The 70,000-nt window shown below is 44.7% G+C and overlaps 1 protein-coding gene and 1 pseudogene across 1 annotated transcript; both read right to left on the reverse strand.

Annotated features, from left to right (window-relative positions):
* Positions 1–7,745: 7,745 nt before the first annotated feature.
* On the reverse strand, positions 7,746–18,548 carry LOC115124258 (low-density lipoprotein receptor-related protein 8-like). The gene is made up of 4 exons (XM_029653659.2): positions 18,542–18,548; positions 15,538–15,801; positions 11,925–11,993; positions 7,746–10,270 (listed from the first exon to the last, which is right to left on the reverse strand). The coding sequence occupies exons 1-4, from the start codon at positions 18,546–18,548 to the stop codon at positions 9,924–9,926; spliced, it is 687 nt and encodes a 228-aa protein (XP_029509519.2). The 3' UTR covers positions 7,746–9,923.
* A 39,342-nt stretch (positions 18,549–57,890) lies between these two features.
* Positions 57,891–70,000, reverse strand: part of LOC115123354 (low-density lipoprotein receptor-related protein 8-like) — a 164,942-nt pseudogene continuing 152,832 nt past the window's right edge.

Below are 70,000 nucleotides of genomic sequence, written 5' to 3' on the forward strand. Positions count from 1 at the left end.
TCGCTCTTAGAGACTTACCCAGAAAGACTCGCAGGTGTAATCGCTCTTAGAGACTTACCCAGAAAGACTCGCAGGTGTAATCGCTCTTAGAGACTTACCCAGAAAGACTCGCAGGTGTAATCACTCTTAGAGACTTACCCAGAAAGACTCACAGCTGTAATCGCTCTTCGAGAATTACCCAGAAAGACTCGCGGGTGTAATCGCTCTTAGAGACTTACCCAGAAAGACTCGCGGGTGTAATCGCTCTTAGAGACTTACCCAGAAAGACTCGCGGGTGTAATCGCTCTTAGAGACTTACCCAGAAAGACTCGCAGGTGTAATCGCTCTTAGAGACTTACCCAGAAAGACTCGCAGGTGTAATCGCTCTTAGAGACTTACCCAGAAAGACTCGCGGGTGTAATCGCTCTTAGAGACTTACCCAGAAATACTCGCGGGTGTAATCGCTCTTAGAGACTTACCCAGAAAGACTCGCGGGTGTAATCGCTCTTAGAGACTTACCCAGAAAGACTCGCGGGTGTAATCGCTCTTAGAGACTTACCCATAAAGACTCGCGGGTGTAATCGCTCTTAGAGACTTACCCAGAAAGACTCGCGGGTGTAATCGCTCTTAGAGACTTACCCAGAAAGACTCGCGGGTGTAATCGCTCTTAGAGACTTACCCAGAAAGACTCGCAGGTGTAATCGCTCTTAGAGACTTACCTAGAAAGACTCACGGCTGTAATCGCTCTTAGAGACTTACCCAGAAAGACTCGCGGGTGTAATCGCTCTTAGAGACTTACCCAGAAAGACTCGCGGGTGTAATCGCTCTTAGAGACTTACCCAGAAAGACTCGCGGGTGTAATCGCTCTTAGAGACTTACCTAGAAAGACTCGCAGGTGTAATCGCTCTTAGAGACTTACCTAGAAAGACTCACAGCTGTAATCGCTATTAGAGACTTACCCAGAAAGACTCGCGGGTGTAATCGCTCTTAGAGACTTACCTAGAAAGACTCACAGCTGTAATCGCTATTAGAGACTTACCCAGAAAGACTCGCGGGTGTAATCGCTCTTAGAGACTTACCCAGAAAGACTCGCAGGTGTAATCGCTCTTAGAGACTTACCCAGAAAGACTCACAGCTGTAATCGCTATTAGAGACTTACCCAGAAAGACTCGTGGGTGTAATCGCTCTTAGAGACTTACCCAGAAAGACTCACAGCTGTAATCGCTATTAGAGACTTACCCAGAAAGACTCGCGGGTGTAATCGCTCTTAGAGACTTACCCAGAAAGACTCGCGGGTGTAATCGCTCTTAGAAACTTACCCAGAAAGACTCGCGGGTGTAATCGCTCTTAGAGACTTACCTAGAAAGACTCACAGCTGTAATCGCTATTAGAGACTTACCCAGAAAGACTCGCGGGTGTAATCGCTCTTAGAGACTTACCCAGAAAGACTCGCGGGTGTAATCGCTCTTAGAGACTTACCCAGAAAGACTCGCGGGTGTAATCGCTCTTAGAGACTTACCCAGAAAGACTCGCGGGTGTAATCGCTCTTAGAGACTTACCCAGAAAGACTCGCGGGTGTAATCGCTCTTAGAGACTTACCCAGAAAGACTCGCGGGTGTAATCGCTCTTAGAGACTTACCTAGAAAGACTCACAGCTGTAATCGCTATTAGAGACTTACCCAGAAAGAAGGGTGTAATCGCTCTTAGAGACTTACCCAGAAAGACTCGCGGGTGTAATCGCTCTTAGAGACTTACCCAGAAAGACTCGCGGGTGTAATCACTCTTAGAGACTTACCCAGAAAGACTCGCGGGTGTAATCGCTCTTAGAGACTTACCCAGAAAGACTCGCGGGTGTAATCGCTCTTAGAGACTTACCCAGAAAGACTCGCGGGTGTAATCGCTCTTAGAGACTTACAGGGGAAAGCTGTAATCGCTGCCAAAGATGATTCTAACATGTACTCAGGGGTGTGAATACTTATGTCAATTATATATTTCTGTATTTCATTTTCAATACAATTGCAAACATTTCTAAAAACACATTTTCACTTTGTCATTATGGGGTGTTTAATTTAAAATATATATATAAATTCAGGCTGTAACACAACAAAATGTGGAATAAGTCCATTCATATTTTTCTGTATAAAAAGGCACTGTATAGAATGATTCATTTATATACATACAGTATATGGTCTATATGACACATCACTGACACACTATCATCAAATCACTTCTGCTACTGTCTAGTAAACCCAGCTGTGCACTATACAGTATGCCTGAGACCCAAATGGCACTCTGTTCCCAGAGAGCCCTATGGGTGCCAGTTGACTCCCACATCCTCCCCGTCCTGTTTCACGGAGCTCTGATTAAAGATGTCCATCTGGGCTCCTGTCTGGGGGAGCAACATCTGTGACACATTCCTGTCTGCCCAAAGCTCAACTGGGCTTCCTATGCCTAGTGCATCATTTACTGTGGGAACAATACAGGAACTATGCAGACAAATGGCAATTTTACTTTCTGCCGTTAAAATGCTTTGCCTCATAAATTAGCACCCTTGTGGAATGAGATACACAGAGGATTCTGTGACTTGGTTTGCTCTCGACCATTTTACTTTGTGTGGTTAAAGGTGCCACACATAGAAGTTATCTGAATTACACCCCCTATATGTGGAAGCTAGGTGAATTGCAACAGCACTAGGCTGCATTCAAAACAAATCTCCTCCCTCCCCCGCATCCCAAGATGTTGTGTGGGAAAATGCTTTTTTTTCACTCGATCTGTCCAACTTATCACCTTATCGCCTCTAAAATGTAAATAAAACACTATAAAGAGTTTATATAATGTGTATTACATACCTATTTGAAGGTTTTGTCTAATTTGAATCAGGTTTTTAGGGCGGTGCTAAAGTGATCTTAGAAGTAAACAGCAGCTTTGAGAATGATGATCGCATGCAGTGATGACGCAAAAAATGACTAGGTTTCCCCCCCTTACCCCCCCCCCCCCCCTTACCCCCGTCACTGTCCATTTCTTGTTTTAAAAGGATGAGAGAAGTGCTACACCTGGTGGAGAGAGATTGTAAAACAGAAATAGTTGCTTTATGCGTGCTGTACGTTACGACATGACACCTCTAGATGTAACGGAGGGTCAGTTTTTTCAACTTTTCTCCAATACTATAGAGCCATTACCATGTCGATCAACGCTTGAATAGAAACCTAGTTCACACCCTCGATTTTGACGTCAACACAGTCGTTACAGTCCCATTAGTTTTCTTTGTAGCCTCGTTAGAATGTTGTGGTTGCGCACATTTATACGGAATGGGGTGAGTTTACGTTAGTGGTTAGAGTGATGGACTAGTAACTGAAATGTTGTAAGATCAAATCCCCCGAGCTGACAAGGTAAAAATCTGTCATTCGGCCCCTGAACAAGGCAGTTAACCCACCGTTCCTAGGCCGTCACTGTAAATAATAATTTGTTCTTAACTGACTTGCCTAGTTAAATAAAGGTAAAATATATAAAAAATAAATAAACATTTGCGGCTTGACCCGATTTCCACTAGATCACAAAGTCACAACAGCTGCCGGCCTGGCGGAACAAATCAATAGGCAAATGTCACAGCCAATCAACGCTGCCGGATAAGAAATACTATCATTCCAAAATTACTGAATATATTTTCTGAAATTACAATGCAAAAATCCAATGTGTTCTGTAGGTTTGGCTGGTTTCTCAGCTAGCATGACAGTCTAAATCAGGAATCATCTACTAGATTCAGTCGCGGGACGATTTTCTTCTTGAGCAGATGGTCAGGAGGCTGGAACATAATTACAAATAGTTTGTAGACTGCAAAATGACCTCAAGAAGCCCAAACCGATATATTGTTTGACTAAACCATAATAATTTTAAACCTTGCTCACATTTGTATACAATCACGTGTCTCTCCATTATGGATGGGAATACTTGGGGACAGATGTATTACATTATCACGTGTCTCTCCATTATGGATGGGAATACTTGGGGACAGATGTATTACATTATCACGTGTCTCTCCATTATGGATGGGAATACTTGGGGACAGATTTCTTCAATTAAAAATCACGTGGAGCTGATTTCCTGGTGTTTTTACGTCCATTTTATGTCCAACAATACAAATAAAATAACACATTTTTTGAGGGCTCAGAAAACTTGGGGGGCCAAATAAAACCACCCACAAGCCGCCAGTTGGGGAACCCTGGTCTATGGTTTGGCTAGTCTCTCAGCTAGCATGACAGTCTGTTTGGCTGGTCTCTCAGCTAGCATTACAGTCTGTTCGGCTGGTCTCTCAGCTAGCATGACAGTCTGTTCGGCTGGTCTCTCAGCTAGCATGACAGTCTGTTCGGCTGGTCTCTCAGCTAGCATGACAGTCTGTTCGGCTGGTCTCTCAGCTAGCATGACATTCTGTTCGGCTGGTCTCTCAGCTAGCATGACAGTCTAGGGTTTGGCTGGTTTCTCAGCTAGCATGACAGTCTAGGGTTTGTGTGGTCTCTCAGCTAGCATGACAGTCTAGGGTTTGTGTGGTCTCTCAGCTAGCATGACAGTCTAGGGTTTGTGTGGTCTCTCAGCTAGCATGACAGTCTGTTCGGCTGGTCTCTCAGCTAGCATGACAGTCTGTTCGGCTGGTCTCTCAGCTAGCATGACAGTCTAGGGTTTGTGTGGTCTCTCAGCTAGCATGACAGTCTAGGGTTTGGCTGGTCTCTCAGCTAGCATGACAGTCTAGGGTTTGGCTGGTCTCTCAGCTAGCATGACAGTCTAGGGTTTGGCTGGTCTCTCAGCTAGCATGACAGTCTAGGGTTTGGCTGGTCTCTCAGCTAGCATGACAGTCTAGGGTTTGGCTGGTCTCTCAGCTAGCATGACAGTCTAGGGTTTGGCTGGTCTCTCAGCTAGCATGACAGTCTAGGGTTTGGCTGGTCTCTCAGCTAGCATGACAGTCTAGGGTTTGGCTGGTCTCTCAGCTAGCATGACAGTCTAGGGTTTGGCTGGTCTCTCAGCTAGCATGACAGTCTAGGGTTTGGCTGGTCTCTCAGCTAGCATGACAGTCTAGGGTTTGGCTGGTCTCTCAGCTAGCATGACAGTCTAGGGTTTGGCTGGCCTCTCAGCTAGCATGACAGTCTAGGGTTTGGCTGGTCTCTCAGCTAGCATGACAGTCTAGGGTTTGGCTGGTCTCTCAGCTAGCATGACAGTCTAGGGTTTGTGTGGTCTCTCAGCTAGCATGACAGTCTAGGGTTTGGCTGGTCTCTCAGCTAGCATGACAGTCTAGGGTTTGTGTGGTCTCTCAGCTAGCATGACAGTCTAGGGTTTGGCTGGTCTCTCAGCTAGCATGACAGTCTAGGGTTTAGCATGGCTGGTTTCTCTCAGCTAGCATGACAGTCTAGGGTTTGGCTGGTCTCTCAGCTAGCATGACAGTCTAGGGTTTGTGTGGTCTCTCAGCTAGCATGACAGTCTAGGGTTTGGCTGGTCTCTCAGCTAGCATGACAGTCTAGGGTTTGGCTGGTCTCTCAGCTAGCATGACAGTCTAGGGTTTGGCTGGTCTCTCAGCTAGCATGACAGTCTAGGGTTTGGCTGGTCTCTCAGCTAGCATGACAGTCTAGGGTTTGGCTGGTCTCTCAGCTAGCATGACAGTCTAGGGTTTGGCTGGTCTGGTCTCTCAGCTAGCATGACAGTCTAGGGTTTGGCTGGTCTCTCAGCTAGCATGACAGTCTAGGGTTTGGCTGGTCTCTCAGCTAGCATGACAGTCTAGGGTTTGGCTGGTCTCTCAGCTAGCATGACAGTCTAGGGTTTGGCTGGTCTCTCAGCTAGCATGACAGTCTAGGGTTTGGCTGGTTTGACAGTCTGGTTTGGCTCTCAGCTAGCATGACAGTCTAGGGTTTGGCTGGTCTCTCAGCTAGCATGACAGTCTAGGGTTTGGCTGGTCTCTCAGCTAGCATGACAGTCTAGGGTTTGGCTGGTCTCTCAGCTAGCATGACAGTCTAGGGTTTGGCTGGTCTCTCAGCTAGCATGACAGTCTGTTTGGCTGGTCTCTCAGCTAGCATGACAGTCTGTTTGGCTGGTCTCTCAGCTAGCATGACAGTCTGTTTGGCTGGTCTCTCAGCTAGCATGACAGTCTAGGGTTTGGCTGGTCTCTCAGCTAGCATGACAGTCTGTTTGGCTGGTCTCTCAGCTAGCATGACAGTCTAGGGTTTGGCTGGTCTCTCAGCTAGCATGACAGTCTAGGGTTTGGCTGGTCTCTCAGCTAGCATGACAGTCTAGGGTTTGGCTGGTCTCTCAGCTAGCATGACAGTCTAGGGTTTAGCTGAAAAAAGAGGATTCAAATCATAAGAGAAACAGTCGGAAGAAAAGACACAAGGAAGAGATGTTCAATAAAATTGTATATATCAATATATAGAAATATTTAAGAATAACTTCAGAAAATAATAAAAAGGTGACAGACCATTTTGGCAATTTGAGTACAGATGTTATTTTCATGTACATAAGAACCCATCTCCCTCCCACAACAAAACAGTGTAAAAAAAGACCTAAAGAAGAAAAAAGGCACGAGAAAACAACAATTAATTTTCTAAACAGAGGAGGATGAAAGACAATGAGATGATATTGAGAATATTGAGGATGAACCACCTTGTATGACTTGTACTAATAAATAAAATAAAAAATAAAAGGATATCAGATGAAAACAAGACCAAGCGACAACACAAAACACTTTGGTGGTTAATTCATATTTCGTACAATCAGGCAATACAGTGTTCTTTTATACAAATAAATTAATTTACCGTCATCAACAATTTTTTCTTATCTAAAATCTTATGTACATCTTTTTCTTTTACACAATTGTATAATACTTTATCAAACTTTTTTTTGCAATATGACAATGTATTTACAAATCATGATTTTCAACCTCCCCCCCGCCAGCTACTCCGGTCCCAAATACACAAATTCATGTGCACTCACCCTGACAAACGTGCACAACACACACACACACACACACACACACACACACACACACACCTCCCCATGCAATACACACATCATAGAAGGCATTCTGAGAGGGCTGTGCAACAAAGAGCCTACAAAAAGTTTTCAATATGGCTGTGGGATGAACATAAACAAAACACACACACACCCTCCATCTCACTCATTCCCATTCCCTCCTGTCGGTCTCCGTGAACAAAAATACAACAATGGAAGGGACTCTGAAATGTCTATTTACCCAGCACAGCGGAGCACTAGTGTGACAGACAGCACAAAAGGACAGGGGGATAAAAGAGGGGGCGGGAAATGAGAGGGGGACAAAAGAGAGGGGGACAAATGAGAGGGGGATAAAAGAGAGGGGATAAAGAAAGGGGGACAAATGAGAGGGGGATAAAAGAGAGGGGGATAAAAGAGAGGGGGATAAAAAGAGGGGGATAAAAGAGAGGGGGACAAATGAGAGGGGACAAAAGAGAGGGGGATAAAGAGAGGGGGATAAAAGAGAGGGGGGATAAAAAGAGGGGGATAAAAGAGGGGGAAAGAGGGGGATAAAGAGAGGGGATAAAAGAGAGGGGGATAAAAAAGGGGGATAAAAGAGAGGGGGACAAATGAGAGGGAGATAAAGAGAGGGGGACAAATGAGAGGGGGATAAAAGAGAGGGGGACAAATGAGAGGGGGACAAAGAGAGGGTGACAAATGAGAGGGGGACAAAGAGAGGGAGACAAATGAGGGGGATAAAAGAGAGGGGGATAAAAGAGAGGGGGACAAATGAGGGGGACAAATGAGAGGGGGATAAAAGAGAGGGGGACAAATGAGAGGGGGACAAAAGAGAGGGGGACAAATGAGAGGGGGATAAAAGAGAGGGAGACAAATGAGAGGGGGATAAAGAGAGGGAGACAAATGAGAGGGGGATAAAAGAGAGGGGGATAAAAGAGAGGGGGACAAATGAGAGGGGGACAAAAGAGAGGGGGACAAATGAGAGGGGGATAAAAGAGAGGGGGATTAAGGAGGGCCGTGTTTACTGACCGGAGGATCCAACCTGACCGAACCTCATTACTGTTGAGAACTGCAAACCAACTGTCACCCTATTCCCTATATAATGCACTACTTTTGACCAGAGCCCTATGGGTCCTGGTCAAAAGTAGTGCACTATTAAGGGAATAGCATGCCATTTGGGACAAAGTCTAAATCTGCCACGTAGCCTCGGCCACCAAATCACCTGACAGGAGCCTTTTGTCAACAATCAACCTACTACTGAGTTCCTCCTGTATGATAGACCTCCTACTGAGTTCCTCCTGTATGTTAGACCTTCTACTATTGCCCTCATGTATGAAAACTCACAATGACATCTGCTCAAAGAACGAGGACAGGGGCATTGTGGAGTGCTTGTGAAGGGTGAGTGAATATGCATGCCTTTGTGTGATCTATCGAGGGTGAGTGACTGTGTGTGTATGAGTTTACTGACAAAGAGAGCAGATGGGAGAATAAAATCACCAAAAACAGATGACACATTTACCAACCACATACCCTATGGCCATGGAAAACAGCTAAAAAGGAGAGAAGAATAATAGCTAACAATTAGCCATGTAGCCAAAAGCCATTTCTGGTTTAGCCTAGATACACATTAGCCTGCTACCCAGAAAGCTAGCTATTTCTGCTTTAACCTTGATAAACAGCCTGTTAGCCAGAAAGCTAGCTATTTCCGCTTTAGCCTTGATAAACAGCATGCTAGCCAGAAAGCTAGTTATTTCCGCTTTAGCCTTGATAAACAGCATGCTAGCCAGAAAGCTAGTTATTTCTGCTTTAGCCTTGATAATCAGCATGCTAGCCAGAAAGCTGGCTATTTCTGCTTCAGCCAACTCTGTTGTCATTATCCTGCCTAACACAGATACCCTTGGCCATTAGCTGGTAATTAGACCTATTTTCACTGGGCCTATAAATCCAGGCCACCCTTAATAACTACAAAGGATTCTCTCGCTAAGCCTTCAGTTTTTTCTTGGATCCCACCAAAATCTCTCCTTGACCCTCCTATTCCCTGCTTGCCTTCTGATAGCCTTTGTGGTTCAATAAAGAAAACATCAAAGAGGTTTCTGCCACGGCTCAACTGTACTTCACAGGATATCAACAAGGATGCAAAACTCCTCTCCAATGGCGAGAGAAAGTACACACACAGGTTTACACACACACGTAAATCCACACACAAATGCTGGGACAGACAAGCAAACTCACACTCACACACAAGCCCACACACTCTCTCTTAAACCTTTCACTCCACACAAATGCCCCGACCAGAATAATTAAACACTATGACATCTTTAGTAATAATGAGGTGAGCAATAAAACATGTTAAATGAATATCTTAAAACCGTACAGATTGTCCCATCTACTAAGGTGCTGCCGTGGTTTAAACCTCCTAAAAAGTCTCTCCAGAAAATTGAGGTTCCACCAGGGAAATAAAATGGAGAGCCTAAATTTAAAACGTCAAAGGATTAAAATAATATTTTGTAACCCCTCTCGCCCTTAAACGTGAGACATATAACACAGCTCAATACTGCTTAGATTGATCAAAAGTGGATGAAAAACATACAGAATTGGAGTTGACTCCTCTTCAAGTCCAGTGAGGAAATATATCTAAATTCAATTGATACGTAGAGAATTCATGAACTGAATTCTTATCAATTTTCTAAATTGACAGGAATTCAATTGGAACCCACCCAAACTCTGACATCACATTTAAAAACGTAGAAAGTGTAAAACTGTCGATCCTGTGTAATGAACTGGCACATCATGGCCTTTAATGGCTGGATGTGATGATATCATAACATCATATGTCCATCCATTCAACAAGTCAGTCAGCTTGAGTGACCTGTAACCTCAGTACTGTGTGTGCGTGTGCCTGAGCGGCGGCCATCTTGAAAATTAACCTCCTGAGCGGCCATCTTGTCTTGTCTCCATACTCATTTCGCCGTAGTAGACAGCATAGGCTGCTCCGTGTACCAATGAGTCCCCGGATCAGGCATACTGCCACCTAGTGGCAGCGCAATGAACTGTGGGCATGTATTTCCGCCCCCGCCGACTACGCCACACCCCACTCCGGCCGGGTACGGGTGGTGCCCATGGTGGCCGCCCATGATGCCATCTGTCCGGCCGATGTGAATCTCGTCCTCCTCGCCCTCGCCTGTGGTCTTGCGGTAGACAGGGTTGTCGAAATTCATGCTCTTGGTGGCGTTCTGGCGATAGTTCCGCCAAACCAGGTAGACGCCGGTGCAGAGCAGGCCGAAGATCACTGTGGCAACAATAGGAACTGCATGCGTTTAACACACAGTGGCAGGGGAAGGATAGGGGGGACACAGGGGAGATGGGGGAGCGTTAATGTCATCGGAGCATGAGCATCGTGAGACGAAAGGCACAGGAGATGAAGTAGAGCAAATTAAGGCATGCGGGGGGACAAAGCGGGGAGGGGGACGCAGAAGGAACTGGCCTTGTGTTGGAGATTTCTTTGCTAGGCTGGTGGATCAATTGCCATTAATATCATCAAGGTATAATCTCATTACTTTTAAAAACAATTATCTAGGCAACATTATGGTTGTCTCAAAACTTCTGGAGCCAGCTAGGCTATGCGTAACCATGACACCAAGTCCTGTCAAATGGGTCATTTCTGAGAGATCTTCGCAAAAACTGGGCTTGAGTCAGTATTCATGAAAAACTGTGGCTATTATGGACTGGACTTTTGGTCAGTGAAGTAGGATTTGGCACAGAGGAACTTTAACTGTCCAGCAAGCTCATAAAACTGAGGGTTTACTAGAATCTTTAAGGGTTGTATCTTTAACTAATGCATTTAAGGACCGAGAGACAAGGGTGTCTAGAAGACATCCTTTCTTACAGTAGGTAGAAGCTAACATTACCTTCACTAGCTACTTCAACATTATACTTCAATTGAGTATTACTACAGGTTAGCTTTAACTGCAGATGTATTACACTTTAATATTAGCTGGATTCCAAAAACAGTTGCAGATTATCTTCAGAGTAAAAGGTGACATCATTTCATAATCTAAGAGTTCATTGTAATTGATTTACATTTCAGTACAGAGTGACTTACTAACAATCCCTGAGTAAAAACTCATATCATCATCACGATGCCATTACTTATGCTTGAGGACATTATTACATTATATGGGTAAGTCCTGTCCTGTCTAAGTCACCTTATAAAGATTAGGGAGTGGGGCCAGGTGAAAGGGGTCAGCCCAAACATTGTTGGGTTCTTTCTGCTTATTGGCTAATTCTCTGCTAATCTAATTCACCTTGGTGAGTCTTCTGCTGTCCCTGTGACCACCAGTGTGTCCATTACTCTGTAATAAGAAGGTTAGGAGAGACTAGCATTGCCCATATGCCCTCACTATGACCTCAGTACCCTACACGTAAGCCTCGGCTCCACATGAATTATGATAAAAATGCTCCAGAAAAGGACAGAATGACAGGGTCACGTTCATTAGGGCACGCAACGCAATCATTTGCAGTGTAAAACGAAAATAACATTTCTTATTGGACAAATCTAGTTAGCCCCCAGGTGTTTCAGTCAGTTTTTCATCCATTTAGACTACTTCCATCTCTATGCGTTTTCTGACTACCTGCAATAATATATGCAACCAAACCCACGGCCACCTGAAGGTCTATGGTTGTTTTGATTGGAACGTACCCAACACAGACAATAAATGGATGGATATGCAGTGGCAGAATGTCAAGACACACATCATGGCTTCTGCGAGCGGCCATGGCTCTAGACATTATCTCTCTGGTCCAAACTGAACTAGGATCAGTGGATAGGAGAGTAGGGCCATGTCTCTAGGCATGGTCTCTCTCGTCCAAACTGAACCAGGATCAGTAGATAGGAGATAAATAGAGCAGGTGGGACAGGAGAAGCAGCCTCCGTGGAGTACAGAGAGTGGACATGTACTTACCTATGGGGATCACTACTCCCAGAACTGCCACTGTCAGGTTCTCACCCAGGAGGAAATGTTCACTTCCAGCTATAGAGAAGAGAGAGAGGGGGGGGGGGGGAGGAGGAAAGAGAGAGAGAGAGGAAAGAAACCAAGAGAGAGAGAAGGAGAGAGAGAGATGGGGGAGAAAGAAAAGGAGAGAGAGAAAGACAGAGAGGGAGTGTCAGAGAAGAAAAGAGAGAGGGGAATTAAAAGTGAGCGAGAGAGAGTGATAGTGACAGAAAGAGGGAGAAAGAGAAAATCAAATTTTACACAACTGCCATTTCTCAATGTCTCACTTCTCCCTTCATGAACCCTGGTGCAAGGGCTGTGTTACCCCTTAGGACCCCTGGGACAGGGCTGTATTTCCTCTCAGAACCCCTGGGTACTACATTGGCACTGTCCTTACCTAATTCTAATTCATAAACTCTATAAAGCCTTCATTAGTACACAGTCACCTACTGCCCTACACCTACCTCTCTATAACACACACGCACGCACACACACACAGCTGCTCCCCTCTGCCATAACCAGCTGCTCCCCTCTATCATAACCAGCTGCTCCCCTCTGCCATAACCAGCTGCTCCCCTCTGCCATAACCAGCTGCTCCCCTCTGCTCCTCACTACCATAACCAGCTGCTCCCCCTCTGCCATAACCAGCTGCTCCCCTCTGCCATAACCAGCTGCTCCCCTCTGCCATAACCAGCTGCTCCCCTCTGCCATAACCAGCTGCTCCCCTCTACCATAACCAGCTGCTCCCCTCTGCCATAACCAGCTGCTCCCCTCTGCTCCCCTCTGCCATAACCAGCTGCTCCCTCTGCCATAACCAGCTGCTCCCCTCTGCCATAACCAGCTGCTCCCCTCTGCCATAACCAGCTGCTCTCCTCTGCCATAACCAGCTGCTCCCCTCTGCCATAACCAGCTGCTCCCCTCTGCCATAACCAGCTGCTCCCCTCTGCCATAACCAGCTGCTCCCCTCTACCATAACCAGCGGCTCCTCACTACCATAACCAGCTGCTCCCCTCTGCCATAACCAGCTGCTCGCCTCTGCCATAACCAGCTGCTCCCCTATGCCATAACCAGCTGCTCCCCTATGCCATAACCAGCTGCTCCCCTCTGCCATAACCAGCTGCTCCCCTCTACCATAACCAGCTGCTCCCCTCTGCCATAACCAGCTGCTCCCCTCTGCCATAACCAGCTGCTCCCCTCTGCCATAACCAGCTGCCCCCCTCTGCCATAACCAGCTGCTCCCCTCTACTTCCTCACTACCATAACCAGCTGCTCCCCTCTATCATAACCAGCTGCTCCCCTCTGCCATAACCAGCTGCTCCCCTCTGCCATAACCAGCTGCTCCCCTCTGCCATAACCAGCTGCCCCCCTCTGCCATAACCAGCTGCTCCCCTCTACTTCCTCACTACCATAACCAGCTGCTCCCTCTATCATAACCAGCTGCTCCCCTCTGCCATAACCAGCTGCTCCCCTCTGCTCCTCACTACCATAACAAGTTGCTCCCCCTCTGCGATAACAAGTTGCTCCCCCTCTGCCATAACAAGTTGCTCCCCTCTGCCATAACAAGTTGCTCCCCTCTGCCATAACCAGCTGCTCCCCCTCTGCCATAACCAGCTGCTCCCCCTCTGCCATAACCAGCTGCTCCCCTCTGCTCCTCACTACCATAACCATCTGCTCCCCTCTACCATAACCAGCTGCTCCCCTCTGCCATAACCAGCTGCTCCCCTCTGCCATAACCAGCTGCTCCCCTCTGCCATAACCAGCTGCTCCCCTCTGCTCCTCACTACCATAACCATCTGCTCCCCTCTACCATAACCAGCTGCTCCCCTCTACCATAACCAGCTGCTCCCCTCTGCTCCTCACTACCATAACCAGCTGCTCCCCTCTGCTCCTCACTACCATAACCAGCTGCTCCCCTCTGCTCCTCACTACCATAACCAACTGCTCCCCTCTGCCATAACCAGCTGCTCCCCTCTACCATAACCAGCTGCTCCCCTCTGCCATAACCAGCTGCTCCCCCTCTGCTCCTCACTACCATAACCATCTGCTCCCCTCTACCATAACCAGCTGCTCCCCTCTGCCATAACCAGCTGCTCCCCTCTACCATAACCAGCTGCTCCCCTCTGCTCCTCACTACCATAACCAGCTGCTCCCCTCTGCTCCTCACTACCATAACCAGCTGCTCCCCTCTGCTCCTCACTACCATAACCAACTGCTCCCCTCTGCCATAACCAGCTGCTCCCCTCTGCTCCTCACTACCATAACCATAGGATGCCACCTTTTCAACAAGTCAGTTCATCAAATTCCTGTGCTGTTAGAGCTGCCCATGTCAACTGTCAGTGCTGTTAATGTGAAGTGGAAACGTCTAGGAGCAACAACGGCTCAGCCGCGAAGTGCTAGGCCACAAAAGCTCACAGAGAGGGACTGCCGAGTGCTGAACCTCGTAGTGTGTAGAAAATAGTCTGGCCTCGGTTGCAACATTCACTACAGAGTTCCAAACTGCTTCTGGAAGCAACTTCAGCACAATAACTATAGGGAGCTTGATGAAATGGATTTCCATGGCTGAGCAGCCACACACAAACCTAAGATCACCATGCGCACAAGCCTAAGATCACCATGTGCAATGTCAACCGTCGGCTGGAGCGGTGCAAAGCTCGCCACCATTGGACTCTGGAGCAGTGGAAAAGCGTTCTCTGGAGTGATGAATCACGCTTCCCTATCTGGTAGTCTGACGGACGAATCTGGGTTTGACGGATGCAAGGAGAAGCCTACCTGCCCCGATGCATGGTGCCAACTGTAAAGTTTGGTGGAGAAGGAATAATTGTCTGGGGATGTTTTTCATGGTTCAGGCCCCTTAGTTCTAGTGAAGGGAAATCTTAACGCTACAGCATACAATGACATTGTAGATGATGCTGTGCTTCCAACTTGTGGGGACGGCTCTTTCCTGTTTCCATGACAATGCCACGGTGCACAAAGCCAGGTCCATACAGAAATGGTTTGTAGAGATCGGTGTGGAAGAACTTGACTGGCCCTCACAGAGCCCTGACCTCAACCCCATCGAACACCTTTGTGATGAATTGGAACGCCGACTGCGAGCCAGGCCTAATCGCCCAACATCAGTGCCCGACTTCACTAATGCTCTTGTGGCTGAATGGAAGCAAGTCCCCGCAGCAATGTTCCAACATCTAGTGGAAGGTCTTCGGTCTTCCCAGAAGAGTGGAGGCTGTTATAGCATCAAAAGGGGGGACCAACTCCATATTAATGCCCATGATTTTGGAATGAGATGTTCGATGAGCACATACATTTGGTCATGTAGTCTATATACCCATTTCTAGTCTCACACTCACACACAATAATGACATTTTATATGATCATGCCTGCTAGGTGAAATGTTTTTTCTATCTCTCTAAATGATTGAAAATTACACATCCACGCTAATTGCTGAATAAGGGGAATACATGAATAATTAAAGCCTTTTTATGGTGTGCTGTCAAATCTATTTTACTATGTAGCTAACTGCCACTTATTTACGTCTGTTAAACAGAGTACAAACATACTGCACAGATACAAACACCCACACACTCACAGTGGTGAGAGAGGTTGCTGTCCTCCTTGACGACGAAGCCTATTGTGGTGGAGGTGACCAGGATGTTGGTGTCAGCAGTGGGATCCAAACCACGGCCTTCCTTCTCCTCCACCCCAGGGGGGGGCTCTGGGGTGCTGGAGGGGGCTGGGATGAGGTGGGGCACCCCGGCGTCTGCCTGGGACGACCCAGAAGTGCGAGGGGAGACCTTGTCGTTGGCGGCCGTGGTGATGGCCACAGGTGATGATGTGGTAGTGGTCTCATTTGCTAGAGGAAGAAGGAAAGTCAATATTAGTTATAGTTTATCAATTTATTTTGGACAGTGAAGCTAAAACTTTGAATTTGGCTCAACACGGCAGCATTTTGGATTTGAGATCAAATGTTTCATGAGATGCAACAACACAGAATGTAACCTTTTATTTGAGGCTATTTTCATACATTTCTGTTTTACCGTTTACAAATGAAAGCACTTTATGTATCTAGTCCCCACATTTAAAGAAGTCATAAGTATTTGGATAAATTCACTTATAGAATGAGCTCAAAGTATTGGATCAGTGACACATTTTATTGTTGTTTTGGCTCTGTACTCCAGCACTTTGGATTTGAAATGAAACTATGACTATGATGTTAAAGTGCAGACTGTCAGCTTTAATTTGAGGGTATTTTCATCAACTGTTTGGAAATGAAAGCACTTTATGTATCTAGTCCCCGCATCTGGAAGTGTCATAAGTATTTGGACAAATTCACTTATAGTGTATTAAAGTAGTCAAAAGTTTAGTATTTGGTCCCATATTCCTAGCACACAATGACTCTACAAACTTGTTAGATGCATTTGCAGTTTTGGTTGTGTTTCATATTAAAGAAATGAATGGTAAATAATGTATTGTGTCATTTTGGAGTCACTTTTATTGTAAATAAGAATATAATATATTTCAAAACACTTTTTTACATGAATGTGGATGCTACCATGGTTACAGATAATCCTGTATGAATCGTGAATAATGATGAGTGAGATATTTACAGAGGGTCAAAGATCATGCTAACCTCTCACCATTACCAATAACAGGGAAGGTTAGCATGTTTTGGGATATGATCTAACCTCTCACCATTACCAATAACAGGGAAGGTTAGCATGTCTTGGGGATGTGATCTAACCTCTCACCATTACCAATAACAGGGAAGGTTAGCATGTCTTGGGGATATGATCTAACCTTTCACCATTACCAATAACAGGGAAGGTTAGCATGTCTTGGGGATATGATCTAACCTTTCACCATTACCAATAACAGGGAAGGTTAGCATGTCTTGGGGATATGATCTAACCTCTCACCATTACCAATAACAGGAAGGTTAGCATGTCTTGGGGTGTGATCTAACCTCTCACCATTACCAATAACAGGGAAGGTTAGCATTTTGGGGATATGATCTAACCTCTCACCATTACCAATAACAGGGAAGGTTAGCATGTCTTGGGGATATGATCTAACCTCTCACCATTACCAATAACAGGGAAGGTTAGCATGTCTTGGGGATATGATCTAACCTCTCACCATTACCAATAACAGGGAAGGTTAGCATGTCTTGGGGGTGTGATCTAACCTCTCACCATTACCAATAACAGGGAAGGTTAGCATGTTTTGGGGATATGATCTAACCTCTCACCATTACCAATAACAGGGAAGGTTAGCATGTCTTGGGGATATGATCTAACCTCTCACCATTACCAATAACAGGGGAGGTTAGCATGTCTTGGGGATATGATCTAACCTCTCACCATTACCAATAACAGGGGAGGTTAGCATGTCTTGGGGATATGATCTAACCTCTCACCATTACCAATAACAGGGGAGGTTAGCATGTCTTGGGGATATGATCTAACCTCTCACCATTACCAATAACAGGGGAGGTTAGCATGTCTTGGGGATATGATCTAACCTCACACCATTACCAATAACAGGGAAGGTTAGTATGTCTTGGGGATATGATCTAACCTCTCACCATTACCAATAACAGGGAAGGTTAGTATGTCTTGGGGATACGATCTAACCTCTCACCATTACCAATAACAGGGAAGGTTAGCATGTCTTGGGGATATGATCTAACCTTTCACCATTACCAATAACAGGGAAGGTTAGTATGTCTTGGGGATATGATCTAACCTCTCACCATTACCAATAACAGGGAAGGTTAGTATGTCTTGGGGATATGATCTAACCTCTCACCATTACCAATAACAGGGGGGTACGATATTTATGCCTCTGTAACTTTCTCACTTATCATTATTCACGATTAGACTACAACACGATTAGACTAGAACACAATTAGACCAGAACAATATTAGACCTGAACAATATTAGACCTGAACAATATTAGACTAGACCAATATTAGACCTGAACAATATTAGACTAGACCAATATTAGACTAGACCAATATTAGACTAGACCAATATTAGCACAATTAGACTAGAATAGAACACGATTAGACTAGAACACAATTAGACTAGAACACAATTAGACTAGAACACAATTAGACTAGAACACGATTAGACTAGAACACAATTAGACTAGAACACAATTAGACTAGAACACGATTAGACTAGAACACGATTAGACTAGAACACGATTGGACTTTAAGGTGATCATATAGTTTTACTATAGTTTTATCAAAACCTAAAATAAAGTCCCACACAGTAGTAGAGGCTGGGGTCACATTAAATCAGAGGATGGGCTTTATGGTAACGGATAGAATGGAATGAAGGGAACGATACCAGTTGAGCCCCTTCTCCCACCAGCCTCCACTAACACCCACCCACAGCCATTCTCCCACCAGCCTCCACTAACACCCACCCACACCCATTCTCCCACCAGCCTCCACTAACACCCACCCACACCCATTCTCCCACCAGCCTCCACTAACACCCACCCACACCCATTCTCCCACCAGCCTCCACTAACACCCACCCACACCCATTCTCCCACAAGCCTCCACTAACACCCACCCTCTCACCTGGCATGCAGGCACGCATTTCGGGGCCCAGGTCCTGTCCTGTGGGGCAGGCGCAGGTGTATTTGGGGGAGTGCTCTGTGATCTGGGGGGCTTTGAGACACAGGTACTCACAGCCACCGTTGTCCTCACTGCCCAGGTTACAGCTGTCTGGGCCTTAGTGAGGGAGATAGAGACACACACACAGTCAGAGACACAGTCAGAGACGGAGACACAATCAGAGACAGAGGCACAGTCAGAGACAGAGACACAGTCAGAGACACAATCAGAGACAGAGACAAGAGACACAGTCAGAGACAAGAGTCAGAGCCAGAGACACAGTCAGAGACAAGAGTCAGAGACACAGTCAGAGTCAGAGACACAGTCAGAGTCAGAGACACAGTCAGAGTCAAGAAGCCCAGTCAGAGACAAGAGACACAGTCAGAGTCAGAGACACAGTCAGAGTCAGAGACACAGTCAGAGTCAGAGACACAGTCAGAGACAGAGACAAGATACACAGTCAGAGACAGAGACATAATCAGAGACAAGAGACACAGTCAGAGACATAATCAGAGACGAGACACAGTCAGAGACAGAGACACAGTCAGAGACACAGTCAGAGACAGAGACACAGTCAGAGACCAGAAACCAGAGACACAGTCAGAGACCAGAGACACAGTCAGAGACCAGGGACACAGTCAGAGACAGAGACACAATCAGAGACACAGTCAGAGACCAGAGACACAGTCAGAGACCAGAGACACAATCAGAGACACAGTCAGAGACTAGAGACCAGAGACACAGTCAGAGACCAGAGACACAGTCAGAGACAGAGACACAGTCAGAGACCAGAGACACAATCAGAGACCAGAGACACAGTCAGAGACCAGAGACCAGAGACACAGTCAGAGACACAATCAGAGACACAGTCAGAGACAGAGACACAGTCAGAGACAGAGACACAGTCAGAGACAGAGACACAGTCAGAGACCAGAGACACAGTCAGAGACCAGAGACACAATCAGAGACCAGAGACACAGTCAGAGACACAATCAGAGACACAGTCAGAGACAGAGAAAGTCAGAGACAGAGACACAGTCAGAGACAGAGACACAGTCAAAGACAGAGACACAGTCAGAGACAGAGACACAGTCAGAGACAGAGACAGTCAGAGACAGAGACACAGTCAGAGACAGAGACAGAGACAGTCAGAGACAGAGACACAGTCAGAGACAGAGAAAGTCAGAGACACAGTCGGAGACAGACACAGTCAGAGACAGAGACACAGTCAGAGACACAGTCAGAGACACAGTCAGAAACACCTGGTTGCTGGCGGAGCGGGTGAAAGACCACTATGTCGTGAGGGTCTTTGAGGTGCTCGGCCACTGTGCTGATGTCCTGGCCCGTTAGCCTGTTAGCGCTGTACACCGCCTCTCTCTCCCGGTCTGTCCAGTAGATACGGTCCTGACAGGAGGAAAGAGATGAGGGAGGGATGGAAGGAGAGAGAGAGAGAAGCAACGAATACACAATCACTTTTTACATCAATAACATTGTGTGTAATTATCCGTAAAATAATGTAGCAGACAGACGGCACTTTGATTTATAAAAGGCTGAGCTAGCTAGTGGCACTTTGATTTATAAAAGGCTGAGCTAGCTAGTGGGACTTTGGGGAAATGTTGTTGTAAAAGTGGTTGTAAAAATACATTAGACAGACAGACAGACAGACAGACAGACAGTCTGACTTCTCAAGCAGCGTCATGTCAATAAGCTATACTTTTACAGTTCAGAAATATCTAGGTACTGTATCTCTCATTGCTACTGTAAGGGTGAGCATTCCATTCCACTGAGATAAACCAACTCTGACCTCGACTTCACCCTGTTGTTGTTGTTGTTGATTTTCTGTTTCCGGGAACCTTCCCCTAACATTATCAACCTTCAAAAGACCTTCTGCGGAGGGGAACTGATATCATTCCTGCTATTGATGTGGAAACCCATAACTTAATGCCCATAAGAGTGCGGGGGCGAGATGTCACATCCTGCAGTACCAAAGTGTGTATGGGGGGCAATTATCTATGTGTGCGTGTCAGGGTGACCAGAATGGCGCCGGACAACGAGACTGGGAAGATTTAAATTTACCGGCAATTTGAGAAATTTATCGGACCCATGTGCATTGGGTACATAAACCCATTAGGGCGTCCAACCACGGTGCTCAGAATGACAGAAATTACTTTTAGATTGTGGTGATGCGTCTGAACAGAACATGCAACTCATGTAATGAAGCAGCCAATAAACCGTCATTTTCAAACATTGACAAAATGCAATTCACGGGAAAACACCATTCTAAACAGAGCACCTGGGAAAACACCATTCTAAACAGAGCACCTGGGAAAACACCATTCTAAACAGAGCACCTGGGAAAACACCATTCTAAACAGAGCACCTGGGAAAACACCATTCTAAACAGAGCACCTGGGAAAACACCATTCTAAACAGAGCACCTGGGAAAGCACCATTCTAAACAGAGCACCTGGGAAAACACCATTCTAAACAGAGCACCTGGGAAAACACCATTCTAAACAGAGCACCTGGGAAAACACCATTCTTAATAACAGAGCACCTGGGAAAACACCATTCTTAATAACAGAGCACCTGGGAAAAACCATTCTTAATAACAGAGCACCTGGGAAAACACCATTCTTAATAACAGAGCACCTGGGAAAACACCACTCTAAACAGAGCACCTGGGAAAACACCATTCTAAACAGAGCACCTGGGAAAACACCATTCTAAACAGAGCACCTGGGAAAACACCATTCTAAACAGAGCACCTGGGAAAACACCATTCTAACAGAGCACCTGGGAAAACACCATTCTAAACAGAGCACCTGGGAAAACACCATTCTAAACAGAGCACCTGGGAAAACACCATTCTTAATAACAGAGCACCTGGGAAAACACCATTCTAAACAGAGCACCTGGGAAAACACCATTCTAAACAGAGCACCTGGGAAAACACCATTCTTAATAACAGCACCTGGGAAAACACCATTCTAAACAGAGCACCTGGGAAAACACCATTCTAAACAGAGCACCTGGGAAAACACCATTCTTAATAACAGAGCACCTGGGAAAACACCATTCTAAATAACAGAGCACCTGGTAGCAGTTTCATATGTGACTGAGATGAAAATGGGGAATTTAAAGATGCAACAACTAGGATGGGTTGCTAATATGACTAGGACTGTGATGATTTTACTGTGTGGAAAAGGGACCACGCCATCCCCTCTAGTGTACTGCCCTTGTTATCCTGGAGGTGCTTTCCTTGAGCATGATATGCCGCCATAGGGGTGGAGGGGCAAGACCATGCAGGATCTTAAAGACAGGGCTTGCATCTACATACTGCTTAGAGCTATCCAGACTAAATAAAGGATGTTTGTAAATTATATGACAATGGTGGTAACTGTTTGGTTTGTTATCAAAAATGTTAAGTGCTTGTTTGTAGAGTGATTCAATTGGTTTCAGAATAGTAGCTCCTGCTTCCTCTGTGACAAGCATGTGAGGCAATATCTAAGATGTGAGAAGATCACAGCATGCATGAGGCAGGGCCTCCAGACGAAGGAAAGGTCTTATCAACCTAAAGTTGAATAATCCAAACTTGACCGTGTTTAACCACCTTCTTCACGTGTTTATTAAATGTCAAGTTGGAACAGCTAGTTGGAGTCCAACATGACACCAAGATACCTGAAGTTAGACACAACTTTCAGATTCATCCCATTAACCAGAACAGCTGGTTGGAGTCCAACATGACACCAAGATACCTGAAGTTAGACACAACTTTCAGATTCATCCCATTAACCAGAACCGCTAGTTGGAGTCCAACATGACACCAAGATACCTGAAGTTAGACACAACGTTCAGATTCATCCCATTAACCAGAACCGCTAGTTGGAGTCCAACATGACACCAAGATACCTGAAGTTAGACACAACGTTCAGATTCTCCCCCATTAACCAGAACCGCTAGTTGGAGTCAAACATGACACCAAGATACCTGAAGTTAGACACAACGTTCAGATTCATCCCATTAACCAGAACCGCTAGTTGGAGTCCAACATGACACCAAGATACCTGAAGTTAGACACAACGTTCAGATTCATCCCATTAACCAGAACAGCTAGTTGGAGTCCAACATGACACCAAGATACCTGAAGTTAGACACAACGTTCAGATTCATCCCATTAACCAGAACAGCTGGTTGGAGTCCAACATGACACCAAGATACCTGAAGTTAGACACAACGTTCAGATTCATCCCATTAACCAGAACCGCTAGTTGGAGTCCAACATGACACCAAGATACCTGAAGTTAGACACAACTTTCAGATTCATCCCATTAACCAGAACCGCTAGTTGGAGTCCAACATGACACCAAGATACCTGAAGTTAGACACAACTTTCAGATTCTCCTCCATTAACCAGAACAGCTAGTTGGAGTCAACATGACACCAAGATACCTGAAGTTAGACACAACGTTCAGATTCATCCCATTAACCAGAACCTCTAGTTGGAGTCCAACATGACACCAAGATACCTGAAGTTAGACACAACTTTCAGATTCTCCTCCATTAACCAGAACAGCTAGTTGGAGTCCAACATGACACCAAGATACCTGAAGTTAGACACAACGTTCAGATTCATCCCATTAACCAGAACAGCTAGTTGGAGTCCAACATGACACCAAGATACCTGAAGTTAGACACAACGTTCAGATTCATCCCATTAACCAGAACCGCTAGTTGGAGTCCAACATGACACCAAGATACCTGAAGTTAGACACAACTTTCAGATTCTCCCCCATTAACCAGAACAGCTAGTTGGAGTCCAACATGACACCAAGATACCTGAAGTTAGACACAACTTTCAGATTCATCCCATTAACCAGAACAGCTGGTTGGAGTCCAACATGACACCAAGATACCTGAAGTTAGACACAACGTTCAGATTCATCCCATTAACCAGAACCGCTAGTTGGAGTCCAACATGACACCAAGATACCTGAAGTTAGACACAACTTTCAGATTCATCCCATTAACCAGAACAGCTGGTTGGAGTCCAACATGACACCAAGATACCTGAAGTTAGACACAACGTTCAGATTCATCCCATTAACCAGAACCGCTAGTTGGAGTCCAACATGACACCAAGATACCTGAAGTTAGACACAACGTTCAGATTCTCCTCCATTAACCAGAACCGCTAGTTGGAGTCCAACATGACACCAAGATACCTGAAGTTAGACACAACGTTCAGATTCATCCCATTAACCAGAACCGCTAGTTGGAGTCCAACATGACACCAAGATACCTGAAGTTAGACACAACGTTCAGATTCATCCCATTAACCAGAACAGCTGGATGGAGTCCAACATGACACCAAGATACCTGAAGTTAGACACAACGTTCAGATTCATCCCATTAACCAGAACAGCTAGTTGGAGTCCAACATGACACCAAGATACCTGAAGTTAGACACAACGTTCAGATTCATCCCATTAACCAAAACAGCTAGTTGGAGTCCAACATGACACCAAGATACCTGAAGTTAGACACAACGTTCAGATTCATCCCATTAACCAGAACCGCTAGTTGGAGTCCAACATGACACCAAGATACCTGAAGTTAGACACAACGTTCAGATTCATCCCATTAACCAGAACCGCTAGTTGGAGTCCAACATGACACCAAGATACCTGAAGTTAGACACAACGTTCAGATTCATCCCATTAACCAGAACCGCTAGTTGGAGTCCAACATGACACCAAGATACCTGAAGTTAGACACAACTTTCAGATTCTCCCCCATTAACCAGAACCGCTAGTTGGAGTCCAACATGACACCAAGATACCTGAAGTTAGACACAACGTTCAGATTCATCCCATTAACCAGAACCGCTAGTTGGAGTCCAACATGACACCAAGATACCTGAAGTTAGACACAACTTTCAGATTCTCCCTCATTAACCAGAACCGCTAGTTGGAGTCCAACATGACACCAAGATACCTGAAGTTAGACACAACGTTCAGATTCATCCCATTAACCAGAACAGCTAGTTGGAGTCCAACATGACACCAAGATACCTGAAGTTAGACACAACGTTCAGATTCATCCCATTAACCAGAACAGCCTGTTGGAGTCCAACATGACACCAAGATACCTGAAGTTAGACACAACTTTCAGATTCATCCCATTAACCAGAACCGCTAGTTGGAGTCCAACATGACACCAAGATACCTGAAGTTAGACACAACTTTCAGATTCATCCCATTAACCAGAACCGCTAGTTGGAGTCCAACATGACACCAAGATACCTGAAGTTAGACACAACTTTCAGATTCTCCCCATTAACCCGAATAGCTAGTTGGGAAAAAAATCTATGGATTTCTTAGAGAAGTACATACAAACAGTTTTGTCGATATTTAAATGCAGGCAAGAATTAGTCATCCATGTAGAAACATGTACCATAGCTTCAGTTAACTTGTTAACAACCAATTGTCTATTTTTTTAGTGTACATTCAGAACTGTATTATCTGCATACATGTTAACTTGTGGGAGATCATTTATATATATGGTGAACAGAAGGGGGCCTAATATTGACCCTTGTGGGACCCCAATGTTATAGTAAAGAGTCCGACTGAGTGTCCCCCCAAACGAACCCTTTGGCTTCTGTTTGTCAGATAGGAATACATCCAACTAATAACTTCCGTCCTCCTATCCTCCTTGGATAGGAGGACCTCATGATTCACAGTATCAAAGGCCTTTTTAAGATCCAAAAAGACTGTGCCGACTTCACCACCTATGTCCAGTTTAGATTTAATGCACTCCAGAAAATAGCAATTGGCTGTTTCGGTAGAATGGTTAGTTCTGAATCCAAATAGCATGTGATGTATGGAGTGTATGGAGTGATACATGTGATGTATGTCCCTGAATGAGGTGATCAGTCAGATAATCAGCCACCTGTCTTTCAGCTACTTGTCATAGCACTGGAAGAATGCTCATATTTCGGTAATTTCCACCAGCGTTTGGTCACCAGATTTTAAAACAGGTATCATTGCAGCAGACTACCAAGCATTGAGGAAGGACCCATATTTGATGGACAGATTAACTATATGGACAATAGGGTCAATCTGAGAATATTTGTGTCTCTTCAGGAATACAGTTTCTAGGCCAAAATACATTGTTTGTTCTAGAGCTCCTGAAGAAGCTAATAACACTGTCCACTGCTGATGCTGAAATTTCAGGAATTCTGAATATTGGTTTAGTATTATGTATTTGTAGTGAGAACTGTGGTCTTGGTTGAACATCTTTGAGCCAGTTCCCTGACAGAGTCAACAAAAAAATTGTTAAAGGTGGTGGATATGAAATTGGAGTCTTGAATTAGAATCCCATTAACCTTTAATTCAGGATGGTTTTTGGCCTTTTCAGCTCCTCTCCCTCTAAGTTTGTTGAGATTCTCCCAAACCACTTTGCCATTTCCTTTTCCTTCATTGATCACTCTAAGAAAGAACTCTGCTTTTGTTTTTGTTTTAAATATATATTCCGAACCACTTTATTTCTCAGTGCTGTAAATATACATCTGTCATCATTCTTACCAGACTTCAGTGCTTTTTTTTCCCAAGGAAAAATCCCGTTCCCTCATCTGCCTCCAGAGGTCCTCGTTAAGACATGGTAGAGAGGTTTTCCGTCTTGGTTTACATTTCCTAGTGAAAGAGGTATCCAATTTGTCAATAGCTGACAGAAATGTTCTGTATCCAGACTCTGGGTCTACATTATCAGATCAGACCAGTCAATGTGACTTATAGGTGCATCGTAGTTACTCTGCTCACTTTTCTGGATTTTGTTATCGTACTGTTGCACATTAATATGGTTCTTAAATCTATTTTTTAGTGATTTTTCTATCCACCAATGTAACATTGTGGTCAGCTATGCCAGTTAGTAAGTTAATGGACTTAATTATTTGATCAGGTCTGTTTGTAAACACCAATTTGAGTCAGGGATGACTGCGTTACTCTGGTTGGACCTTGTAATATTTGAGTCAGGTTGAAACAATCTGTGATGTCTTTGAGTTTTTCTCTGCAAGTTTTGTTTTCCCCAGTTTATATTGAAATCGCCCATGAAGATAATCTCCGTTTTATGATCACATTCTTTAAGCATGGCATTTAGATGGTCATTAAACAACATATCAGATGTTGGTAGTCGATATAATCCAATAATAGCGAGAGACATATGAAGGGGAGAGGAACACATTCAGCTCCATACATTCAATATCATTGGCATGTTTCCATATGATAGGATTGCAAGTTATCTTTCATGTACATAAGTAATCCACCCCCTCTGCCTTCTCCCCTGTCCCTCCTGAATATGAAATATCCAGGGACATTAAAGGCAGAAATAGGAGAAGATTTCTTCGCCCATGTCTCAGAGAAACAGAAAGAAATCTAGATTAGAGGTTGTTCAATAAATGTTCCACCTGTTCACTCTTAGAAATAATGCTATGCATATTAAGATGCCCTCCCAGTATTCCTCTCGGCTTGGAACGAGGGTTCCAGAGCACTTTAACCTGATTGACGGTTTGAAAAATTTTCATGGTACAATGTTTTCTAATACCTGTGTTAATTAAGGGAACCGAGTTTCTGTCTCGAAGGCGGGTTTTGTTAGGGACATGTATAAAGAGATGGCATTAAAATGAAATTATCGGCAGATTGCTCATCCTCTTGAAAAGCCATGTTAGCGACAGAAGTTATGCTCACATACACAGAATGTCCTATGAACCAGATCATTTTGGTTCCTCAAATATAGATTATTTCAATCCTTCATCAATGATTTCAGTCTGGATGGCTAATTAGGGAGACTTTTCTCCACTTCTCCCAGAATGACATCCTCCATATCATTGTTTACTGCAGGTGACCTACTGTAACTCCAGACTCTGATGGGGAGCTTGGTAGCCTGGGCTGCTTGGGTGTATGTTTTCTGCAGGTGACCTACTGTAACTCCAGACTCTGATGGGGAGTTTTCTGCAGGTGACCTACTGTAACTCCAGACTCTGATGGGGAGCTTGGTAGCCTGCTTGGGTGTATGTTTTCTGCAGGTGACCTACTGTAACTCCAGACTCTGATGGGGAGCTTGGTAGCCTGGGCTGCTTGGGTGTATGTTTTCTACAGGTGACCTACTGTAACTCCAGACTCTGATGGGGAGCTTGGTAGCCTGGGCTGCTTGGGTGTATGTTTTCTGCAGGTGACCTACTGTAACTCCAGACTCTGATGGGGAGCTTGGTAGCCTGGGCTGCTTGGGTGTATGTTTTCTGCAGGTGACCTACTGTAACTCCAGACTCTGATGGGGAGCTTGGTAGCCTGGGCTGCTTGGGTGTATGTTTTCTGCAGGTGACCTACTGTAACTCCAGACTCTGATGGGGAGCTTGGTAGCCTGGGCTGCTTGGGTGTATGTTTTTCTACAGGTCTTAACTCCAGACTCTGATGGGAGCTTTTTCTGCAGGTGACCTACTGTAACTCCAGACTCTGATGGGGAGCTTGGTAGCCTGGGCTGCTTGGGTGTATGTTTTCTGCAGGTGACCTACTGTAACTCCAGACTCTGATGGGGAGCTTGGTAGCCTGGGCTGCTTGGGTGTATGTTTTCTACAGGTGACCTACTGTAACTCCAGACTCTGATGGGGAGCTTGGTAGCCTGGGCTGCTTGGGTGTATGTTTTCTACAGGTGACCTACTGTAACTCCAGACTCTGATGGGGAGCTTGGTAGCCTGGGCTGCTTGGGTGTATGTTTTCTGCAGGTGACCTACTGTAACTCCAGACTCTGATGGGGAGCTTGGTAGCCTGGGCTGCTTGGGTGTATATTTTCTGCAGGTGACCTACTGTAACTCCAGACTCTGATGGGGAGCTTGGTAGCCTGGGCTGCTTGGGTGTATGTTTTCTACAGGTGACCTACTGTAACTCCAGACTCTGATGGGGAGCTTGGTAGCCTGGGCTGCTTGGGTGTATGTTTTCTGCAGGTGACCTACTGTAACTCCAGACTCTGATGGGATGCTGCAGGTGACCTACTGTAACTCCAGCTCTGATGGGGAGCTGCTGCTTGGGTATGTTTTCTACAGGTGACCTACTGTAACTCCAGACTCTGATGGGGGGGTAGCCTGGGCTGCTCTACAGGTGGTAACTCCAGACCTGATGGGCTTGGTAGCCTGGGCTGCTTGGGTGTATGTTTTCTGCAGGTGACCTACTGTAACTCCAGACTCTGATGGGGAGCTTGGTAGCCTGGGCTGCTTGGGTGTATGTTTTCTGCAGGTGACCTACTGTAACTCCAGACTCTGATGGGGAGCTTGGTAGCCTGGGCTGCTTGGGTGTATGTTTTCTGCAGGTGACCTACTGTAACTCCAGACTCTGATGGGGAGCTTGGTAGCCTGGGCTGCTTGGGTGTATGTTTTCTGCAGGTGACCTACTGTAACTGACTCTATGGGGAGCTTTTAGCCTGGGCTGCAGGTGTATGTTTTCCAGGTGACTGTAACTCCAGACTCTGATGGGGAGGGAGCTTGGGTGTATGTTTTCCAGGTGGTAACTCCAGACTCTGATGGGGAGCTTGTAGCCTGGGCTGCTTTTTCTGCAGGTGACCTGTAACCCAGACTGTAACTCCAGACTCTGATGGGGAGCTTGGTAGCCTGGGCTGCTTGGGTGTATGTTTTCTGCAGGTGACCTACTGTAACTCCAGACTCTGATGGGGAGCTTGGTAGCCTGGGCTGCTTGGGTGTATGTTTTCTACAGGTGACCTACTGTAACTCCAGACTCTGATGGGGAGCTTGGTAGCCTGGGCTGCTTGGGTGTATGTTGATTCCGGATTGTTTGAATGAAGGCCAGCATTGATGTTTGGCTGCCTTCTTTAGTATTCCCCAGAGAGTTGCACCGCCTTCGGGATCTCTTATTTACCTCCATGTTTTCTATCGGGTTATAATTGTCACTAGTCACTTTCACAGCTTCATTTCTTTAGCATTTTTCCTCTTCTTCTTCTTCTTCTTCTTTTTCTTGGAACAAGAGGCCACTGTTGCAGACTCCGGCTCACCAGGTACCAACTCCGATGTTTCATTCACTCCGTCTTTGTCCTTAGGAGCCGAGGAATCATCCTCTTCAACCTCCGTCTCACTCAGTCATTTCAGCTGAGATACGTGATACGTCTGCCCTGCCCATAGGGACAGGATTGTTATCCTGCACACAGTGTGAAAACATTTATTCTATGTACCTTACATTGTCCAGTGTAGTAGGACTGTACTCTACCATCTCCTAACCCCCTCTAGTGTGGGATTGTGTCAGCCAGTCCTGTCTACGCGCAGCACCTTGTCTAGTGTGGGATTGTGTCAGCCAGTCCTGTCTACGCGCAGCACCTTGTCTAGTGTGGGATTGTGTCAGCCAGTCCTGTCTACGTGCAGCACCTTGTCTAGTGTGGGATTGTGTCAGCCAGTCCTGTCTACGCGCAGCACCTTGTCCATCATAAAATACTTTGATCCAGTGAGGGGCCCATCTATAACAGACCATGTTATAGGAATGATGGATGCTGCTTCAACATATACAAAGGATTTCCATTGGAGCAGTTTGTAAGTTGACCCTTGTATCTTATCATGCGCCTCATCACTCTCCCCACCACCTTACATCCAGCGTCAGCCAGAAACTCAGTCACAACACTATAATCAGCTGATTCAGGTAGTTCTTTAATTGTAACTGGAATGTAGTCCTGGTCAGGGCGACTTCAAACTGAACTGATTATTCTCTTTGAACACATGTTTTCCTCTGATCAGAAGCTTTGCCCTTGCTTCCTTACTCAGAATATATCATATATTTATATATATATATATACGCCAGAGTGCACGTACTCTCTGTACTGGCCTCAAGTGATTTGTATGAATTTCTTGCATGAGACTGTGGTAGAGCTCCTCCTCCTTAATGGGGTTGGCTATGGCCTCCTTTGTCAGGATCTCTCCATGATAAAAATAGGTAAAACAGTCTCCTTTGGGGCATTTCCACCCACAACCTTGCTCCGGGTCTCATTTTCCATTTTCCTTGTTTTTGCCTCGCTGGAAATAGCCACAACTACAGCAGGCATTTTAATTGTAGTGTTAACGATCAAAGTAATTTGTTTAACATTGAAATATATCAACAACATTATTCAGCATTATACAGTGAGGATACTTCTTACTTAAAATAATTGATCAATGGTTGATCCTCAAATAGATATTTTCTGGATTCAGTGTTCTCCAGCAATGGAAGCTTCCCAGCCGGACCGAATACCCGAACAAAAGGAGATGTCGAAACACAACAAAACTAAATATGGATATATCATTCCTGACCTTACAGGATGTCGATAAAACCAAAAACGAATCAAACAAGCAAACATGCCATCTGGTTTCTATGGATGGATAATAAACAGAGAGTAGCAGCAGTGTCAAAACAAATGGGGGGGTCAATGCTAATAGTCCGGGTGATCATTTGATTAATTGTTCTTATGGCTTGCGGGTAAAAGCTGTTAAGGATCCTTTTGGACCTAGACTTGACGCTCCGGTACCGCTTGCTGTGCGATAGCAGAGAGAACAGTCTTTGACTTGGGTGACTGGAGTCTATGACCATTTTTGGGGCCTTCCTCTGACACTGCCTAGTATAGAGGTCATGAATGACAGGAAGCTTGACCTCAGTGATGTACTGGGCAGTACACACTACTCTCTGTAGCGCCTTGAATGGGCTTATAAAAGCACACGTTTTACTCCAGCAACAACCAGCTGAGGAGCTGCAGGCAAAATCCTGTCTCTGTACGTGAAATCCTGTCTCTGTATGCGAAATCCCATCTCTGTATGCGAAATGTAATGTAAACCTGGTACGTGTGTGTGTAATGTAAACCCTGGTACGTGTGTGTAATGTAAACCCTGGTGCGTGTGTGTAATGTAAACCTGGTGCGTGTGTGTAATGTAAACCCTGGTGCGTGTGTGTAATGTAAACCCTGGTACGTGTGTGTAATGTAAACCTGGTGCGTGTGTGTAATGTAAACCTGGTACGTGTGTGTAATGTAAACCCTGGTACGTGTGTGTAATGTAAACCCTGGTACGTGTGTGTAATGTAAACCTGGTGCGTGTGTGTAATGTAAACCCTGGTGCGTGTGTGTAATGTAAACCCTGGTGCGTGTGTGTAATGTAAACCCTGGTGCGTGTCTGTAATGTAAACCCTGGTACGTGTGTGTAATGTAAACCTCGTATGTGTGTGTAATGTCAACCTGGTACGTGTGTGTAATGTAAACCTGGTGCGTGTGTGTAATGTAAACCTGGTGCGTGTGTGTAATGTAAACCTGGTGCGTGTGTGTAATGTAAACCTGGTACGTGTGTGTAATGTAAACCCTGGTACGTGTGTGTAATGTAAACCCTGGTGCGTGTGTGTAATGTAAACCTGGTGCGTGTGTGTAATGTAAACCTGGTGCGTGTGTGTAATGTAAACCTGGTGCGTGTGTGTAATGTAAACCTGGTACGTGTGTGTAATGTCAACCTGGTACGTGTGTGTAATGTAAACCCTGGTACGTGTGTGTAATGTAAACCTGGTGCGTGTGTGTAATGTAAACCCTGGTGCGTGTGTGTAATGTAAACCTGGTACGTGTGTGTAATGTAAACCCTGGTGCGTGTGTGTAATGTAAACCTGGTGCGTGTGTGTAAACGTGTGTGTAATGTAAACCTGGTACGTGTGTGTAATGTAAACCTGGTACGTGTGTGTAATGTCAACCTGGTACGTGTGTGTAATGTAAACCTGGTGCGTGTGTGTAATGTAAACCCTGGTGCGTGTGTGTAATGTAAACCTGGTACGTGTGTGTAATGTAAACCCTGGTGCGTGTGTGTAATGTAAACCTGGTGCGTGTGTGTAATGTAAACCCTGGTGCGTGTGTGTAATGTAAACCTGGTACGTGTGTAATGTAAACCTGGTACGTGTGTGTAAACCTGTACGTGTGTGTAATGTAAACCTGGTGCGTGTGTGTAATGTAAACCCTGGTACGTGTGTGTAATGTAAACCCTGGTACGTGTGTGTAATGTAAACCCTGGTACGTGTGTGTAATGTAAACCTGGTGCGTGTGTGTAATGTAAACCTGGTGCGTGTGTGTAATGTAAACCTGGTACGTGTGTGTAATGTAAACCCTGGTGCGTGTGTGTAATGTAAACCTGGTGCGTGTGTGTAATGTAAACCCTGGTGCGTGTGTGTAATGTAAACCTGGTACGTGTGTGTAATGTAAACCTGGTACGTGTGTGTAATGTAAACCTGGTGCGTGTGTGTAATGTAAACCTGGTGCGTGTGTGTAATGTAAACCCTGGTACGTGTGTGTAATGTAAACCTGGTGCGTGTGTGTAATGTAAACCTGGTGCGTGTGTGTAATGTAAACCTGGTCCGTGTGTGTAATGTCAACCTGGTGCGTGTGTGTAATGTAAACCTGGTACGTGTGTGTAATGTAAACCCTGGTGCGTGTGTGTAATGTAAACCCTGGTGCGTGTGTGTAATGTAAACCTGGTGCGTGTGTGTAATGTAAACCCTGGTACGTGTGTGTACGTGTGTTAGTGTACGTGTGCTGCAATACACTAAATAAAACTGTAATAAAAGTGGTTTGGGTTTTACGAAAGGCTAACAAATGTTTTCTTCTCACAAAATGGACAATAAATGATGTATTATTAAACCACCATCCTGCAGTAGGTGTCTAACATTTGTATCAGCTTTCAATAAGAACATATTTTTCCTTTTAGCTACTACAATGCATAAGGAATTTTAACATATCAACTTTTAATAGTAGAGCACTACTGTAGATGCTATTGTGACAACTGCAGATGCAAAAAGGATGTACATTTTTTTTAAACTGAAATTGTAAAAAGCTCCTTTCAAATTTACCAGCAGTTTTAGGAGTGGATATTTGGGAGAGGAGAGTAGCGAGCGGAGAGTAGGGAGAGGAGAGTAGGGAGAGGAGAGTAGGGAGAGGAGAGTAGCGAGCGGAGAGTAGGGAGAGGAGAGTAGGGAGAGGAGAGTAGGGAGAGGAGAGTAGGGAGAGGAGAGTACAGAGCGGAGAGTACGGAGCGGAGAGTAGGGAGAGGAGAGTAGGGAGCGGAGAGTAGGGAGAGGAGAGTAGGGAGAGGAGAGTAGGGAGGGGAGAGTAGGGAGAGGAGAGTAGGGAGGGGAGAGTAGGGAGAGGAGAGTACGGAGTGGAGAGTAGGGAGTGGAGAGTACGGGTGGAGAGTAGGGAGTGGAGAGTAGGGAGTGGAGAGTAGGGAGAGGAGAGTAGGGAGAGGAGAGTAGCGAGCGGAGAGTAGGGAGAGGAGAGTAGGGAGAGGAGAGTAGGGAGAGGAGAGTAGGGAGAGGAGAGTAGGGAGAGGAGAGTAGGGAGAGGAGAGTAGGGAGCGGAGAGTACGGAGCGGAGAGTACGGAGCGGATAGTAGGGAGAGGAGAGTAGGGAGAGGAGAGTAGGGAGAGGAGAGAGCGGAGAGAGCGGAGAGTAGGGAGAGGAGAGTAGGGAGAGGAGAGTAGGGAGAGGAGAGTAGGGAGCGGAGAGGAGAGTACGGAGAGTAGGGAGAGGAGAGTAGGGAGAGGAGAGTAGGGAGAGGAGAGTAGGGAGAGGAGAGTAGGGAGAGGAGAGTAGGGAGCGGAGAGGAGAGTACGGAGAGTAGGGAGAGGAGAGTAGGAGCGGAGAGTAGGGAGAGGAGAGTAGGGAGAGGAGAGTAGGGAGAGGAGAGTAGGGAGAGGAGAGTAGGGAGAGGAGAGTACGGAGCGGAGAGTAGGGAGAGGAGAGTAGGGAGAGGAGAGTAGGGAGAGGAGAGAGGAGGCGGAGAGTAGGGAGAGGAGAGTAGGGAGAGGAGAGTAGGGAGGGAGGGGAGAGTAGGGAGAGGAGAGTAGGGAGGGGAGAGTAGGGAGAGGAGAGTAGGAGTGGAGAGTAGGGAGGAGAGAGGGGAGAGAGTACGGAGGAGAGTAGGGAGTGGAGAGTAGGGAGTGGAGAGTAGGGAGAGGAGAGTAGGGAGAGGAGAGTAGCGAGCGGAGAGTAGGGAGAGGAGAGTAGGGAGAGGAGAGTAGGGAGAGGAGAGTAGGGAGCGGAGAGTACGGAGCGCGGAGAGTAGGGAGCGGATAGTAGGGAGAGGAGAGGAGAGGAGAGGAGAGTAGCGAGATGGAGAGTAGGGAGAGGAGAGTAGGGAGGGAGAGTAGGGAGCGGAGAGGAGAGTACGGAGAGTAGGGAGAGGAGAGTAGGGAGAGGAGAGTAGGGAGAGGAGAGTAGGGAGAGGAGAGTAGGAGGAGAGAGGAGAGTAGGGAGTAGGGAGAGGAGAGTACGGAGAGTAGGGAGAGGAGAGTAGGGAGAGGAGAGTAGGGAGAGGAGAGTAGGGAGAGGAGAGTAGGGAGAGGAGAGTAGTGATCGGAGAGTAGGGAGAGGAGAGTAGGGAGAGGAGAGTAGGGAGAGGAGAGTAGGGAGTGGAGAGTAGGGAGAGGAGAGTAGGGAGAGGAGAGTAGGAGCGGAGAGTAGGGAGAGGAGAGTAGGGAGAGGAGAGTAGGGAGAGGAGAGTAGGGAGAGGAGAGTAGGGAGCGGAGAGTAGGGAGAGGAGAGTAGTGATCGGAGAGTAGGGAGAGGAGAGTAGGGAGAGGAGAGTAGGGAGTGGAGAGTAGTGATCGGAGAGTAGGGAGTGGAGAGTAGGGAGAGGAGAGTAGTGATCGGAGAGTAGGGAGAGGAGAGTAGGGAGAGGAGAGTAGGGAGAGGAGAGTAGGGAGCGGAGAGTAGTGATCGGAGAGTAGTGATCGGAGAGTAGGGAGAGGAGAGTAGGGAGAGGAGAGTACGGAGCGGAGAGTAGTGATCGGAGAGTAGTGATCGGAGAGTAGGGAGAGGAGAGTAGTGATCGGAGAGTAGGGAGTGGAGAGTAGGGAGAGGAGAGTAGGGAGGGGAAAGTAGGGAGAGGAGAGTAGGGAGAGGAGAGTAGGGAGAGGAGAGTAGGGAGAGGAGAGTAGGGAGTGGAGAGTAGGGAGAGGAGAGTAGGGAGAGGAGAGTAGGGAGAGGAGAGGAGAGTACGGAGAGGAGAGTAGGGAGAGGAGAGTAGGGAGAGGAGAGTAGGGAGCGGAGAGTACGGAGTGGAGAGTAGGGAGAGGAGAGTAGTGATCGGAGAGTAGGGAGAGGAGAGTAGGGAGCGGAGAGTAGTGATCGGAGAGTAGTGATCGGAGAGTAGGGAGTGGAGAGTAGGGAGAGGAGAGTAGGGAGGGGAGAGTAGGGAGAGGAGAGTAGGGAGAGGAGAGGGTAGGGGGAGCGGAGAGTAGGGAGTGGAGAGTAGGGAGAGGAGAGTAGGGAGTAGGGGAGAGTAGGGAGAGGAGAGTAGGGAGAGGAGAGTACGGAGCGGAGAGTAGTGATCGGAGAGTAGTGATCGGAGAGTAGGGAGTGGAGAGTAGGGAGGAGAGAGGAGAGTAGGGAGCGGAGAGTAGGGAGAGGAGAGTAGGAGAGAGGGAGAGTAGGGAGAGTAGGGGAGAGTAGGGAGAGGAGAGTAGGGAGCGGAGAGTAGGGGAGAGGAGAGTAGGGAGAGGAGAGTAGGGAGCGGAGAGTAGGGAGAGGAGAGAGAGAGAGGAGAGTAGGGAGGAGAGTAGTGATCGGAGAGTAGGGAGAGAGAGAGTAGGGAGAGGAGAGTAGGGAGCGGAGAGTAGTGATCGGAGAGTAGGGAGTGGAGAGTAGGGAGAGGAGAGTAGGGAGAGGAGAGTAGGGAGAGGAGAGGAGAGTAGGGAGAGGAGAGTAGGGAGAGGGGAGTAGGGAGCGGGGAGTAGGGAGAGGAGAGTAGGGAGCGGAGAGTAGGGAGAGGAGAGTACGGAGAGGAGAGTAGGGAGAGGAGAGTAGGGAGCGGAGAGTAGGGAGAGGAGAGTAGGGAGAGGAGAGGAGAGTACGGAGAGTACGGAGCGGAGAGTAGGGAGGGGAGAGTAGGGAGGGGAGAGGAGAGTACGGAGAGGAGAGGAAAGTATGGAGGGGAGAGGAGAGTACTGGGGGGAGAGTGCGGAGGGGAAAGGAGAGTACGGAGGGGAGAGGAGAGTACAGAGGGGAGAGTAGGGAGCGGAGAGTACAGAGAATAGGGAGAGGAGAGTATGGATGGGAGAGGAGAGTACGGAGGGGAGAGGAGAGTACGGAGGGGAGAGGAGAGTACAGAGCGGAAAGTACGGAGCGGAGAGTACGGAGCGGAGAGGAGAGTACGGAGAGGAGAGGAGAGTACGGAGAGGAGAGGAGAGTACGGAGAGGAAAGTATGGAGGGGAGAGGAGAGTACTGGGGGGAGAGTGCGGAGGGGAGAGTACGGAGCTGGGAGTTTAGGAGCGGAGCGTTAGGAGTCTCTTTAGGAATTTGAACAGTGGACTAACACAATGTCATTACCACAGTGGATTGACCATGCAGAGCCTTTAAGGCAGCAGGGTAAATACCACAGTGCCTAAACTGGCTGTGAAATTTAACTGACACACACTTACATGCTGGCTAGACCGGACAACCACGTGCGTCCGCGTGCATCATCGCGCGCATGTTGATTTTGTACATTCACACCAAATGTGATTGAGACCGTGTCTGTGCCTCGACCTAGGTTGGGCAAAACTAAACATGGCGGCGTTCGCCTAAGCAATCTCACTAGGATAAAGACCACCTCCATTCCTGTCATTACTGAAAGAGATCATGATACCTCACATCTCAAAATAGGGCTACTTAATGTTAGATCCCTTACTTCAAAGGCAATTATAGTCAATGAACTAATCACTGATCATAATCTTGATGTGATTGGCCTGACTGAAACATGGCTTAAGCCTGATGAATTTACTGTTTTAAATGAGGCCTCACCTCCTGGCTACACTCGTGACCATATCCCCCGTGCATCCCGCAAAGGCGGAGGTGTTGCTAACATTTACGATAGCAAATTTCAATTTACAAAAAAAAAAAGACGTTTTTGTCTTTTGAGCTTCTAGTCATGAAATCTATGCAGCCTACTCAATCACTTTTTATAGCTACTGTTTACAGGCCTCCTGGGCCATATACAGCGTTTCTCACTGAGTTCCCTGAATTCCTATTGGACCTTGTAGTCATAGCAGATAATATTCTAATCTTTGGTGACTTTAATATTCACATGGAAAAGTCCACAGACCCACTCCAAAAGGCTTTCGGGGCCATCATCGACTCAGTGGGTTTTGTCCAACATGTCTCTGGACCCACTCACTGTCACAGTCATACGCTGGACCTAGTTTTGTCCCATGGAATAAATGTTGTGGATCTTAATGTTTTTCATCATAATCCTGGACTATCGGACCACCATTTTATTACGTTTGCAATTGCAACAAATAATCTGCTCAGACCCCAACCAAGGAACATCAAAAGTCGTGCTATAAATTCACAGACAACACAAAGATTCCTTGATGCCCTTCCAGACTCCCTCTGCCTACCCAAGGACGCCAGAGGACAAAAATCAGTTAACCACCTAACTGAGGATCTCAATTTAACCTTGCGCAATACCCTAGATGGAGTTGCACCCCTAAAAACTAAAACAAATTATCATAAGAAACTAGCTCCCTGGTACACAGAAAATACCCGAGCTCTGAAGCAAGCTTCCAGAAAATTGGAACGGAAATGGCGCCACACCAAACTGGAAGCCCTTACTGCTGCTCGATCATCCCATTTTTCTAACTTAATTGAGGAAAATAAGAACAATCCGAAATTCCTTTTTGATACTGTCGCAAAGCTAACTAAAAAGCAGCATTCCCCAAGAGAGGATGACTTTCACTTTAGCAGTGATAAATTCATGAACTTCTTTGAGGAAAAGATTATGATTATTAGAAAGCAAATTACGGACTCCTCTTTAAACCTGCATATTCCTCCAAACCTCAGTTGTCCTGAGTCTGCACAACTCTGCCAGGACCTAGGATCAAGAGAGACGCTCAAGTGTTTTAGTACTATATCTCTTGACACAATGATGAAAATAATCATGGCCTCTAAACCTTCAAGCTGCATACTGGACCCTATTCCAACTAAACTACTGAAAGAGCTGCTTCCTGTGCTTGGCCCTCCTATGTTGAACATAATAAACGGCTCTCTATCCACTGGATGTGTACCAAACTCACTAAAAGTGGCAGTAATAAAGCCTCTCTTGAAAAAGCCAAACCTTGACCCAGAAAATATAAAAACTATCGGCCTATATCGAATCTTCCATTCCTCTCAAAATTTTTAGAGAAGGCTGTTGCGCAGCAACTCACTGCCTTCCTGAAGACAAACAATGTATACGAAATGCTTCAGTCTGGTTTTAGAACCCATCATAGCACTGAGACGGCACTTGTGAAGGTGGTAAATGACATTTTAATGGCATCGGACCGAGGCTCTGCATCTGTCCTCGTGCTCCTAGACCTTAGTGCTGCTTTTGATACCATCGATCACCACATTCTTTTGGAGAGATTGGAAACCCAAATTGGTCTACACGGACATGTTCTGGCCTGGTTTAGATCTTATCTGTCGGAAAGATATCAGTTTGTCTCTGTGAATGGTTTGTCCTCTGACAAATCAACTGTAAATTTCGGTGTTCCTCAAGGTTCCGTTTTAGGACCACTATTGTTTTCACTATATATTTTACCTCTTGGGGATGTTATTCGAAAACATAATGTAAACTTTCACTGCTATGCGGATGACACACAGCTGTACATTTCAATGAAACATGGTGAAGCCCCAAAATTGCCCTCGCTAGAAGCATGTGTTTCAGACATAAGGAAGTGGATGGCTGCAAACTTTCTACTATTAAACTCGGACAAAACAGAGATGCTTGTTCTAGGTCCCAAGAAACAAAGAGATCTTCTGTTGAATCTGACAATTAATCTTAATAGTTGTACAGTCGTCTCAAATAAAACTGTGAAGGACCTCGGCGTTACTCTGGACCCTGATCTCTCTTTTGAAGAACATATCAAGACCATTTCGAGGACAGCTTTTTTCCATCTACGTAACATTGCAAAAATCAGAAACTTTCTGTCCAAAAATGATGCAGAAAAATTAATCCATGCTTTTGTCACTTCTAGGTTAGACTACTGCAATGCTCTATTTTCCGGCTACCCGGATAAAGCACTAAATAAACTTCAGTTAGTGCTAAATACGGCTGCTAGAATCCTGACTAGAACAAAAAAAATTGATCATATTACTCCAGTACTAGCCTCTCTACACTGGCTTCCTGTCAAAGCAAGGGCTGATTTCAAAGTTTTACTGCTAACCTACAAAGCATTACATGGGCTTGCTCCTACCTATCTCTCTGATTTGGTCCTGTCGTACATACCTACACGTACGCTACGGTCACAAGACGCAGGCCTCCTAATTGTCCCTAGAATTTCTAAGCAAACAGCTGGAGGCAGGGCTTTCTCCTATAGAGCTCCATTTTTATGGAACGGTCTGCCTACCCATGTCAGAGACGCAAACTCGGTCTCAACCTTTAAGTCTTTACTGAAGACTCATCTCTTCAGTGGGTCATATGATTGAGTGTAGTCTGGCCCAGGAGTGGGAGGGTGAACGGAAAGGCTCTGGAGCAACGAACCGCCCTTGCTGTCTCTGCCTGGCCGGTTCCCCTCTTTCCACTGGGATTCTCTGCCTCTAACCCTATTACAGGGGCTGAGTCACTGGCTTACTGGGGCTCTCTCATGCCGTCCCTGGAGGGGGTGCGTCACCTGAGTGGGTTGATTCACTGTTGTGGTCATCCTGTCTGGGTTGGCGCCCCCCCTTGGGTTGTGCCGTGGCGGAGATCTTTGTGGGCTATACTCAGCCTTGTCTCAGGATGGTAAGTTGGTGGTTGAAGATATCCCTCTAGTGGTGTGGGGGCTGTGCTTTGGCAAAGTGGGTGGGGTTATATCCTTCCTGTTTGGCCCTGTCCGGGGGTGTCCTCGAATGGGGCCACAGTGTCTCCTGACCCCTCCTGTCTCAGCCTCCAGTATTTATGCCGCAGTAGTTTATGTGTCGGGGGGCTGGGGTCAGTTTGTTATATCTGGAGTACTTCTCCTGTCCTATTCGGTGTCCTGTGTGAATCTAAGTGTGCGTTCTCTAATTCTCTCCTTCTCTCTTTCTTTCTCTCTCTCGGAGGACCTGAGCCCTAGGACCATGCCCCAGGACTACCTGACATGATGACTCCTTGCTGTCCCCAGTCCACCTGGCCATGCTGCTGTTCCAGTTTCAACTGACCTGAGCCCTAGGACCATGCCCCAGGACTACCTGACATGATGACTCCTTGCTGTCCCCAGTCCACCTGGCCATGCTTCTGCTCCAGTTTCAACTTCCACCTGACTGTGCTGCTGCTCCAGTTTCAACTGTTCTGCCTTATTATTATTCGACCATGCGGGTCATTTATGAACATTTGAACATCTTGCCCATGTTCTGTTATAATCTCCACCCGGCACAGCCAGAAGAGGACTGGCCACCCCACATAGCCTGGTTCCTCTCTAGGTTTCTTCCTAGGTTTTGGCCTTTCTAGGGAGTTTTTCCTAGCCACCGTGCTTCTACACCTGCATTGCTTGCTGTTTGGGGTTTTAGGCTGGGTTTCTGTACAGCACTTTGAGATATCAGCTGATGTACGAAGGGCTATATAAATACATTTGATTTGATTTGATCCAGACACGCAGGTTAAAATATCAAAATGAAAAATTCATCGACATTTAGTTTGCTAGCTTGCTGTCGCTAGCTAATTTGTCCTGGGATATAAACATTTTGTTGTTATTTAATGCACAAGGTAATTTTCTTCTGGATCTTGTGTTGTCTACTCCGACATTTAATCCACAGATAAAAAGGGGAAACTAACAGTTTCTAATAATCTCTTGACCACTGGACTGGAGTGTGGGCCAGGAGAAGCTGGTTGAGAATGTGCCAAGAGTGTGCCAAGAGTGTGCAAAGCTGTCATCAAGACAAAGTGTGGCTACTTTGAAGAATCTAAAATATATTTTCATTGGTTAACACTTTTTTCAGTTACTACATGATTCCATATGTGTTATTTCATAGTGTTTATGTCTTCACTATTATTCTACAATCTAGAAAATAGTAAAACAATTTATAAAAACCCTTGAATGAGGCGTATCCAAACTTTTGACTGTTAGTGTATGCTTGTGCGCATGCATGCACACACACACACACACACACACACACACACACACACACACACACACACACGCACACGCGCACAGACTTGCACTTCCCTCTGGCCCACCCCTACCCAGCCTCCAGCCTGTCTGTGTGTGCCATGTGACTAGGGCCAGCAGTAAAACGTTGTTATGGGTGTGTGCCAGTGTGTCAAAGCTGTGCCTGCACAACCATATGTGCCAATGTTGTGGTCCTGCCTGCAGTGTGTGTGTGGCACTAAGAACAACAGAGATCTGGCCAGAGCTCAGCTCCTCTCCTGTTTCCTCAGTTTATTCCAAACAGTCTGTTATCCCAGAGGGGAACACAGCACAGCAGATATACATTATTTTATTTTGGTATTTTAGCAGACACTCTTATCCAGAGCGACTTACAGGAGGAATGAGGACACATCCCCAGGTTTTTCACCTTGTCGGCTCCTATAATAAACCCCTATAATAAACCACTACAATAAACCCCTATGATAAACCCCTATAATAAACCCCTATGATAAACCCCTATAATAAACCCCTATGATAAACCCCTATAATAAACCCCTATGATAAACCCCTATAATAAACCCCTATGATAAACCCCTATAATAAACCCCTATGATAAACCCCTATAATAAACCCCTATGATAAACCCCTATGATAAACCCCTATAATAAACCCCTATGATAAACCCCTATGATAAACCCCTATAATAAACCCCTATAATAAACCACTACGATAAACCCCTATGATAAACCCCTATAATAAACCCCTATGATAAACCCCTATAATAAACCCCTATGATAAACCCTATAATAAACCCCTATGATAAACCCCTATAATAAACCCCTATGATAAACCCCTATGATAAACCCCTATAATAAACCCCTATGATAAACCCCTATAATAAACCCCTATGATAAACCCCTATAATAAACCCCTATGATAAACCCCTATGATAAACCCCTATAATAAACCCCTGAAAATAAACCCCTATGATAAACCCCTATAATAAACCCCTATGATAAACCCCTATAATAAACCCCTATGATAAACCCCTATAATAAACCCCTATGATAAACCCTATAATAAACCCCTATGATAAACCCCTATGATAAACCCCTATAATAAACCCCTATGATAAACCCCTATAATAAACCCCTATGATAAACCCCTATAATAAACCCCTATAATAAACCCCTATGATAAACCCCTATGATAAACCCCTATGATAAACCCCTATGATAAACCCCTATAATAAACCCCTATAATAAACCCCTATGATAAACCCCTATAATAAACCACTATAATAAACCCCTATGATAAACCCCTATGATAAACCACTACGATAAACCCCTATGATAAACCCCTATGATAAACCCCTATGATAAACCCCTATGGTAAACCCCTATAATAAACCCCTATAATAATCCCCTATAATAAACCCCTATAATAAACCCCTACGATATACCCCTATGATATACCCCTATGGTAAACCCCTATAATAAACCCCTATAATAAATCCCTATAATATACCCGTATGATAAACCCCTATGATATACCCCTATGGTAAACCCCTATAATAAAACCCCTATAATAATCCCCTATAATAAACCCCTATAATAAACCCCTACGATATACCCCTATGATATACCCCTATGATATACCCCTATGGTAAACCCCTATAATCAACCCCTATAATCAACCCCTATAATAAACCCCTATAATAAACCCCTACGATATACCCCTATGATATACCCCTATGGTAAACCCCTATAATCAACCCCTATAATAAACCCCTATAATAAACCCCTACGATATACCCCTATGATATACCCCTATGGTAAACCCCTATAATCAACCCCTATAATCAACCCCTATAATAAACCCCTATAATAAACCCCTACGATATACCCCTATGATATACCCCTATGGTAAACCCCTATAATCAACCCCTATAATAAACCCCTATAATCAACCCCTATAATAAACCCCTATAATAAACCCCTATAATAAACGCCTATAATAAACCACTATAATAAACTCCTATAATAAACCACTAAAATAAACCCCTATGATAAACCCCTATGATAAACCACTACGATAAACCCCTATGATAAACCCCTATGATAAACCCCTATGGTAAACCCCTATAATAAACCCCTATAATAATCCCCTATAATAAACCCCTATAATAAACCCCTATGATATACCCCTATGATATACCCCTATGGTAAACCCCTATAATAAACCCCTATAATAAACCCCTATAATATACCCGTATGATAAACCCCTATGATATACCCCTATGGTAAACCCCTATAATAAACCCCTATAATAAACCCCTATAATCAACCCCTATAATTAACCCCTATAATAAACCCCTATAATAAACCCCTATAATTAACGCCTATAATAAACCACTATAATAAACTCCTATAATAAACCACTAAAATAAACCCTATGATAAACCCTATGATAAACCACTACGATAAACCCCTATAATAAACCCCTATGATAAACCCCTATGGTAAACCCCTATAATAAACCACTATAATAAACTCCTATAATAAACCACTAAAATAAACCCCTATGATAAACCCCTATGATAAACCACTACGATAAACCCCTATAATAAACCCCTATGATAAACCCCTATGGTAAACCCCTATAATAAACCACTATAATAAACTCCTATAATAAACCACTAAAATAAACCCCTATGATAAACCCCTATGATAAACCACTACGATAAACCCCTATAATAAACCCCTATAATAAACCCCTATGATAAACCCCTATGATAAACCCCTATGGTAAACCCCTATAATAAACCCCTATAATAAACCCCTATAATAAACCCCTATAATAAACTCCTATAATAAACCCCTATAATAAACCCCTATAATAAACCCCTATAATAATCCCCTATAATAATCCCCTATAATAAACCCCTATAATAAACCCTATAATAAACCCCTATAATCAACCCCTATAATAAACCCCTATAATAAACCCCTATAATAAACGCCTATAATAAACCCCTATAATAAACCCCTATAATAAACCCCTATAATAAACTCCTATAATAAACCACTAAAATAAACCCTATGATAAACCCCTATGATAAACCACTACGATAAACCCCTATGATAAACCCCTATGATAAACCCCTATGGTAAACCCCTATAATAAACCCCTATAATAATCCCCCTATAATAAACCCCTATAATAAACCCCTATGATATACCCCTATGATATACCCCTATGGTAAACCCCTATAATAAACCCCTATAATAAACCCCTATAATATACCCGTATGATAAACCCCTATGATATACCCCTATGGTAAACCCCTATAATAAACCCCTATAATAACCCCTATAATCAACCCCTATAATTAACCCCTATAATAAACCCTATAATAAACCCCTATAATTAACGCCTATAATAAACCACTATAATAAACTCCTATAATAAACCACTAAAATAAACCCCTATGATAAACCCCTATGATAAACCACTACGATAAACCCCTATGATAAACCCCTATGATAAACCCCTATGGTAAACCCCTATAATAAACCCCTATAATAATCCCCTATAATAAACCCCTATAATAAACCCCTATGATATACCCCTATGATATACCCCTATGGTAAACCCCTATAATAAACCCCTATAATAAACCCCTATAATATACCCGTATGATAAACCCCTATGATATACCCCTATGGTAAACCCCTATAATAAACCCCTATAATAAACCCCTATAATCAACCCCTATAATTAACCCCTATAATAAACCCCTATAATAAACCCCTATAATTAACGCCTATAATAAACCACTATAATAAACTCCTATAATAAACCCCTATAATAAACCCCTATGATAAACCCCTATGATAAACCACTACGATAAACCCCTATAATAAACCCCTATAATAAATGCCTATAATAAACCACTATAATAAACTCCTATAATAAACCACTATAATAAACCCCTATGATAAACCCCTATAATAAACCACTATAATAAACCCCTATAATAAACCCCTATAATAAACTACTATAATAAATGCCTATAATAAACCACTATAATAAACTCCTATAATAAACCACTATAATAAACCCCTATGATAAACCCCTATAATAAACCACTATAATAAACCCCTATAATAAATGCCTATAATAAACCCCTATAATAAATGCCTATAATAAACTACTATAATAAATGCCTATAATAAACCACTATAATAAACCCCTATAGTAAATGCCTATATTGGAATGTAGTGGTGTCCAGTAACTGTATGGGTTTTGACTGACAGACAATCTGAACTTGAGCACCACATGGCACAAGAAGTTGCCCCCCCATCCCTCCCGCTAACTGGACAACTTTTGACATTTTTTTGTTGTCTGAGTGAGGGAAATGCAGTAAATTAAGAGGACACACAAGCTAGCCAAAACGCCTGTTCGTGCACTTCACATTTCCATACCATAAAACTCATGTCATACACAGTGTCATCATTTATTATCACTGTGTTAGATGTACAGTTCCAAGATGACATGGTGTCATACCCTGAGTTGTTCTGAACACAATGAGCCTATGTTAGTCTATCACAGTAGCGTTGCGTTGGGTAAAACCACTGGGGAAGCCGGGACAGAAAATAACAAAAGGCTTGTTAAAAACTATGTGTTGTGATGACTGGGCTGTTTGCTCTATAACCTGTTAGTTCATATGCCTTGACACTGTGATATATTTGACACTGTGATATATTTGACACTGTGATATATTTGACACTGTGATATATTTGACACCGTGATATATTTGACACCGTGATATATTTGACACTGATATATTTGACACCGTGATATATTTGACACCGTGATATATTTGACACTGATATATTTGACACTGTGATATATTTGACACTGTGATATACAGTGGGGAGAACAAGTATTTGATACACTGCCGATTTCGCAGGGTTTCCTACTTACAAAGCATGTAGAGGTCTGTCATTTTTATCATAGGTACACTTCAACTGTGAGAGACGGAATCTAAAACAAAAATCCAGAAAATCACATTGTATGATTTTTACGTAATTAATTTGCATTTTACTGCATGCCATAAGTATTTGATCACCTACCAACCAGTAAGAATTCCGGCTCTCGTTAGATTTTCTTTAAGAAGCCCTCCTGTTCTCCACTCATAACCTGTTTTAACTGCACCTGTTTGAACTCGTTACCAGTATAAAAGGCACCTGTCCACAACCTCAATCAAACAGACTCCATCCTCTCCACAATGGCCAAGACCAGAGAGCTGTGTAAGGACATCAGGGATAAAATTGTAGAACAACTGTTGGCACAATTATAAAAAAATGGAAGAAGTTCAAGATGACGGTCAATCACCCTCGGTCTGGAGCTCCATGCAAGATCTCACCTCGTGGGGCATCAATGATCATGAGGAAGGTGAGGGATCAGCCCAGAACTACACGGCAGGATCTGGTCAATGACCTGAAGGGAGCTGGGACCACAATCTCAAAGAAAACCATTAGTAACACACTACGCCGTCATGGATTAAAATCCTGCAGCGCACGCAAGGTCCCCCTGCTCAAGCCAGCGTATGTCCAGGCCCGTCTGAAGTTTGACAATGACCATCTGGATGATCCAGAGGAGGAATGGGAGAAGGTCATGTGGTCTGATGAGACAAAAATTGAGCTTTTTGGTCTAAACTCCACTCGCCGTGTTTGGAGGAAGAAGAAGGATGAGTACCACCCCAAGAACACCATCCTAACCGTGAAGCATGGAGGTGGAAACATCATTCTTTGGGGATGCTTTTCTGCAAAGGGGACAGGACGACTGCACCGTATTGAGGGGAGGATGGATGGGGCCATGAATCGCAAGATCTGGGCCAACAACCTTCCCTCAGTAAGAGCATTGAAGATGGGTCGTGACTGGGTCTTCCAGCATGACAACGACCCGAAACACACAGCCAGGGCAACTAAGGAGTGACTCCGTAAGAAGCATCTCAAGGTCCTGGAGTGGCCTAGCCAGTCTCCAGACCTGAACCCAATAGAAAATCTTTGGAGGAAGCTGAAAGTTCGTATTGCCCAGCGACAGCCCCGAAACCTGAAGGATCTGGAGAAGGTCTGTATGGAGGAGTGGGCCAAAATCCCTGCTGCAGTGTGTGCAAACCTGGTCAAGAACTACAGTATGAACTCTGTAATTGCAAACAAAGGTTTACCAAATATTAAGTTCTGATTTTTCTGATGTATCAAATACTTATGTCATGCAATAAAATGGAAATTAATTACTTCAAATCAAATAAAATAAAAAATCTAATCAAAAGTATTTGTCACATACACATGGTTAGCAGATGTTAATGCGAGTGTAGCGAAATGCTTGTGCTTCTAGTTCCGACAATGCAGTAATAACCAACGAGTAATCTAACCAAACAATTCCAAAACTACTACCTTATACACACAAGTGTAAAGGGATAAAGAATATGTACATAAATATATATGAATGAGTGATAGTACAGAACGGCATAGACAAGATGCAGTAGATGGTATCGAATTACTTAAAAATCATACAACGTGATTTTCTGGATTTTTGTTTTCGATTCCGTCTCTCACAGTTGAAGTGTGCCTATGATAAAAATGACAGACCTCTACATGCTTTGTAAGTGGGAAAACCTGCAAAATCGGCAGTGTATCAAATACTTGTTCTCCCCACTGTATATGGCTAATGCTGAGACAATAAGAAGACACAGTTTGTTTCATCACAAAACCGGAGAGCAACCTCTGTCAGGTGAAGTCCACAAAGCATATTGCATGTACAGTAACAGACAGTGACAAGACCTACAGCATGGTGAAGCAAGCTAAAGTTGCTGACATTTTTTGGACCACTAAACAACTATTGACTTAGAACCACAGAGAGTTACCGCAAATCACAAAGAAAACAGGAGCTGCCTCCACTATTCCAGCACCATTTCAACTTCAACATTATAAAAATCACCTCTGCTTAGTCTAATACAGTGACAACTAAAAGATACCAAAAACGATTTAGTCCAATCAATGTAAACTAAACATGATGTGGCTGTCCATGGTTCTGTTTTCTGTGTGTGTGTGTGTGTGTGTGTGTGTGTGTGTGTGTGTTATAGAGAGGTTGGTATAGGGCAGGAGGTGACTGTGTACTAATGGAGGCTTTATAGAGTTTATGAATAGTGTGTGTGTGTGTGTGTGTGTGTGTGTGTGTGTGTGTGTGTGTGTGTGTGTGTGTGTGTGTGTGTGTGTGTGTGTGTTATAGAGAGGTTGGTATAGGGCAGGAGGTGACTGCGTACTAATGGAGGCTTTATAGAGTTTATGAATAGTGTGTGTGTGTGTGTGTGTGTGTGTGTGTGTGTGTGTGTGTGTGTGTGTGTAAGTAGAAAAAACACTCACCCTGTAAGTAGAGAAATGCCACGGACTAAACATATGTTAACTCAGTATCACTGTCATACTGTACACGCTTTTAGTTTTGTTGTCCAAGGCTACCTCGCTAAAATATTTGCTCGCTAAACTAACTTTCATGGGCAACAATGAGCCAGCGAGTTAACAGCCTACTACATCTAGTAACATATTGAACTTCCATCCTCTTAGTCCAGTGCCACAATGTGGATTAATTCATGTTTGAATCAGAATATTTATTTATTTATTTATTTATTTTTTATTTCACCTTTATTTAACCAGGTAAGCAAGTTGAGAACAAGTTCTCATTTACAATTGCGACCTGGCCAAGATAAAGCAAAGCAGTTCGACACATACAACGACACAGAGTTACACATGGAGTAAAACAAACATACAGTCAATAATACAGTAAAAAAAAACAAGTCTATATACAATGTGAGCAAATTAGGTGAGAAGGGAGGTAAAGGCAAAAAAGGCCATGGTGGCAAAGTAAATACAATATAGCAAGTAAAACACTGGAATGGTAGTTTTGCAATGGAAGAATGTGCAAAGTAGAAATAAAAATAATGGGGTGCAAAGGAGCAAAATAAATAAATAAATTAAATACAGTTGGGAAAGAGGTAGTTGTTTGGGCTAAATTATAGGTGGGCTATGTACAGGTGCAGTAATCTGTAAGATGCTCTGACAGTTGGTGCTTAAAGCTAGTGAGGGAGATAAGTGTTTCCAATTTAAGAGATTTTTGTAGTTCGTTCCAGTCTTTGGCAGCAGAGAACTGGAAGGAGAGGCGGCCAAAGAAAGAATTGGTTTTGGGGGTGACTAGAGAGATATACCTGCTGGAGCGTGTGCTACAGGTGGGAGATGCTATGGTGACCAGCGAGCTGAGATAAGGGGGACTTTACCTAGCAGGGTCTTGTAGATGACATGGAGCCACAGTATGAAGCGAGGGCCAGCCAACGAGAGCGTACAGGTCGCAATGGTGGGTAGTATATGGGGATTTGGTGACAAAACGGATTGCACTGTGATAGACTGCATCCAATTTGTTGAGTAGGGTATTGGAGGCTATTTTGTAAATGACATCGCCAAAGTCGAGGATTGGTAGGATGGTCAATTTTACAAGGGTATGTTTGGCAGCATGAGTGAAGGATGCTTTGTTGCGAAATAGGAAGCCAATTCTAGATTTAACTTTGGATTGGAGATGTTTGATATGGGTCTGGAAGGAGAGTTTACAGTCTAACCAGACACCTAAGTATTTGTAGTTGTCCACGTATTCTAAGTCAGAGCCGTCCAGAGTAGTGATGTTGGACAGGCGGGTAGGTGCAGGTAGCGATCGGTTGAAGAGCATGCATTTAGTTTTACTTGTATTTAAGAGCAATTGGAGGCCACGGAAGGAGAGTTGTATGGCATTGAAGCTTGCCTGGAGGGTTGTTAACACAGTGTCCAAAGAAAGTATACAGAATGGTGTCGTCTGCGTAGAGGTGGATCAGAGACTCACCAGCAGCAAGAGCGACCTCATTGATGTATACAGAGAAGAGAGTCGGTCCAAGAATTTAACCCTGTGGCACCCCCATAGAGACTGCCAGAGGTCCGGACAGCAGACCCTCCGATTTGACACACTGAACTCTATCAGAGAAGTAGTTGGTGAACCAGGCGAGGCAATCATTTGAGAAACCAAGGCTGTCGAGTCTGCCGATGAGGATGCGGTGGTTGACAGAGTCGAAAGCCTTGGCCAGATCAATGAATACGGCTGCACAGTAATGTTTCTTATCGATGGCGGTTAAGATATCGTTTAGGACCTTGAGCGTGGCTGAGGTGCACCCATGACCAGCTCTGAAACCAGATTGCATAGCAGAGAAGGTATGGTGAGACTAAATGGTCGGTAATCTGTTTGTTGACTTGGCTTTCAAGACCTTAGAAAGGCATGGTAGGATAGATATAGGTCTGTAACAGTTTGGGTCAAGAGTGTCCCCCCTTTGAAGAGGGGATGACCGCAGCTGCTTTCCAATCTTTGGGAATCTCAGATGACACGAAAGAGAGGTTGAACAGGCTAGTAATAGGGGTGGCAACAATTTCGGCAGATAATTTTAGAAAGAAAGGGTCCAGATTGTCTAGCCCGGCTGATTTGTAGGGGTCAGATTTTTCAGCTCTTTCAGAACTTCAGCTGAATGGATTTGGGAGAAGGAGAAATGGGGAAGGCTTGGGCGAGTTGCTGTTGGGGGTGCAGTGCTGTTGACCGGGGTAGGAGTTGCCAGGTGGAAAGCATGGCCAGCCGTAGAAAAATGCTTATTGAAATTCTCAATTATGGTGGATTTATCAGTGGTGACAGTGTTTCCTATCTTCAGTGCAGTGGGCAGCTGGGAGGAGGTGTTCTTATTCTCCATGGACTTTACAGTGTCCCAGAACTTTTTTGAGTTAGTGTTGCAGGAAGCAAATTTCTGCTTGAAAAAGCTAGCCTTGGCTTTTCTAACTGCCTGTGTATAACGGTTTCTAGCTTCCTGAACAGCTGCATATCACGGGGGCTGTTCGATGCTAATGCAGAACGCCATAGGATGTTTTTGTGTTGGTTAAGGGCAGTCAGGTCTGGGGAGAACCAAGGGCTATATCTGTTCCTGGTTCTAATTTTCTTGAATGGGGCATGTTTATTTAAGATTGTTAGGAAGGCATTTAAAAAAATATCCAGGCATCCTCTACTGACGGGATGAGATCAATATCCTTCCAGGACACCCCGGCCAGGTCGATTAGAAAGGCCTGCTCGCTGAAGTGTTTCAGGGAGCGTTTTACAGTGATGAGTGGAGGTCGTTTGACCGCTGACCCATTACGGATGCAGGCAATGAGGCAGTGATCGCTGAGATCTTGGTTGAAGACAGCAGAGGTGTATTTAGAGGGGAAGTTGGTTAGGATGATATCTATGAGGGTGCCCGTGTTTAAGGCTTTGGGGGGTACCTGGTAGGTTCATTGATAATTTGTGTGAGATTGAGGGCATCAAGTTTAGATTGTAGGATGGCTGGGGTGTTAAGCATGTTCCAGTTTAGGTCGCCTAGCAGCACGAGCTCTGAAGATAGATGGGGGCAATCAGTTCACATATGGTGTCCAGAGCACAGCTGGGGGCAGAGGGTGGTCTATAGCAGGCGGCAACGGTGAGAGACTTGTTTTTAGAGAGGTGGATTTTTAAAAGTAGAAGTTCAAATTGTTTGGGTACAGACCTGGATAGTAGGACAGAACTCTGCAGGCTATCTTTGCAGTAGATTGCAACACCGCCCCCTTTGGCAGTTCTATCTTGTCTGAAAATGTTGTAGTTTGGAATTAAAATTTCTGAATTTTTGGTGGTCTTCCTAAGCCAGGATTCAGACACAGCTAGAACATCCGGGTTGGCAGAGTGTGCTAAAGCAGTGAAAAGAACAAACTTAGGGAGGAGGCTTCTAATGTTAACATGCATGAAACCAAGGCTATTACGGTTACAGAAGTCATCAAAAGAGAGCGCCTGGGGAATAGGAGTGGAGCTAGGCACTGCAGGGCCTGGATTCACCTCTACATCGCCAGAGGAACATAGGAGGAGAAGAATAAGGGTACGGCTAAAAGCAATAAGAATTGGTTGTCTAGAACGTCTGGAACAGAGAGTAAAAGGAGGTTTCTGGGGGCGATAAAATAGCATCAAGGTATAATGTACAGACAAAGGTATGGTAGGATGTGAATATAGTGGAGGTAAACCTAGGTATTGAGTGATGAAGAGAGATATATTGTCTCTAGAAACATCATTGAAACCAGGAGATGTCATTGCATGTGTGGGTGGTGGAACTAATAAGTTGGATAAGGTATAGTGAGCAGGACTAGAGGCTCTACAGTGAAATAAGCCAATAAACACTAACCAGAACAGCAATGGACAAGACATATTGACATTAAGGAGAGGCATCCTTAGTCGAGTGATCAAAAGGGTCCAGGGAGTGGAGAGGTTGGTTTGGGGTCACGGCGATTTAGACAGCTAGCCAGGACATCGGTAGCAAGCTAGCATAGGATGGAGGTCTGTTGTTAGCCACCTCTTGCGTTCCGTCAGTAGATTAGTGGAGTTCCGTGTTGTAGAGGGATTAGTCCAAATCACACAACAACAAAAAAATAAAAACAATAGATATAGTTATAGAGGCCCAAGAAGAAACATAATAATAATAAAAATAAATAAATTGTCCGATTGTCTATTCTGAGAGCAGCCGGTATGACAGCTAACGGTTAGCAGGCCGCAGATGGGCATTCAGGTAACGTCGCGACGGAGGAGCCAGCCGGATCTCCTTCGGGTAGATAACGTCGGCAGTCCAGTTGTGAAGGCCCGGTGGGGCTCCGCGTAGGCAGTAAAACGGGTCCGGATAGGTGACTGCAGCCCAGGAGTGATTGACGGAGCTCAGGAGTGATTGACGGAGCTGGCTAGCCCGGAGTAATTGATGTTTGCTGAATCGACGAAAGCAGATAGACACACGGATAGCAGCCAAGCTGTGAGATCCGGGAGTGAATGTCCAGAGAGCAGTTGAAATCCAGGACACGGAGAGAAAAATCGGTCCGGTATGTTCCGTTAGCCGCGCTGCGCCGTACAAAACTGGCGATAGATTTTCGAGTTAAAGGATAGCTGATGACCACAAACCGTGGTTAGCTAAATACTAACGAGTTGCCAGTAAAGAAGCTAACTAGCTTCTGATTAGCTCCTGGCTAGCTTCTTGGAGTTTCTGGCTAGCTTCTGGCTAGCTTCTTGGAGGATTGCAGATTTGAGGTAAATAATACGTATTTATACATATCAATTGGTGTTGCAGGAGAGTGTATTGAAGATGAGTTGATGGAAAATAAAAATAAAATGTATGTGAAAAAAGTTGTAAATATATATATATACACGACACGACAAGACGAGGACAAAAACGTCTGAACTGCTATGCCATCTCGGACTTAAGGGACATAAGTGAAAAGATTGTATTGCTGTATTTCTGTCTGAGTCCAAACATCCCCTTAACATAATCATTAGCTTTTCTCAGAATAGCCTTTATAATCATTGGCCAGTACGGAGAATGAAGTAAAAACCACAAATCTAATCTCTATCTCCATCAAAGGGAGGCCAAATGCTCGCTGACTTCCGTAAATGTTGCCTTCAATGCTACGGGCGGCAACAATGTCATACTCTTTATGACCAGACAGCATCAGATACATGGCCTACACATACAGAGACAGAGGGGCGCTGTTTCGCTCACTCTAATGCTTTCTCCAGTGAGATACATTCAGCCTCTAGAGCAGGGGTCCCCAAACTTTTTCCTGTGAGGGCCACATAACTTTTCCCTTCTCTGATGGGGGGCCGGTGTCAGTTTGTAACAGAAAAAGTGTGACGATCGTAGGGGAGCTTAATTTTTTTATTGTTTTCCAGAAAGCCACACATAACCAAATAACCCTTTCCAGGTTCTTTACAGAAACAAAGTCAGGAAACAAATAATAACACTATTAATGAAATAAATAATAACTAAATAACCCTCTCTGAGTTCTTCACAGAAAAAACAGGAAATAAATAATAACTAAATAACTCTCTCTGGGTTCTTCATAGAAAAAAAAGCCATGGAACATTAACTTTCTGTCGTGCCATGCACAATCTTAACAGATAAAAGTTCAGCTCAGTTGTCAGAGCAGAATCTCTCTGACACATATGAGCAGTCTCTTAAAGTTCTTGTGTTCCTTCCTTATAATCCTTTTGTAGGTTCCAGTAGGCTTGTAGACACCGCTGTTTGCAGCTCTCTCTCATCAACTTCCCTGTGAAAACCACAAAAGAAGCAGGTTGAGAAACTGAACTAAGTGATACAGCACCTACACAGCACAATACATTTCACTACCAGTATGGTTGTAAAGATGGATTTTATCCCAGTAGATTTTATTATGATTATATTTGTTTATGCTCAGAATGACTCATTCAAGTCAGAAAAGTGAGCTTACCTATGTATGTTCATCAGTGTGAACTGTGGGCCTGCATCTGGCTGGTGAGAAGTTGAATATCAGGTTCCATTCTAGTTACAGCCAGTCTCAAGCACTGATGCAAATGTTCATCTGTCAATCTTGATCTCATCTGGGTTTTCAGCAGTTTCATGCGAGAAAAGGTTTTCTCGCAGATATACGTGCTGCCAAAAACTGTGGACATTTTCATTGCGTGTTTTTTGATGTTTGGATATGTGTCGTTTGGGAGGGCGGCATAGAAGTCAATGAGACTGTTGGGCTTGAATGCGTCTTTCAGAACATCACAGTTCTGTAACTCAGCCAACTCAAACTGATATGAAGGCTGGGCTTCATCAATGTCGGCAACAAAGGGGTTCTGAAAAAGACGGATTTCTTTTGCATGAACATGTAGTTCACTGAATCGCACACCGAACTCCGCCTTCAGCATTTCCAGTGATTCCATGCACTTTTCAGCTGGGAACGGGACCGCTGGGTTCTCTGTCGACAGGTTTTGGGTAGCAGGAAGATGGACGAAGTTGCGCTTTTTCACTTGTTCCAAAAGCAGCGCTAATTTCACCTCAAATGCTTTTATGTGTGAATACATGTCGCAAATGAGTTTCCCCTCGCCTTGTAGCTGCAAGTTAAGGCTGTTAAGTATTTCTGTCACGTCTGTTAAAAATGCGAGGTGCCATTTCCATTCTGGGTCGATCAGCTCTGGGACCGTTTTGTCTTTTAAATGAAGAAATGCGTTAATTTCGGGTAGCAGCTCGTAAAAACGCCTCAAAACTCTGCCCGGCTCAGCCATCGGACCTCTGTGTAGTACAGCACATCTCCGTGCGTAGACTCCAGTTCAGACAGGAATTCTTGGAACTGCCTGTGTTTAAGTCCCTTTGCTCTGATTAAGTTTATGCACGACACCACAACCTTCATTACAGAATCCCACTTCAACACTTTGCAGCACAGTGCTTGCTGGTGAATTAGGCAGTGGACTCGTAGCGGGCGGTGAGACCCCTTTTTCCAACTCCCGGTTCATGCGTCCTATTAGACCGCGAGTTTCGCCCACCATGCTAGGAGCCCCGTCAGTCGTGATGCTAGCTAGCTTTGACCAGTCCAGGTCCAACTTCTCCATGGTTTGGCACACTTTGTCAAAAATATCCTCTCCCGTTGTAGTCCCTTTGAGACTTTGGAGGGCTGCCAGCTCCTCGCATATCTCAAAGTTTGCGCTAACTCCACGAATAAAAATGAGCAGTTGCGCTGTGTCTTGCACGTCCGTGCTCTCATCCAGTGCTAATGAAAAAAAAGTCAAATTCTTTCGTCTTCTGCTGCAGCTGGGCATATACATTACTCCCGATTTCTTCAACGCGTCTGGTGATTGTACTCGCCGACAGACTTACGGCATTAAATGCATCTTTCTTCTCGGGACACACCTCCTCCGCGACAGCATCCATACATTTCTTAACAAACTCTCCGTCAGTGAAAGGCTTACCGCTTCTTGCTATCAGTTTAGCAACCCGAAAGCTGGCCCGAACGGATGCCTGGTTCAGCTGAGCTTGGCGTACAAATGTATTCTGCTGAGATAGTAGTCCACTTTTTAGCTTTGAGAGTTTGTCTGCTCGTATTTGGCCTTGCAAGCTATCGTACTTGTCTTTGTGACGGGATTCATAGTGTCGGCGAAGATTGTATTCTTTGAATACCGCCACCGTCTCTTGACAGATGAGACAAACAGCCTTTTCTTTGCATTGAACAAAAAAAAATTGTTTGTCCACTGCAGGTTAAATACCCTGCATTCTGAATCAATTTTTCTCTTACCTAACCTTTTCGCCATTATTCCGTTCTCTCTTTGACAGGGCCGGGCCTAGGATTTTTTTTCTGGAGGCCAAATAGGAAAAAAATTCGATAGCATCTCTGGTATTGTTCAGAGGGCCGGGCCAAATGTGCTGACGGGCCGTATCCGGCCCGCGGGCCGTAGTTTGGTGACCACTGCTCTAGAGAATCGAAGGAAAATTATGAAACAAAGAGAGACGAAAGCTAAATTATGTTTTTTTTTTTTTTGTAACATTTTTGGCATCCATGAATACGCGCCACGGCAAAATGATGATCCGTTTCCCTGAATTGCATTTTGAAAGCCGAACACTGTAATATCCTATTGTATAACTTAGCTAGTCACGTTAGTAATAGGACAGGCTTTCAAATGATGATCCGTTTCCCTGAATTGCATTTTGAAAGCCGAACACTGTAATATCCTATTGTATAACTTAGCTAGTCACGTTAGTAATAGGACAGGCTTTCAAATGATGATCCGTTTCCCTGAATTGCATTTTGAAAGCCGAACACTGTAATATCCTACTGTATAACTTAGCTAGTCACGTTATTAATAGGACAGGCTTTGAAATGATGCTCACCTGACCCAGAATGGGATTTGTAATGGACCGTGTTTGGATTGCGTGAACAACAACAGTAATTGTGGCGGGGATGCAGGGTTGTGCATCTTGACTGGCTGCATCACCACTGAGTATGGAAACTGCTTGGCGTCCGACCGCAAGGCGCCACAGAGAGTAGTGCGTATGGCACAGTACATCACTAGAGCCGAGCTTCCTGCCATCCAGGACTTCTATACCAGGCGGTGTCAGAGGAAGGCCCTAAAAATGGTCAAAGACTCCAGTCACTCGAGTCATAGACTGTTCGCTCTGCTACCGCACGGCAAGAGGAACCGATGCACCAAGTCTGGAACCAACAGGACCCTGAACAGCTTCTACCCCCAAGCCATAATTCTGATAAATAATTGGTTAAAAACACTCCAGGCCGGGCCTCCTGAGTGGCACAGTGGTCTAAGGCACAGCAGCTGGCCACGACCGGGAGACCCATGAGACAACGCACAATTGTCCCAGCATCATCCAGGTTAGGGAGGGTTTGGCCGGCCGGGATGTCCATTGTCCCATCGTGCTCTAGCGACTCCTGTGGCGGGCTTAAGTATCGTGTCAAGAAGCAGTTGCCAAGCAACCTTGGCAGGGTTGTGTTTCACTCTCAACCTTCGTCTCTCCCGAGTCCATACGGGAGAAAAAAACCCACTTCAGGCCACTCTTGAACAACTAAAGCTAGATAGAAAGTATGTAGAAATTATAATGGAGCTACAGTATACATTTATATACATTATAATGGACCTTATTTTATATTTTAAAATAACAGCAAATTGACTGACAAACAAATGGGTCCCCCAAAATCTGTACGAACCTCCATTGAATTTTGAAATCCCAATGGGGCCAACGAGCCAAACAGTTTGCCCAGCCCTGCTCCAGAGGGTGATAAGGACAGTCAAGCAGGAAACAAACTGCTATACGGTAATAACATGTCTTTTTAAAAAGCATCCATGTTTTGATATTTGATCAGGAGGACGGGTCAGTCCAAGGTAATGAAATGGCTGTATCTCCTTCTGTGTTTTCTGTCTCAAGAGGGTAATGAAAGCTCTGTATGAGAAACACCATTAATGGCTGTATCTCCTTCTGTGGTTTCTGTCTCAAGTAATGAACATTCAAGTCGGAAACATTCAAATATGATTTTTGAAAGATATAAAGAAAATGTGTCTGGATATTTAACTTATGTAGCTTTTAGACAACACATGAAACTATTCACGTTACATAAATAATTATTGTGCTCCTTGACTGATCTCTCTCTGACTCTGGTTCTCTCTCTCTCTCTGACTCTGGTTATCTGTCTCTCTCTGACTCTCTGACTGGTTCTCTCTCTCTCTCTCTCTCTCTCTCTGTGACTCTGGTTCTCTCTCTCTGACTCTGGTTCTCTCTCTCTCTCTGACTCTCTGACTGGTTCTCTCTCTCTCTCTGACTCTGGTTCTCTCTCTCTCTCTCTGACTCTCTGACTGGTTCTCTCTCTCTGTGACTCTGGTTCTCTCTCTCTGACTCTGGTTCTCTCTGTCTCTAACTCTCTCTCTGGTTCTCTCTCTCTCTCTGACTGGTTCTCTCTCTCTCTGACTGGTTCTCTCTCTCTCTGACTGGTTCTCTCTCTCTGACTCTCTCTCTCTTTGACTATCTCTCTCTCTGACTCTCTCTCTCTCTCCGGTTCTCTCTCTCTCTCTGACTCAGGTTCTCTCTCTCTCTGACTTTCTATCTCTGGTTCTCTCTCTCTCTCTGACTCTGGTTCTCTCTCTCTCTGGTTCTCGTTCTCTCTCTCTCTCTCTCTCTCTGTGACTCTGGTTCTCTCTCTCTGACTCTGGTTCTCTCTCTCTCTGACTCTCTCTCTGGTTCTCTCTCTCTCTCTCTCTGGTCTCTCTCTCTCTGACTCTCTGACTCTGGTTCTCTCTCTCTCTTCTCTCTCTCTGACTCTCTCTCTCTCTGGTTCTCTCTCTCTCTGACTCTCTCTCTCTCCGACTCTGGTCTCTCTCTCTCTGACTCTCTCTGGTTCTCTCTCTCTCTCTGACTCAGGTTCTCTCTCTCTCTGACTTTCTATCTCTGGTTCTCTCTCTCTCTGATTCTGGTTCTCTCTCTCTGGTTCTCGTTCTCTCTCTGACTCTCTCTCTCTCTGACTCTGGTTCTCTCTCTCTCTCTCTCTGACTCTGGTTATCTGTCTCTCTCTCTCTGACTCTGATTCTCTTTCTCTCTCTCTGGTTCTCTCTCTCTCTGGTTTTCTCTCTCTCTGGTTCTCGTTCTCTCTCTGACTCTCTCTCTCTCTGACTCTGGTTATCTGTCTCTCTCTCTCTGACTCTCTGACTCTGGTTCTCTCTCTCTGACTTTCTATCTCTGGTTCTCTCTCTCTCTGACTCTGGTTCTCTCTCTGGTTCTCTCTCTCTCTCTGACTCTGGTTCTCTCTCTCTCTCTCTGACTCACTCTCTCTCTGACTCTGGTTCTCTCTCTCTCTCTCTCTCTGGTTCTCTCTCTCCCTGGTTCTCGTTCTCTCTCTGACTCTCTCTCTCTCTGACTCTGGTTCTCTCTCTCTCTGACTCTGGTTATCTGTCTCTCTCTCTCTGACTCTCTGACTCTGGTTCTCTCTCTCTGACTCTGGTTCTCTCTCTCTCTGACTTTCTATCTCTGGTTCTCGTTCTCTCTCTGACTCTCTCTCTCTCTGACTCTGGTTCTCTCTCTCTCTGACTCTGGTTATCTGTCTCTCTCTCTCTGACTCTCTGACTCTGGTTCTCTCTCTCTGACTTTCTATCTCTGGTTCTCTCTCTCTGACTCTGGTTCTCTCTCTCTCTGGTTCTCGTTCTCTCTCTGACTCTCTCTCTCTCTGACTCTCTGGTTCTCTCTCTGGTTCTCTCTCTCTGACTCTGGTTCTCTCTCTGGTTCTCTCTCTCTCTCTGACTCTGGTTCTCTCTCTCTCTCTGACTGACTCTCTCTCTGACTCTGATTCTCTCTCTCTCTCTCTGGTTCTCTCTCTCTCTGACTCTCTCTGTTCTCTCTCTCTGGTTTCTCTCTCTCTGGTTTCTCTCTCTCTCTCTCTCTCTCTGACTCTGGCTCATTTAAATTGTCTCTCTCTGACTCTCTGACTCTGGTTCTCTCTCCTGACTCTGGTTCTCTCTCTCTCTGAAATCTCTGGTTCTCTCTCTCTCTGACTCTGGTTCCCTCTCTGGTTCAGTTCTCTCAAAACTCTCTCTCTCTGACTCTGGTTCTCTCTCTCTCTCTGACTCTGGTTATCTGCTCTCTCTGGGTGTCCCTGGTCTCTCTGACTCTCTGGAGGACTCTGGTTCTCTCTCTCTCTCTCTCTCTCTCTCTCTCTCTCTGTCTCTGCTGACTCTGAGTTCTCTCTCCTGGTTCTCTGACTCTGTTCTCTCTCTCTCTCTCTCTCTCTCTCTCTCTCTCTCTCTCTCCACTCTCTCACTCTGAGATTCGCTCTCTGACTCTGGTTCTCTCTCTGACTCTCTGGTTTCTCTCCCAGTCTCTGACTCTCTGGTTCTCTCGCTCTCTCTCTCGGACTCTGGTTCACACTCCTCTCTCTCTCTGGTTCTCGCACTCTCACACTCTGACTCTCTGGTTCACTCTCTGGTTCTCTCTCTCTGACTCTGGTTCTCTCTCTGGTTCACTCTCTCTCTGACTCACTCTCTCTCTGACTGACTCTCTCTCTGACTCTGGTTCTCTTTCTCTCTCTCTGGTTCTCTCTCTCTCTGGTTCTCTCTCTCTCTGGTTCTCTCTCTCTGGTTCTCTCTCTCTCTGCCTTGATAACAGCTCATTTAAATTGTGCCCACAGATACCTAGCTCATCCCTCTGCTCTCTCAAAACTTCACTCACAAGATGTTCCCCTTAGAGCAGCAAAACCACACACACCTCGAACACGGCCAGTGCGTAGGGGTGTCCCAGTCTCTCTGAGGAGGACAGGTGTGTCCTGCGATGAGCCCCGTTCAAGTCCACACTGGAGATTAGGTGCAGCTATGGAGTAAGTAAAACGCCTGTTAACGTCTATTAACAAAACACACACACACACACACATGAACACACACACAACACACACTTAAAGAACCAATCTGTTATTGTTCAACAAACACACAGGCATTAGCCAATTCCTGTGTCGATCACTTGGGCAGACAGGCATACAGTAAATAATGTATCTACTCTGCTCTGAAAACACTGCTCACTGAAATATTTAGTCAAACAATCAATTGGGTTTAAATCAAGAAGTTGAAGTAGCAAACTCCTGGAGAGGAGTTCACTATGTAACAAACGTAACTATTTAACAAAACTAGTGAGAAGGCTATAGATGAACATATAGTTTCAAGGCTGCTTAAAGAACCAATCTGTTATTGTTCAAAACAAAGCATTCACCAGGGTATATACAAGGCGCTCAACTATAATGGCCAATTCCTGTGTGTGTATATATGTATATATATATATGTGTGTGTGTGTGTGTGTGTGTGTGTGTGTGTGTATATGTATATATATATATGTGTGTATGCGTGTGTATTCTTACCCAGGGTGATGCCGTTGGGCCACTCAATGTTGTCTGACACCAGGACTTGTCGGTCCACCCCGTTCATCCCTGCCTTCTCTATCTTGGCCCGGGTGCCCCAGTCAGTCCAGTACATGAACCTGAGGAGGAGAATAACAGTGGTCCTCATCTCCTCTGTAGTGCAGTTTGGTAGAGCATGGCACTTCTAACGCCAGGGTAGTGGGGTTCGATTCCCGGGACCACCCATACGTAAATTAAACACACGCATGACTAAGTCGCTTTGGATAAAAGCATCTGCTAAATGGTATACAGTATTCTGTTCCATTAGAAGGAGATGTGATACCACCGTATGCATGTTGACGTGGATGAACATACTACATATTACCAAACACGTGTACACATTTACATATGTGTCCAACTCTCATTCATCACAACTGATGTTGCTGATGTAATAGCAAAACATAGCACAAGTACGGTGTCTGGTTGAGGACAATCTGTACCTGTAGCACACTGGACATGATATATATTACTGGTGGAAGTGCATTGGTTTTCGACTTGTTGGCGGTGTCTTTTCATCGTTGGCCCTTTGATTTTCGTTGCCCCCCCCACACTTACCCATGCTGTGGATCCAGCGCTATGGCTCTGGGCTCGCTGAGCTCCGTGTCGACCAGGACCCTCCTCTTGAGGCCGTCGTAGGCCGAGGCCACCGAGACGGTCTTGTGGCCCGAGTCGGTCCAGTAGAGGTTGTGTTGGACCCAGTCCAGGGCCAAACCCTCAGGGGAGAGGAGAGAGCCAGAGTCCACCAGGGTCACCTGCTGGGACGGGTCGCCAGCCTCTGGGATCAGAGCACTGGAGAGAAACATGTGAACATGGTAATAGATAGGGGTGTCAAAGACACTCAAAGTCTTGCGTTAGCTACCTCGAAAGTCAGGAGCAGGATTCAAAGCAAATAGACAACCTGTGATTGCGATTTAATTTTAAAAGGTGATTTAAGCTTGAGCTGATCTCCGTAGCGGGGAAATCGCTTTTAAAGAAGGTCACTTCTGGCTGGACATGGCTTTATGCTGCTCCTGTAGACTTACGTTGATGCAACATTATGGCTTCAGAAACCTTCAACTTCCTTCAAACTGCAGAGACATACAAATGGTATCCACGACTTCCTCTGACTCTGTGCAAGTACAAAAAAAATTGCTTAGTTGCCAAAATGTCGAACTATCCCTTTAACGGAGTTCATTTCACGGTCGGTGTCTGATGGTGAAACACTCTGTCCAGAATAGCAGCTGTTCACATAGGGAGCTGTCTTCTATCTAATGAACAGGGCGGTGAGGAGTGGTAGAGGACAGGGTGTCACTCACACTTCTGAATAGGGTGTCTTGTGAGACCTGCTCTCTCTTCTATAATGAGGACACTGTTCCAATTAGAGCAGCCCCACGGGGGGTAAGAGACACCAGGTAGAGGTAAGATAGGTCTGACAGAAACCCTGAAGAAGGCAGCTTGCTGTCGAAAGGTTGGCTAATTATTAGAAAATGTACTGCTGTGGCGGCTATCTTCTTTTTCTTACAAAGATAAAAGAGGTACCAGTCCTGAATCATATGACTTCATTAAATATATCCAAAAGTAGTAATAAATAATAGTTAAAGTCAGGGTCAAGTAGGGTTGCAAAATTCTGTAAACTTTCCCAAAGTTCCCAGGTTTTTCAGAAATTCCAGTTGGAAGATTCCTGGAATCACAAGGGAAAAAATAACGTTACCTGTAGATGTTGCGGTGGAAACGGTCGCACCAGAACAGACGGTTATTAGCCACATCTACGTCCAGCGCCACAGCATTCTTCTGGGTGGCAAGCACCTGGCGGTAGTCCCTCTTCACCGGGTCTACACGACGGATCTCCTGCCGGTTGGTGAACAGCAGGTAGGGAGACTTCCCTGGGAAAGTGGAGAGGTCGACTTATTTCACCCATAATGCACTGACTGTAAGTCGCTCTGGATAACGGAATCTGCTAAATGACTCAAATGGAAATGGAAAATGTTATTCTATTCTTATGCCCACAATTCATTCATCAGACAAGTAAACAATCTACCACAGTTGGGATTCAAACAAATATTTACAGGACTGACCTTGCATCTAATAAATATGTCCACAACGCATACATCTTTACACTGAAAGCAATTTCAAAAAGGTGAGTCAGCCATATAGTGGTTGACAGCTTCAACACACCTGAGAGAAATTGCATTTCAGAAACTCCTGTCCGCTAGCATTGAATTTCAGCCTATGATTCGAAATGACATAATATGCAACTAAACTTAGCTGAACACAGTTCTCCCCTAAAACCACGAGGAAGACGGACATGATCTCTCATTAAAACATCTCAAAACTGCTGAATAGTGTCAGTATCGATCAGTCTGTCCACGCGTTATTAACCTTCCGCACCTCATTATCTAACACAGGATATAGATCAGTAACAACAGCAAACAGCATTACACACACACACACCGAGCAGTATCTCACACACACAGCCACTTCGCCCACAGAGCTCATTGACTCATAACACGGTCATGACTCAATACTGAGTCACAAAGACAAATCGATACGATCATTCCCGCTGAGGTTAAACAACCTTGAACAAAGTGAAACCAGCCAGATCATTGACTCTGAACGGGGAAGCGTTCAGTCAAAAGCTGTATCCCGGTATCTGGTTGTTCTCAGGGAGCTATAAGGATATGGATCCACTCAACTGCTATTTCAACTGGAGCTCAAGAGTAGGGTGAAGCTGCTTTAAGTGCTGATCTAAGGTCAGTTTGTGTTTTTTTTTTACTCCTAATGGTTAAGGTTAGGATTAGGAAAGGAGAATCTGATCCCAGATAGGGAAACTGATTTCTTTGTTTCTGTCTATATCGCAACTGAACGTTTTACCCACTACGGATTCTAGCTTTAAGGTAAGGGAAGCTGATCCTAGATCTGTGCCTACAGCTATATTCTATCTGGAGCCTAGATAGTTGTCCTTCTGGAAGGTTTTCCCATCTCCACAGAGGACCTCTGGAGCTGTTAGAGTGACCATTGGGTTTTTGGTCACCCCTTTGACCAAGGCCCTTCTCCCCCGATTGCTAATTTTGGCTGAGCAGCCAGCTCTAGGAAGAGTCTTGGTGGTTCCAAACTTCTTCCATTTAAGAATGATGGAGGCCACTGTGTTCTTTGGGACATAAAATGCTGAAGACCTTTTTTGGTACCCTTCCCCAGATCTGTGCCTCGACCCAATCCTGTCTCGGAGCTCTACGGCCAATTCCTTCGAACTCATGGCTTGGTTTTTGCTCTGACATCCACTGTCAACTGTGGGATCTTATAGAGACAGGTGTGTGACTTTGCAAATAATTACATTTACCACAGGTGGACTCCAATGTAGAAACATCTTGAGGATGATCGATGGAAACAGGATGCACCTGAGCTCAATTTCGAGTCTTTGTTTTCAGTTTTGTATTTGTAATACATTTGCAAACATTTCTAAAAACCTATTTTTACTTTGTCATTATGGGGTATTGTGTGTAGATTGATCAGAAAAATAATAATAATAAAATAAGGCTGTAACGTAACAAAATGTGGAAAAAGTCAAGAGGTCTGAATACTTTCTGAATGAACTGATATGATATGCAAGCGCAGACACGTACGTACACACACACACACACACACACACACGCACACGCACACACACACGGAAACATCCTCAAACACCTAAAGGAGTGGATAAAGACAACGGTACATTATTTTCCATTAGACCACTTTTCTAACTAGCTTTAGCGACAAACTGATTCAGACTGTGAACGTGTCATTCTAATCATGCTTCATGTCCTCCAGGCTCAAAAGGTGTGTCACAGCAGCTTAGCTCATTACAACTCATTCATTTTGAAAAGACGTGAGTCCCTCTTCAAATATTTCCCGAATTTAAAAAAATATGTAAACACTGTCAAGAGGGACAAAAATATGTAAACACTGCCAAGAGGGACAAAAATATGTAAACACTGCCAAGAGGGACAAAAATATGTAAACACTGCCAAGAGGGACAAAAATATGTAAACACTGCCAAGAGGGACAAAAATATGTAAACACTGCCAAGAGGGACAAAAATATGTAAACACTGCCAAGAGGGACAAAAATATGTAAACACTGCCAAGAGGGACAAAAATATGTAAACACTGCCAAGAGGGACAAAAATATGTAAACACTGCCAAGAGGGACAAAAATATGTAAACACTGCCAAGAGGGACATTTCTCAAATCCCCCGTCTTCTCCGAAAAATACGTTGTTGTTTACACTCTAAAACAGAATTGTCCTAATTGGCAGGAGAGTGACAGTCACACTTTAGTGGCTCATTGACTAAAGAAACAGTGGTGATTGTGTGTGTTCGTTGTGTGTGTGTGCCTGTCTTTGTGTGTCTGTGTGTCAGTGGAGGCTGGTGGGAGGAGCTATTTGAGGATGGGCTCATTGTAATGGCTGGAATAGAATAAATGTGGTTTCCATATGTTTGATACCGTTCCATTATTCCATTCCAGCCATTACAATGAACCTGTCCACCTATAGCTCCTCCCACTAGCCTCCACTGGTGTGTGTGTGTGTCTGTCTGTGTGTGTGTCTGTCTGTGTGTGTTGAGAAGATAATCAGTAGTCATACTGACACCTGTTAGGTGTGTTAGATGCCCTGACCTTAGAGATCCTTTCTTCTCTATTTTGGTTAGGTCGGGGTGTGACTAGGGTGGGCATTTCTAGTTTCTTTATTTCTAGGTTGGACTGGTATGGTTCCCAATCAGAGGCAGCTGTCTATCGTTGTCTCTGATTGGGGATCATACTTAGGCAGCTTTTTCCCACCTGTTTGTTGTGGGTTCTTGTTTTTGTGTCGTTGCCTGTGAGCACTGCATTGACTTCACGTTTAGTTTGTTCTGTATTGTTTTGGTTTCAATTATTAAACATGTGGAACTCTACGCACGCTGCGCCTTGGTCCATTTATTCCAACGACACATAACCACAGTCTTGGAGGAGGAACACGGAAGTCTTTCCCTCCCTCCCTCCCCCTCCCTCCCTCCCTCCCTCCCCCTCCTCCCTCCCTCCCTCCAACCAACCAACCCCTCCCTCCCTCTCCCTCCCTCCTCCTCCCTCCCTCCCTCACCTTCTGCTTTACAGGTCTTGGTGACGGGGTCCATCTCATAGCCTTGGTAACATCATTCACACTTGAAGTCTCCCTTGTAGTTGATGCAGATCTGGCTGCAGGCGTTGGGGTTCTCACACTCATCAATGTCTGAGGAGGAATGGAAGAGGGGGGGGTCATCAATCACACTCATCAATGTCTGAGGAGGAATGGAGGAGGGGGGGTATCAATCACACTCATCAATGTCTGAGGAGGAATGGAGGAGGGGGGGTTATCAATCACACTCATCAATGTCTGAGGAGGAATGGAGAGGGGGTTATCAATCACACTCATCAATGTCTGAGGAGGAATGGAGGAGGGGGGTTATCAATCACACTCATCAATGTCTGAGGAGGAATGAAGGAGGGGGTTATCAATCACACTCATCAATGTCTGAGGAGGAATGGAGGGGGTTATCAATCACACTCATCAATGTCTGAGGAGGAATGGAGGAATGGAGGAGGGGGAGTTATCAATCACACTCATCAATGTCTGAGGAGGAATGGAGGAGGGGGGGTTATCAATCACACTCATCAATGTCTGAGGAGGAATGGAGGAGGGGGGTTATCAATCACACTCATCAATGTCTGAGGAGGAATGGAGGAGGGGGGTATCAATCACACTCATCAATGTCTGAGGAGAAATGGAGGAGGGGGGTCATCAATCACACTCATCAATGTCTGAGGAGGAATGGAGGAGGGGGGGTTATCAATCACACTCATCAATGTCTGAGGAGGAATGGAGGAGGAATGGGGGGTTATCAATCACACTCATCAATGTCTGAGGAGGAATGGAGGAGGGGGTTATCAATCACACTCATCAATGTCTGAGGAGGAATGGAGGGGGTTATCAATCACACTGGACTAATGCTTGGAATGGAGGGGGTTATCAATCACACTGGACTAATAACTCTGGGGGGTTATCAATCACACTGGACTAATAGCTCAGGGGGTTATCAATCACACTGGACTAATAGCTCTGGGGGGGTATTTAGCAGATGTTCTAAATGTAATGAACCATTGGCATATGTAAATGTACATCCGTGTGTGTGTGTGTGTGTGTGTGTGTGTCACACTGTGTGTGTGAGAGAGAGTGTGTAGTTGTGCATTAAATGTGGGGATAAAGAGATTTGTCACCTTGGACCAAGCTGGTTTCTCTTGGTAAAATAAAATATGTGGCTTACAAGCTGCAATTCAATAAGCTGTATTTCAGAGAGAAGAACATATGAAAGGTTCTGTGAGTTCCAGTCTTCCCGTTTCTCCTCAGATAGCAGTCTGTACTTTGAAGAGAAAGTGTCATCATAACAGAGACATAACCTCAAGGACGATCAGTGTGTATACTGTACTACTTACTATGTGTGTATACTGTACTACTTACTATGTGTGTATACTGTACTACTTACTATGTGTGTATACTGTACTACTTATTATGTGTGTATACTGTACTACTTACTATGTGTGTGTGTGTGTGTGTATACTGTACTATTTAATATGTGTGTATATTGTACTACTTACTATGTGTGTATACTGTACTATTTACTATGTGTGTATACTGTACTACTTACTATGTGTGTATACTGTACTATTTACTATGTGTGTGTGTGTGTGTGTGTGTGTACTGTACTACTTACTATGTGTGTATACTGTACTACTTACTATGTGTGTATACTGTACTACTTACTATGTGTGCATACTGTACTACTTACTATGTGTGTGTGTGTGTGTGTGTGTGTGTGTGTATACTGTACTACTTACTATGTGTGTATACTGTACTACTTACTATGAGTGTATACTGTACTACTTACTATGTGTGTATCTCTGTAAACTAAACTATGTGTGTATACTGTACTATTTACTATGTGTGTATACTGTATTTACTATGTGTGTATACTGTACTATTTACTTTGTGTGTGTGTGTGTATACTGTACGTTTCTGTACTACTCACTTTGTGTGTGTGTGTGTGTGTGTGTATACTGTACTACTTACTATGTGTGTACTGTACTACTTACTATGTGTGTGTGTGTGTGTATACTGTACTACTTACTATGTGTGTATACTGTACTATTTACTATGTGTGTATACTGTACTACTTACTATGTGTGTATACTGTACTATTTACTATGTGTGTGTGTGTGTGTGTGTGTGTACTGTACTACTTACTATGTGTGTATACTGTACTACTTACTATGTGTGTGTGTGTGTGTATACTGTACTACTTACTATGTGTGTATACTGTACTACTTACTATGAGTGTATACTGTACTACTTACTATGTGTGTATACTGTACTACTTACTATGTGTGTATACTGTACTACTTACTATGTGTGTATACTGTACTATTTACTTTGTGTGTGTGTGTATACTGTACGTGTATACTGTACTACTCACTTTGTGTGTGTGTGTGTGTGTGTGTGTGTATACTGTACTACTCACTTTGTGTGTGTGTGTGTGTATACTGTACTACTCACTTTACTCACTTTGTGTGTGTGTGTGTGTATACTGTACGTGTATACTGTACTATTTACTATGTGTGTGTGTATACTGTACTACTTACTATGTGTGTATACTGTACTACTCACTTTGTGTGTGTGTGTGTGTATACTGTACGTGTATACTGTACTACTTACTGTGTGTGTGTGTGTGTGTGTGTGTGTGTGTATACTGTACTATTTACTATGTATGTGTATACTGTACTATTTACTATGTGTGTGTGTATACTGTACTACTTACTGTGTGTGTGTATACTGTACTACTTACTGTGTGTGTGTGTGTATACTGTACTACTTACTATGTGTGTGTGTGTGTGTGTGTGTGTGTATGTGTGTACGTGTATACTGTACTACTTACTTGTGTGTGTGTGTGTGTGTGTGTATACTGTAC

The sequence above is a fragment of the Oncorhynchus nerka genome, linkage group LG20 (assembly GCF_034236695.1).
Source record: "Oncorhynchus nerka isolate Pitt River linkage group LG20, Oner_Uvic_2.0, whole genome shotgun sequence".
NCBI classification, from domain to species: Eukaryota; Metazoa; Chordata; class Actinopteri; order Salmoniformes; family Salmonidae; genus Oncorhynchus; species Oncorhynchus nerka.

Bases quoted from the DNA above. Each gene is read 5' to 3' on its own strand.
- LOC115124258 (XM_029653659.2), bottom strand. The intron at 11,994-15,537 runs GTGAGTGTGTGG...TCTTCTCTATAG, and splicing joins CAGCAACCTCTCTCACCACT to CTGGAAGTGAACATTTCCTC. The intron at 10,271-11,924 runs GTAAGTACATGT...AAACGCATGCAG, and splicing joins GGGAGTAGTGATCCCCATAG to TTCCTATTGTTGCCACAGTG.